This window comes from Rhipicephalus sanguineus, chromosome 8 (genome assembly GCF_013339695.2).
Source record: "Rhipicephalus sanguineus isolate Rsan-2018 chromosome 8, BIME_Rsan_1.4, whole genome shotgun sequence".
NCBI lineage: Eukaryota > Metazoa > Arthropoda > Arachnida > Ixodida > Ixodidae > Rhipicephalus > Rhipicephalus sanguineus.
In genome coordinates, this window is record NC_051183.1 from 109,176,890 (window position 1) to 109,248,978 (window position 72,089).

The 72,089-nt window shown below is 45.9% G+C and overlaps 1 protein-coding gene across 1 annotated transcript; it reads right to left on the reverse strand.

The window, feature by feature from the left end:
* Positions 1–6,017: 6,017 nt before the first annotated feature.
* On the reverse strand, positions 6,018–43,152 carry LOC125759482 (uncharacterized). Its single transcript, XM_049418324.1, has 3 exons — positions 43,059–43,152; positions 9,498–9,571; positions 6,018–6,338 (listed from the first exon to the last, which is right to left on the reverse strand). The coding sequence occupies exons 1-3, from the start codon at positions 43,150–43,152 to the stop codon at positions 6,108–6,110; spliced, it is 399 nt and encodes a 132-aa protein (XP_049274281.1). The 3' UTR covers positions 6,018–6,107.
* Between the last annotated feature and the right edge of the window lie 28,937 nt (positions 43,153–72,089).

The following is a 72,089-nucleotide window of genomic DNA, read 5'->3' on the forward strand; positions in this document are numbered from 1 at the left end:
ATGGAAGGAGGTTCGAACCTGGGCCCTCTGCGTGGGAGCCCAGTATTCAACCTCTGAGCCATGCCGGTGCTTGAAACTACTTTGCAAAAAGGTCCTATACAGGCTTCATGTCGAGAAGGAACCACATTAGCATATGCAATATAGCGTGGTAGAAGATTAAAATGAGCACCAAGCGTCGCACAACGCGAATTCTGTAACCAGGCGTCAAACAATTGCGAATTGCGCAACGAGTAGGTTGTTGAATGCTTCCAACCCACTACAAAAGGGCTCTGCCATAATTCTTCATCGTCATCAGGCGCAGAATCAACAAATTGCGCATAATCCCTTACATGCGTTTAGCAGGTACCAACGCTCTCTGTAGAATGACGAAAAATGGCACAGTGCCTGCTGCCCTACTTCTAAAAAATTACAATTATTTATAGCGTAGTGGGTTCCTCGCAAGTGCACTTGTATTGGTTGCCAAGGAAGCCCATAAGCGCACGATCCACTTCCTCGGGGTCTCAGTAAGATTACAATGATTTATAGCGTAGTGGGTTCCTCGCAAGTGCACTTGTATTGGTTGCCAAGGAAGCCCATAAGCGCATGATCCATTACCTCGGGGTCTCAATAAAGTTCTTCGCCCCCCCCCGTCTCTCTTCCACGTCAACGTATACAGCATGGCGGGAGAGGGAAATAGCGACCGGGCGTCACCCAATGCAAATTACATAACTGGTGGGCCGTTTAAAGATTCCAACACATTACAAAGGGCTGAGCCATAATTCTTCATCGTCATCAGTCGTCACGTCAACAAAGTGCACATAATGCCTTACAGACGTGTAGCTGGTGCCTCGCTTCTCCATAGAATGACGAGAATGTCTTAGTGGGTGCTTCCCAACTTCACAAAAAGTTTGATTTGTGGCGTAGTGGGTACCTTTCTAGTGTACTTGTATTGTAGCCCCAAGAGAGCTTAACCGGCTCTAGAAACGCCGCTCTGCCAGCTTTCGCTGTGACTGTGCTGCGGTTTCAGCGCAGGCCTGGCGTTTTTTGCTTTTGTTGCTGCCCGTCTATTCTCCGGGTGTTGTTTTGCTTCGCCAGTCGACTGACGCTTGGCTTTCCTTAACGGTATTGCTCTCTAGTGTAGCATGCAACGATAGTGTGGTGGCCAGGTTCGATGCCTGCTTCTCTTAAAATAGCTGCTAGACTTCTGTTAGCATCATAAAAATGACAAACTACGCAGCATTAACAGCAGTAGCATGAAGCTCGCGCAAAGTAAACAACAGAGACGCTCGTAGCTTCGCGCATCCGCCTTACGGATATTTAAAGCAACGTTCGAAATTTAAATAATTTCATACTTATCAAACCAAAATATAAGAGAAGCATTATCGCTAACGTATTAGCTTCTGCTTTCACACAACACTAGTTTCGGTTTCGCAACCGTTCACTACATGTTCGAAAATTGGCTATAACTTCGGAACTAAACAAAATAAAAACATAATTCTTTGAGCAAAATATTCCTGAATGTTGAGGAATCCTTAGAATTTGAAAATAAAAAATGAGTTTTTTGAAAAAAAAAAGGGTTGCGATTTTTCGACCAAAAAATTGCCAAACGCGTAAATACGTCGTTGAAGAAATGGTACGTACTGAATTGCAGTCATGCATACGCGTTCGCGCAACCTTGCATATCAATGCAAAAAACCATATACAATGGCACTTCTTCAAGAGATGTTGGCAAAAATTAGCCCACAGTGTGAGAATTATTGACAAAAACTTTCTTCAGAGTTCGCTGAAAAAGAACCCATAACCGAATGGCGTTTTTGGAGTTAGCAAAACAATGTTCTGTTGTATCTGGCAGATCACGCAGACGGCAGTGCTTCACAGTTTTCTGGGAAACGAAAACCTAGGGATGTGGTGTCAGGTTATCGACCTGGCACCATATTAATCTGACGAATATCGTTAAGGCTTAAAGTTGTGAATTCTGTCAAGCGTAAGCAGCTGGTCGTTTCAACTTCAAATGCACGTCATCATGATAGTCGAAAAATATTGAAAAATATATGTGCACACCTTTCAATCAAACGTTTCTGTAATCGAAATGATCTGATGGATAAATAATGTTTATATTAGCTTCGTTATGTTTTATTTATTTATTACGTAGTTTTTTAAATGAATATCGACATGCCTGATAGTCAATGTTCGGATGTTCAGTATAAATCTAAAATTTATGGCTTACCGCGACACTGTACAAGAAGCCAGGTCGGCGAACAGCGAGAATAATGCAAGCAATTGAGTAATTTCTTTCTTTCCACGTGGCCCGACATTTTTTAGGGGCGTAGCTCCTCTTAGTCTAACCTTGTCACGTCTCCGTTGTCCGGCGTAAACGGCACTATCTCTGTCCGGCGTAAACGGCAGATGGCGCTGTCTCATAGAAGTACATACAAACTGCAGTTCAGGGACGATATTCTAGATGGCGCTGTACACAATCTGTGTCGTCATCACCATTTCTCGTCTCATTTCCCTAGATGGCGTTGGTACAATAGAATTGTGTGCAATATGGCGCTTGTGTGAATCGACACTAGATTGCGCTAGAAGTGGCGCTGCTCTCCGATTGGCTGCTGCACGGGCTGCGCGGGGATGCGCGGGGAGCGAGCGCCTCTCTCATTCTCCTGGATCGTCGCCGTACGTGTCGGATCGTTGGTGGAGCATGAACGATGCGCAGCGGGCGGGCGCTCGCTTGGCGGCAGCCAGGCGCATCCCGAGACGGTGCGCTCCAAGGACGCCGCTGCGAAACGGGCTCAACGAGAAGCCGATCCCGAGACCATGATTGCTTCAGGAGCTTCGCCCAAACTCTTCATCATTCACCCGTCGATATGCTGTAATCTTTTTGTCTACGAGTTTGCCAGCAAATTTACAACAGATAGTTACTATGAGTTACAGCTGAAGAAAAAGATATTTTGTTGCCATGGTGTTACCCGCTGACCTAAAAGAAAACTTACGAGTCCAATTGGAATTACTGGGCCTTAAAGGGCTAACGCCTGCAATGCGTGGCACAAGCGTAGAACCACACCAGGTGTCACAACATGTGACCGGCAGAGCGTGTGGGTGGTTTAAAGGCCCACCCATTATAAACCGCTCAGGCTTTTTTAATCATCATCTACAAGGGCATCAAGGAAGCGTGCAGTTGCATGCAGATTGCCTTGTGCACGTCTACTAGGTACTACGCTAATTCGCAAAATATTGGACTGCGGTGTAATGGGACCTTCGCAACTCTAGTTGCAGCAGCTATGCATTCTGGGAGAGTTTTAGGACGGCCAATATTATGCGTGCAGAAGTTCCTTTCCACGCGCCTGTCACAACCAAAATTTGTGGGAAAACTTAAACCTATTCTGAAAAACGATGCCTTAATTTCATGCATTGACACCATGGTGGAGGAGTCCACCGAGAAGCGAAGCCTCTCTAACAATTGAGAAGGTGTCTATTGTTTGTATGTATGCGCGAAAAGATAAAAAAAGGTGTCTGCATTTAAGTGGTCCTATAGACAAATGAATTCCTGTTCTCTGCTGTCTGCCGGCTCTGCCCTTCAAGCCCAATGAGGCTTTGGCAGGCCAATTTTGTATCACATTGTTACGGTGCCAAATGTTAATAAATCTTAATAATAATAATAATAATAATAATAATAATAATAATAATAATAATAATATAATAATATTATTATTATTATTATTATTATTATTATTATTATTATTATTATTATTATTATTATTATTATTATTATTATTATTATTATTATTATTATTATTATTATTATTATTATTATTATGCGAACGGGGTCAGATTGTGGTACCTCGCTCTACTGTTGAAAGCAAACTTTAATTGTGATGCCAAAGTGTTTTTTAAAGCTACAAGGTGCACATTTGCCAGATGTGAATGAGCTATCTTGCGATTTGGTTGTCGCGAATTTAATGCAGAACTCTAATTAATTATACTTTTTCTAATAAACAAAAACAACTTACTTAGATGCTATTGGGAGATAGTAACAATATTTACGAAAATATCAATAATTAGCTTCCTAATAGTAGTTTGATATGGGAATCGTAAAGTTTTAGAAACACAAAAGCCAGCCACTTTTCATAGCGTACCTTTTTCTATTCCTTATGCTTAGGAAAATACGTTCGCAACAGGTGTCATAGAAGGCTTCGCTGTTCTAGCTAAGAGACCCTCTTTAGTATATGCATACGTTGCTAATTTAGGTAGTAATATTGAACTTTACAAGATATCTTTGATTGACTGCCTAATAAGCAGTCTTACGCACCGTAATTCTATTCGAATAGCCAAACCGCCATGTCAATAAAGTTTCATATGTCACAAACGGCATATATCTGATAGTCTTCTATGATCTATATGGCTTCGTACGGAATTGCTCGATACGTGGCATTTGTATCACATGAGATTTTTCAGTTAGGGAAGCGGTAAAAAAGATAAATGTTTCATTAAATTTATTCAGGTGGGACGCGCCCTGTTTGCTTAATGCTAGCTTGGCCGTTCGAATCTCATGATGAAAGAAAAAGTTACAGGACCTTTTATTGCCTATGACGTCTCGAAGGCAAAAGCCAACTTTTATTTCTTTTTTTTAGTCGATTTATTGTCCTTCCCACATCCCAACGAAAGCTTTCTGCGGCTAATGAGGTTGTGTACTGGCTCTGTGATTGGCCAACATTTGACCAAGCGAGCATGTCATGAGATAACGCCACAAATTTTTTGCGATCTTTGGCGTCATGATGACTCCATATTTGAAGTAATCATGTCGTGATGATTTCCTGCATCGCTTGTGTTGACGCCGACGCCCACGGTCAATTTTCGCGTTTGATGAGGATTCTAAGGCTTTCGCCTTAAAAAGTTATTGCTAGAGTATATCAGCAGAGCTTTTCCTCAACTGTCTATGCTTTAGCTTTAGAAGTCCGGCGATCTTCTACCAATATATTTTCTACCACCAGGTTTCTTTCTTTTATTTCAGAAGACATGATCTGGGCCTTCTGGTTTTTTGAAAAAATGTGCCTTCAGTCCCCCATGCAAGCGGAAACCGCATCTCTCCTGAAAGGTTTAGTAGAGGCCCTGAATAATAGGCACCCCCCTTCGCCCTCGCCCATTTCCACCCCCTCACAACAAAAAGAAAAGCTTAAGGCAGCCTCAAATTAGTGGTGCCAATCCTGAAGGAACAGACGAGCTGGCCGGCCTTCCTCGTTTCCGTTTAGTTTTCTGTCTTTATTTCTCAATTTCCTTCTATTTCTCTCTGTTTTTGAATTTTTTCTTTTCTATGTATATATCTATTTCTCTCTCCTTGTCGCACTATCTTTTTTTGCATTTCTACCATTTTGCTATCGCTCTGTCCGTTTCTTTCTTTCTCTTTCATTCTTTCTCTGTAGTTTTCGCTTTCTTTCTATTTCTGTCTTCCTCTCTGTTTTTTCTATCTCTTTTTTGTTTATGCTTCTTGCTACCTCTTTCCTTTTACGTTTTTCTGACTCATTTCGCTTCGTTCCCTTCCTTTCTCTTTCTCTTCCTCTGCAATTCTTTCTCTCAATACATGACAATATCTCTTTCTCTCTCCCTGCGCTCCTTCTCTCGCCCATCCAAGTTATTGCATACCACGCCGGACACATCGATGCAGCGGGAGAACATTCACCCAGGCGCGCTTGTCCGGCTGGCGAAGCAGAAGCTGAAGAATGAGGAAGAGGAAGAAGAGAGCTCGCGCTGGGCGCAGTTTCTTGCACACGCCTTGAAGTCGAACTTCAAATTGAAACAGTTGCGCTGTTAAAACAGGAGAAGATGCACGAGATATTACTAGAGACACTACAGAAATAACACAAATACTTCAACATATATGCACTATATTAAACAGCTTATCCTCAGGAGCGAGACAGTGAGGATGTACAAAATCAGAATTTAAAGTTGAAACTAATATTATGTTTTCAGGAAACAGTCCAGTTGACTATATTTACTCTCACAGAAATCATTCAGTATACAAATAGGTCATGCAACAACTCCAGGAAGGCTGTGTAGTCTCGCAAATGAGTCCGTTGTTATTGGTCCTCCTCGCCAAACAGGGCATCGCTTAGCGAACACAGATGTGGTTCAGCTCATCGGCCTTTTCCAATGGGAATCTCAACGCCGATGCCCACAGAGCCTTGGGGCCTGCCTTTGTACGTCTTGCCGTCGATGCGTGTCGCGCCGTGTGCAACTCCACCAGAGGCCACCACTCGTGTGCCGCCCCTGCTACGATACAGGTAGTACTCGCCGTGCACATAGCCTCCTACGTTGAAGTTGCGATGGTTGCGGCCTCCGCCAGACGCCTCCACTTTAAAGCGGTCCTGTAAAAAGACATTGTAAACAATCTTCCTCCAACGGACCGGCAAAAAGAAGGCACGTTTATCTATTGAACATCCTTTATAATTAAGCAGACCAATCTTGAACAGAAGAGCGAAGTATGTAAACATTGAGACAAACATATTGCGCACAAAAGCAAAAAAAAATATTCAAAACTGTAGTGAAAAAGTTGAAGAAAACAACTCAATTAAAACTGCAGTTGTAAGCGAACTGGGTTAGACAAGTTGGTGTCCTTAGTTGCGTTTTAACAGTCTCGGAACCTTTTCACGAGCATCATCTCGTCAACAGGTGTCAGATAAGGGCAGCCTGAATTACTGACATTTATCTGATAATTGTGATAATATCGAGGGCGCCTCAACGACGTGGGATGCTATGATGAAACGGTTCGTTACGATATAAATGTTTGCCGTGGCTGCTATTGCTTTGAAGGACAATGAAATTAAGCTTAAAAACAGATGCACTTTGACATCAAGGTAGAAAAACGCACTGCAGCGTATGAAAATCGAGAGCATCTGGACAATAATTTTCCGTATCTTAGTGTTACTTACAAATGAAAATTCTAATGACGTTTTTGGCAATGTTGTTTGTAGAGTCAATCGGTTTTTTTTTTGGTAATGTGGTGTTTTATGCCATTACTGCAGTAATATGGGCTTGTTAACCAGGCTTGTTGATGCAAAATGTGATGATCTAAAATATGAGAAAAACGGAATGAGACTGAGGGAACTCTTCGCAGAAGTTCTGATCTTCAATAAGAGGATAGTGTCTGGGAGCGGACGCAGTAACCAGGCGAGACCAACGTAAAAGCAAGATGGAATTATGCAGACACTGGTAGGAGTCTCAACAGACGCTATACCGTAATGCTTTAAAAGTTGGGGTGGTTGTTAGCAGCCCTCGGTATGTAGCCTGCTGTTTATTTTTTTCTATAATTTATGAATTAAAGGCATAAACATGCTTGAAATGTTCAAGGTTACAATATTTATATACTTCGGAAGACAATATGTGTGTACCCTACACACTAAGAAGCTCGAGTTCATGTAGAGCATGGAGCCTATGTGTTCGTGAACCAGCACATTTTATAAAGGGCAGCTTCGAGTTGACATTCACTGCATAGTACTACATATTTTGCATGTGTTCCATGTGGAGCTCAGCGTATTCAGCGTATGTTAAAAGAATTACGTTACAAACAGATCTGTTACGGAAGTACCCTTACAGTCATTATAATCATAGTCTGCCTATATTATGTATTCTTGAACAAAAAATCGCAGCGCACAACGGCACAAGGACAGACAGGTGCACGGGACAGGCGCAAGTCGCGTGTACCTGTCTGTCCTTGCGCCGTTTGTACTGCGATTTTTCCTTCAAGAAGTCATGAACGATTCAGCCCAAGAAACTTTATAAATTCCCAGAAGGAGGGACTAGTTGCGCGTCCTTATATCCGTGGAATCATCATCGTCAGGTGGTGCCTCCTTCTGAAAACCGTAATTCGGCAAAACGACTTCCTCCCTTTGTACGCTTCGACACGAACACCATCTCTCCCCCCCCCCCCCTGCCCTCCACCCCTTTCCTTTAACACGAAAGTGTTTTATGCCGGAGTCCACCAAGTACATCCGTCACGGATATGACGTTGATAAAATGGACGCCAACGGGTGAGAAAGAAAAAAAACCAAGAAAAAGATACCCTGCTCGGAATCGAACCCACGACGTTGCGGCCGCGCCGCGAAGCGCCCGACGCCCTACCGACTAAGCTAACTCGGGAGATGCTAGACACGGCGCGAACGCGCCTTATATCTTTCACACATTCTCTTTCGCGGCGGGCGGAGCGGGGCGGTGCCGCGGCCTGTGAGATGTGAAAAGAAGTAATGCTTCATGATCGACACTTACTAGCGCTTACTCCGAAATTGCACGCGATATCGGAGGTCATGGTTAAAGCGTCTCGATACCAGAGAGGTAGACTGGCCACGCTGGCGTCGCCGAGGCACCCTTGACGCAGTTACGTTGTTTGCCTTTGACTTCGTGTTAGCGTGCATCGGCTCATCGGAGTAGTTTAGCTTTCACGTGTACCAGCGGGATTTCTCCGCCGCCGACTGCTTCAATTGCGAGAGCACCGACTAACAAAACTGCTGCAATATGCGTTGCAGAAAGGACGCGATTTCGACGGGCGAATGTCGTGCCTTGGTGGAGCGAGAGCAGCGCCTGCGAGACAGAGGCCAGCGGGACGCACGCGTTTGCGGCTCAGGCAACGAACCTCTACCTCCCGTGTTGCTGAAGCGCAGTTTGTGTTATGTATGCATGAGCACAGGCGTCGGCTACCCATTACTAGAAAGCGCACACCGTGCCGTTTCTCTCCTTAATTGACGACGCTTTCAAGAAGTGCATACCGGGTACCAGTGTTGATTATGAGCTTGTTGATATCATCCTTACGCGGCATTCTCGATTCGCTGTGTCCAAATATATGTTCACACCATCAGCTACCACAATGGTTTAATCATGATCATGGGCGTTAGTCTTCGCGATAGAGACATGCTGTCAACATGGGTGCATCCGCGTCAAACGGTGCTATAGCTGCCCTACACGATTAGACATTGTACAAGTTATCATATATCACTACACAATAAGCACTACTTCTGTGAAGGCACGTTTCACTTTCGTGTTATACCGATTCCTATGACGGAGGGATCAGCCACTTTTTTTTCGTGGATAATTCCGCTTTCTTTCTACTCTCCCAATTCTGCACGCCGGCCCCTCACTGTTCCCCACACCCACCCCCGTTTTCGCAGTTGCCGTCTCCTCCTGCTTTGTTTGGATTGGAGGAGAGGGCACGAAGTACATACCCACACGCGCTAACCAAAGTAGATGCAGCCTAGAAGACAAGTCCACTTGTCCAAACGTCTTCTCCAGCCTCTTGTTTACGAATTTTTCATGCACTCTGCATGTAATTATTACCCATCACACCCACACCACCGCCACACCCACGCGTGTTACCTTAAAATATGAAATGTAGGAAATACTCTTCAGCAGCACATAGGCGAAGGTATTTCTACATTCGTTATGATATTTAGTGTGGATACATAGCCGTTCTTCAAGCACTACACATTCAGTGAAACGCAGCTCTCACAAAAGAGCGAAACAAATCGGCCACTCACTCGTGGAGCAGGGGGTTGAAAGTTGAAGTTGAACCGTCTCCGCTGTAACAAATGAAATCGGACACTATCATTACCTTTTCATAAGTGGCTGACAGCACCCGCGGCAATAATCGACAATGAAGACATACAATGTGAAAAAAGTGATAGGCAGTAGTTCTTCGCCACTTCGTAAGGAAATTCGGTGTTTTCCGTGTGAATACAATGATATGGTTATGAGGTAGCCCATGATGAAAAATGTATTAATTTTCTCATGTATTTATGTATGCGTAAGTCTAAGCGAATGAGCATTTTCGCTTTTTTTTACTTTTAACGGAATGGGGTATAGCCGAGTTGGGGATCAATTTCGAGTATAACTTATCAGCGCCACACTGGGTGTCTCTTGTAGCTTTTTACGGTAATATATCATTTTATTAGGCATGTATATATTTAGAAAATATGCTGATGAGTACCAGAGACTTCTGCGCATAGCACTGTGCGAAAACAAGAAAGAAGAGTACACAAGGAGCCGGCGTGCAGTTTACCTATCGATATCGAGAGCCATATCTTTACCCTACTAAAAGAAACATCCTGTTTTCACCATATCTAAGCGCGGTCAGCCTCAACAGAGCTTCTTTTAAGAATGCACCGATTAAGTGAAGCCGCATTTACATTTAGCTTTTTCGATATTTCGTTACTTATTTTCAAGGTTGTGCGACGTGTGTATTAGACACATCAGTCTACATAAAAGAAAATGATCAATGTTTCATGTGAATTACGCCTATGGTACTGATCGCGCTGCACAACCGTTCACTGACCACCCCGTATATATAGGCACTGGATTTTGACCTCCAAAGTAGTGCCTGTGCGGGATTTCTCCTGCGCGTGGTTAAACAATAAAAATACACAGCGTACATGTAAAATTAAAGTGAGCTGCAAGTCGCCATGAATCTCATCGACCCTTTAGTATTAAGGCGCCCGATCTCACGTCGTTGATGATATACTGGGCAGAATTCACAAAAGATTCACATATGGCGCGTGCCATTGGTGGAACGCAATCGTTCGATTTAGTGCGGCGACGTACGCTGGGGGGCCGTTGTAATGAAGGGACCACGTAAAGCAACAGTACAATAAACGTTTGATGTTTAATATATAGACGGTGTTTCTCACGCGTTTACCTGATCATATACTGGGCGAATTACTCGGACTATTCACGATTTACCGATGATTTCCTCCGGAGCTTCGCCCCAATCTTCATCATTCACCCCGTGGATATGCTGTGGATTTTTTCATGTGGTTTGTCGTGGTTTTATAGCCTGTCACGTGTCTTTATGATAGCTTCTCTGCTGTTTCATTGATAACTCCTTACCGTGCTTATTTTCATTGCTTTTAGTGGTTCCTGTGTTAGCCCCTAGAGGGACGCGTCATATGGGCTGAGGCTGTTAAAAAGGCTGGTTTCATAGTTCAATAAACTCAGTTGTTAGTGTGCGCTCGTTTGTCTTGCCTTTCTCGTGGCCCGTCCCATTGCGCAGTTTCGACTAGAATGAACCCGAGTACCCTCGATCTGAAGGCGAGCGTCGTAACCACTCGGCTATCCAGGCAATTTAGCAGATCACATCAAAGCCGTGTATAGTAGAGTGTAGGAAGGGGGCGGGAAAGAGAAGTCAGTGTCAGCAGGAGAGATGTGAAGTTGAGGATGAGGCAAACCAGAAGGGGACAGAGTAAACCGTAGCACTGAATGTTGGAGCAAGAGAGAAACAGAGAGAAAGAAATGCAGACAGGAAAGAAGGATACACAGATAGAGCATCAAGAAAACAGAGGGAAGGAAGATGGAAATAGGAAGCGAGCATCGCATCGTCTAGCGACTTGATACTACACCAATGGCGAAGCCACGCATGCACAGCCGCTAAGCCTAGCCCACCGACGGAGACATCGCGTTGAACTTCTATAATGTATAGCCTGGGATGCTATAGGGAACGCAAGCTCAAGTTTACGGCCCGACGGCAGCGCCGCGTTGCAGCTCTCGAGACAAGCTCTGGTGAAACTGGGGGCATGCGCGGCCGACTCAGCCTGTTTGTCGGCAGAGGGAACACGCTCGCCTGCGCGTTCTTCAGTAGGTGAGGGGAACTGGGGCGCCGTGCCGGCAGCTTGGCACTCTGAACCGAGAGGCTTGCTGTGAAAAGCTGCATTTCCGCGCTGGTAGAAGCGACTCCGCGGAAGCGAGGTCAGAAATATTGCTGTGTCGTGGGCTGCCGCAACAATGCAGACAACACCTAGGCACGCGATTCACATGTGAAACTGTATCGGTTCCCGGGCATGTCGCACGAGAAATAAAGGCGACAAGCGTGGATCACCTGCACTAAGGAGAATCAGGTATGTCCTAGTTGATAGCACTGTCTCGCCTTCTGTTTTGGCTCTCTCAGTTCGCCAATTTCGTTCGTTTCGACTACATGTATCAGTGCGTGACGCGGCACATACACGCAATGACTACGGTAATGATTACTCGCTGTCTTCTGGCATTGTGAAAGTCCAGCTACGGTTGTAGCTCAAACAAGTTTGTGCTTTGATTCCCCGTATTCGTGAGACCTACACGTCGTTGTCGAACATGCACACACGCGTTATACCGCGGTTAGCGTTGCCCGGTTGGTTGAATTCTACTGAACTCGGCACATTGTCAAAAGTTCGGCGCCTGCAATTTACGCTTCGGGAAGGCTGCTTTATCACGCCGGAACGTACGTGTTCGTGCAGCAGGTTTTATACGCCGCCTGTAAAGTCGATATTTTCATAAAAAGAGAGTGCAAGCATGACGCGAGAGCCGAAAAAACATGGTTGATCCCTCTGTCATATGACTCGGTATAACACGAAAGTAAACCGTCTCTTCACAAACGTAGTTGAGCGGATGTTGTGGATTGTTTCGCCCCGAGGGCGACGGAATGAATGCTGTAGCAACAAGTTGTAATGTCACGTGAGGAACGGCAAGCAGCTCGAAACTTGCAACGCGACACTCAAGCAGAAAGGGCGCACCGAACTAACATGCACAGGATGAGCGCGAATTAACAACTGTCACCGCTCGACAGTTAAAGCACGCTGGTCACATACAAAGGAGGACGCACGAAATGAATGCACAAATATACACAGGATGAGCGCGAACTGTCACAGTTGTAAGTTATTTGTTGGTGAGCAGCGCGCTCCTTTCGCAAAAGCGACCGCTGGAGTGAGCGAAATGACCTTCGTGCTCTCTGCAACTTCAGCGCAAACTTACGGTGACAGCACAAGACGTACAAGATAAGCGCGCGCGCAGGAGCGACCACGCCCTGTAGAGGCGCACGCTCATCTCAACGCGTCAGGCGACGCGCGACGTTCGAGCCCTTCGCGCCACCTCGCTAGTGATAACAAAAACACGCTGTTGTACCGCGATCTCCGAGTACAGCCACCGTCAAATGGTGTATATAAATAGCACGCCGTTAGTATGTCCAAGAACGTGCCGCCTGTGGCGGAGTCGTTTCGCGCTGCGCGCTGGGGATAGTGAAGTCGTAAGTTCGACTCCCGGAGACGGAACTTTTTCTTTGTCATATGTTAGTCTGTATTTTAGAACGTCATATCCGTGACGGAAATGCGCCAGTGGCCGGTGAAGCGCGGTGAAATTGATTGCGAGACATAGTACCCACGTGTTGACATAACATTTATTTCTTCGTGCGTGTGTGCATATTCTGTGCGATTGAGCGCATAGACGAATCGTGCAGCCGGCTGGCGTTGTGGCCTAAGCACTGCTCCTCGGCAAGGGCAAACGCGGTGCGCGGACCCGAGGATCGTCGCGGGCGTCTGTCAATCAAACTGATTCACGGGCGAACTCAGGTACAAACTCGTTGATTCTGAAAAGGCCCCAGTTCAACTCGTGACTGCCATAGTGCCGGTGGACCTGTCGAGCGTTTCATGCGGTGGACGCTAAGCAGCAACTTCTTTGCATATGAAATAATTTGGTCAGCTTGCACTACTTGTGCAAGGCTATAGCCATGAGAGGAGCTTGTGATCAACTAACTTCTTTCAGCGTTTTACGTGGCTCGTCTACTCAGTCTGCTTGGTCGGCTTCCGAGTGAAGACCCAGTCAGTTCTGTCTGAATTTTGATGGTATTAATTAGCCAGGTCATAATTGTAGTGACACTGAATAGTTTGTCTAAAGGGTCATGTTTGTCTGATGGGTAATGTTTTAGTGAAGACGACATTATTTACTCGTGTGTAACTGACAAGTATTAATTAGCATAAATATAATTAGCTCGATGTTAAGTAGCATAGTCTTACTGAGTAATTCCTAATTAGCTCGACGGTTATTAGCGACTTCTAATGAGTGTTGCGTTCATTAAAATGGTATCAATTAGCTCGGTCTTAGCTTTACGTGGCTTCATTAGTATGGTCTTAATAACATGTGGCTTAATAAGCTCGGTATTAGCGTGACTTGGCTTAACTAGATTGATTATAGCATGTCCAGACTTCATTACTTAGGTAATCCGCCCAGCGAGTTAGCTAATCAGCCGGGTGCACTTGGTCGGGGAGCGAGCAGGCGATGAGTAAGAGGATGAGGACCATAGAGTTTCTTACTGTAATACCTAGAGGGGAATCTGGCGCTGGTGTCTATGCGGGAGCCTTGAGCGACGCTTCAACCACCGTGGGAATGAATGGAAGTACAGGCTTCGGATCTGCTTCGGATGACTTTCGTTCTTGAGATTCGTGACGTTTGCTTGCCGAGTGTAGCAGAGAGCGATATCAAGTTAGTCCGAATTAAAACTTATTTCATTCTCTTGTACGTGAAACTTATTCCAAAAAAGTTTGCGGGACCGAAAGATGGATGTGAAACCTGGGAAAATTCAGCCACCAGGGTATGCATTGCTCCGTGACTGCATTCTAGATCTGGCTTCAATGTATAATGAATTATATTTTTACAAGATCTGAAACAAGCACGCCTGTTTTTCGCTCAAAAGTACGCTTTATCTATTTATGGAAATAACAGTACTTTATTGAGCGAGAAACACTTAACGTATCGTGTGCTGCGATACCAGGTGCGTCTGTTCAAGTGGCCTGCCCCCAACGCATCCTCCTTTTATTGCGAAGTCGAGTCAGATGAGTGTGACGGTGCGTTTACCTCGCTTCGCCATCGTTTTGCAGCCGATTTGAACGAGGTTCGGCAAGACCAGCTTATCAAACAAACGAGCACTCTATCTTATTTTATGCACTGGCATGGGACGCTACATCTATTCGCAGCGGTGAGTGCAAGGTCGATTAAATAGGTCGCGAAGCTTCGGGCGAAAAACGGTTCAGAACCTATTGCCAACGACACCAGCAAGGGAGTTATGGTGCTGCAATTGAAGCGCGACTACGTTTGGAGGGAACAAACACTGATACCGAAAAACCAAGTTTCATTCAAACGTAAAGCAATCTTTATGTTTTACAAATTACATTTATTTCCCGAACAATATTATGTAGGTGCAATGTGCCAAGAATGTACGACAGTGTTTAATTCTTGCGAAAAACTATTTTCTTAGCGCCCCCTGAAGAGATGCTGTCACAAATTAGCGCGTAATAAAGCGCGCGCGTGGCCGCTTACAAACGGCGGCGTGACAGAACGGCGCGAGTCGCGCGCCGAAGAAGCGCGAACGAGGAAAAAAACAAGCATCAAAAGACGCCGGCGCGCCGCATCCTCCTCACCCACTGGAGCCAGACACAGACAACGCGATCAAACGCCTGGCAAAGCCTGGACGCTTCTAGAAAGAAAGGGTGACTCATTGCCGATGATGCCGCCGCGATTCGAACCTACGAGAAAGCTCTCGCCCTTTCCCCAGCCTTAGCTGTACTGCACGCCGAAGAACCCTCCCGACGCTTCTAGAAACCGGGGGAGAAGGGATAAAAGCGTGCAAGCGACGACGGTCGGACAGTCAGCGAAGGAGTGAGCGAGTCAGTCGGCCCAGTGATGGTGAAGTTATGCTACGTGTGGCTCCGTTAGCCAAAAAAGACGTGTTTATGATGGTGTGCGGTCAGTCGATCGTCGATCTGGAAGAATCCGATGACGACACCGTGTGAGCCGTGACAAGTCACGACGACGGTTGAGCTACGACGATCAACGCTGGAGCTGGCGTGAGTGTTTCCTTGAAGAGAAGCATTCGATTACCGTCCAAGTATTGTGGACTGGATACGCCATTATCTATTCAGGACTTTAACTGTCGTTGAATAGTTGTAATGCATGCGATTGCATTCGTAGCGTGTGATCTGTTTGTTTAGCTCCCGTTGTGTAAACACCATCTGAATTATACTGTGAAGTTGTAACTGGTACCAGCCGAGTGTGCATGTGTTTGTGATATTTGTATTGCCTTAACTGACAATATATTTCGTTTTCGTTTGTGTTGTCGACTCTCAGCTCTGACTCGGTCTTTGGACCACAACCGGCGTTCGCTGGCGCACCAAAGGACCAACTCTAAATTGTCCGCGCTTTCGTGGTGCGTTTTCGGAGGGCCGTGACGCCTGCCCTTAGAATCCGCCCGGCGATTGCCAACCCGATTAACGGGATCAGTGACAGAGGCGCACGTCATTGTCATTCAGTGCAGCCCTTGCGGTGCATGGAAAGGCGCGCTCGTAAGTTCGTCTGCGGCGACACGCCCCCTCAGGTGTTCTGGTGTTTCGCACTTGCATGCGTTGTGTGAATTATTGTGGTGAGAACTTCATTTTGGTGTGCGCGAAGTCGCGTGGTGCGTTTCATCGTTAGTGAACGTGTTGGCTACGGTGTTCAACGGACAACGGCACGAGGCGGCTAACATTTCATGCCGAACGGTTTCCTCGGTACTCGCGGAAACGATGTGGTGTTCCAAGGATGCAATAGCAACACGCGTACGCCTGGCGAGCCCTCTATTCTAGATAGGACACCGGGGCAACGGTTCGGAGTAATGTGCTTGCTGGATTTTCATGGATCAGTATTCCTGCTGCCCGGTTTCCTTCGTGAACACGCGGTGCCTACTATATTTCCTCTTATCGGTGAGCAGATCGCTAAGTTATCCGTCGCGCTACAATCACTATAATTCGCATGTCTTGATACGTTACACGTAAGGTTAACTTATCGGAACAAAAGGCAAAACATAGTCCACGTAGTGTACGCACTTCTAAACTTTTTTGTACTTATTATGACATTTGTTGCTCATTGTGTAGGTTGTGTAAAATTGCGTTGTTGTGACCATTGAATAAAACTGAAATATCGTTATTTTGGCGTGACCAGGCGTCATTTCTTATCGTTAGAGCTAAAGCACACATGCAATGCGCTCTTTAAGTCCCCTGCGCATGTGCGAAGCACATAAGCAACGCTGCAAAGATGAGAGGTACGCTGCTGCCTACTTTATTCACGCTGTGGAAGATGATACGAGCGCAGAATCAAAACTCAAAGAATAAGGTTTCCTGGGAAAACCAAGGCGAATTTCACGACGGTACACTTAAACACCGCTGTTTAGTCACAGGTCGATATTAGTTTAGCTAGCGTTGGCTTCAAGCGCATTGGCCAAGGGCTTGCCGGCTCGCCGTAGCGCGAGTCCTTAGCGATCAGGGGCCTAAGAAAAAAATTTGGAGGTCAAATTTCGCGCTAGTGCCAACAAAATGACGTCACCGAATAATGCGTCACATCCGCTTTATTTTTTTTTGTTCCGCCGGAAGTGTTCCCTCCTCACACAGATGGCGCTAAACCCCATGAGCAGCTGATGAGCAGTCATTTTCTGAACGTATGGGCTTCTATGGAAGCTTCGCTACCATTTACATTTACCTTGGTGAGTGCACGACGCTTTACTAAAACTGTCAAATACAACCTTCAAAGCTGTAAGGTAGCAGCAAACCAAGAGATCCAGTGGTCTTGAGCCTATTTGAACAACAAAGGCGCTGCTTGGGTGCTTTGCAAGACACCCCGCTACCCACGCATCTCAAGTGTTCTGATCCTATCCGGCCTTTGGTTAATTACTCTGTTGAGAAGAAACTCAGGCCAGTAATTTCAGATAAGCAAGGGTATTATGTAATTATGCCGGACAGTTTGTTCTCAGAAAAAGCATTAACAGCCATAAAAAAGAATTTCAGAACGGTAAAACTTAACCCATCGGTAGTTAGGCAACGCGCTGTCGACCTTTTGTTAAGACATAATCTTGAGAGAATAGCTTGTAATGTCAAAGAGGCTAAATCGCTTACTTTATAATTGTTCTTTTTTTTTTCAGCCAAAACACATAACAACGAGATTCCGTTTCGAGCAATCGTTTCAGAACAAGGCACCTGGCAAGTCGCTGTATCTAGTTATTTGCAGAACTGCTTAACCTCTTTCAGTTTTTCAGACCATTTTCATATGCGTAATTCTCAGGCGCTAGTTCAGTTTCTATCAGAGGAGAACCCCGGCTGCTGTAAAGCTTTTAGTATGGATATTTAGGACCTGTATTATTCTTTGCCGCACGAGGAATGTATTAACGAACAAGGGCACAAGACGGTTTTCACCGATAAATGTGGTGTTTCTACCGGGGCATTTCTAGAAATTCTTTCCATGTATTTAAAGTCGACGCTGGCAGGTTGGAAGGAAGGCGTTTCTGTGCAGAAATCAGGGATATGTATTTGTTCTAAGGTTGCACCGGTTCTTAGTGATTTCTACCTTAACAAGATTGACAAACTGTTGGAAGGCGCCTTAGGTAATTTCGTTATTAGGGTTTTTCGTTAGTGGACGATTACTTGACTTTTTGTAGGGGTGAGGACTTCGAAACGGTGGTAACTTCAGTGAGCGAAAAATTTGAATTAAATGGAGGACTGAGCTTTACAAAAGAGGTGCCTCAGAATAATGGAATACAATTTCTAGACATTTCCTTAACGTTCCAGATGAACCACGTGTACTGACAGTATTCTCACAGATCTTCGAAACCGCTGCTAAATTGTTCGTCGAAGCACTCAAAGGTTGTAAAAACGGCATCGCCATGTCTTGCCTTAAGTGAGCCCTCACAAAGTCGTGTGAGCACAAAATGAGTGACAGTTTTAACGCACAGGTTACGCGTCTTTCAGATATAGGGTATCCTCGTGATGCAGTGGCCACTGTCGCTGAATGTTTAAAGAAGTCCATTGTGTTAAGTCCGAGCATGGTTCCAGAAAGCGATAGGAAGAAACGTGGCGTAGGTATACCGTACATTCATTGCGTATCTCACAGGCTAAAGAAGTAGGAAGTAGATACGGCGTTAATGTTGTTTTCACGGCTGCCAATAAGCTAGGTAAGTTTTGTGCCGCTGTGCAGAGGAAGAATGAGCGAGTAAAAGACAAGCGGACCGATATTTGTTTCGTAAAACACACCAACAAATTCACGGATTGCCGTACAAGTGTGGTGTATAAGATCCCTTTCAGCTGCGGCCGCTTATACGTAGGGCAGACGGGCTGATGCATTAAACAGAGATTATTGGAACATAAAATGTCGCTAACAGGAGGCTTGCCCTTCTAATCTATCTTTACATTGTCGAGATTGTAAGTGCATGCCAAAATTCGATGAATGCGCAGTGTTGTACCGGCATAGAAATGAAGAAACGCGCCTGATGATTGAAGCATGGCATAACGAGAATAGTGGTAGCGCATGCGTGAGCCTACCATCGATTAACTTGCACAAATATTTAATCAAATGCCTTAACAGTTATCTTCCACGTAGGCTGCCACGCGTGCCGGATTGATAGGTTCGCCTGCTGCATGGGCATGCGCAGATAAGCTTTCGTGCCTTCTTTGATTTCCGCCGTTGTGCGTCTCTTCAGTTGTTAGTCGGCTTTTGTGGTGTCCTGACTTATTTCTTGTGTCCGTGTTTGCACGCCCTGTCTTTTTAGAATGAATACTTACCAACTAGCTCAGCTCTCTGTTATTCTAAGACAGAGGCCTGTAGTTTAAATAATCCGCAAATCGAAGATATGGTAAACGCACATCAAGGTGATGGCGTCCGTCCTGCCATCTAAGCAGAAATGAAGCTGCGATAGTCGCACCCAAAACTGAGACGTCCATTTCTCGGCAGGAAATGTTACGGGACGGATACACCTTGGATGCACCGGATACGGCACAAGCGCTACGAAGCCCGTTACGATGTTAGGCGGTAATCGATGTTGCTAAAGGGACTGCCTACCGCTCAGAAAAAAAAAAATTCTGATTGTGGCGAAAATGAGAAGATCGTTCGTCACATCGGCGGCAACGAGCATGTTTTTGCCCATAAAAAAGAATTACATTTTTAATTTGATGTTGAAAATTATGAAAGAATGACTGCTAGCGTCACCCAACGGCGATGTGGTCAATTTACTGGTAGGACGAGAAATCCTCGCAGGAAGACTCATTTTGCATAACAACAAACATGTATAACTTGAAATTGTACTTTACACACTTGAGGCAGCGTTGAGTTGCGTCACAGATTAATTTTTTGCTTTCTTTTTCTAACGCATCCAAAAAGGCGCCCGGTGATGCTGCTTGCGGCACCGTCTTCGATTCCGTCTGCTTCAACTCATGCTCTATGCCATGCGGCTCTCCGCGCTGTTCGTACTGTGCCGCTCTATTGTTGCTAGGATGTCTCACATGTACTGCGCTGGGAAGGCGTGTAGTTATCGTCTCTTTCTGATGAATCAACACGGCTTGGATGCGGCATCAGTGCTACAATAAACTCACAGACTGCGATTACAGCAAACAACTGCTCTGTAATCGTATAATAAGGCTTCATTTAACCACTAGCGCGTTAAAAACGACTGTTTTATTTATTACATTGGTTTTCAGCGAAAATAAAGTAATCCTGCAGAAATCACACGTGCTTTCGGTTTTAATTTTTACCGGCCCTACAATCTTCATTGCATCCACCGAGCGGTGTTGTGGGCATCTTTCACGCCAATGGAAGAAGACCGATCGCAGATAGAAAATTTTGCTTTAAAAATTTCTACTCACTTTCCAGAGAAAAATACAGCAAAGCGATGAAGGACGGTAGATAGTCTCTTTAAGTTACGTAAAGCTTGCTGGTTAACGACCTTCGCACTCTGTATGCTTGATGACGGAATGCAACACAACAAAATTTCTTATTCTTTTGACGTTATTTTCTTTGTCGCAATAAGACATGGCGTGCAAGCTGAAGTTCGAGCGTTAAAGTTTCAACGGCTTTTGCATGGAGTAAACGGCGCGGTTGACGCGGTGGTGTACGTTTGCAACAGCTGGAGTAGTAATAAATAAAATGGAAAGAAAAGTAGTCGCTGATAAATCACGTTCCTCTGATAGCTCGTTGCGGTGAGGTTTGTGTGTGTGTGTGTGCGCGTGCGTGCGTGCGGATATCGCTATCGCGTTCAAGCTTAACAGTTTATCAATTTTTGTTACTGGCATGCCTCCACGGTGGTACATCAATGATGCCTATCCTTAAACACTGCTTATGTCCATTATATCCTCAAACGAAACTTCTTTTATGGCCGCCGTGGTGGTACGGTGGCTACGGTGCTCGGCTGCTCACTGGAAGATCGCGGGCTCAATCCCGGCCACGGCGATAGCTTTTTTTAATGGAGGCGAAAGTGCTAGAGGCCCATTTACTTCGATTTAGGTTCACGTTAAAACGCCCCAGGTGTCTCAAATTTCTGGATATACACCCTCCACAACGGAGTGCCTTATAATCATATTGGAGTTTTGGCGCACAAAACCCCAGTAATTCATCATTGAAGCTTTCTTTGTGTATTCGGCTGTTGTAGAGTTTCTGCGCACTACTGTGTACTAGGAGGCTGCATTTACCTGCGTTGCTTCGGTTACTAAAACAAGAAGTCAGCAATGTTTCGTTGCCCCATGAACAGTTACGTTGTGTGCCATTCGGTTAGAGCTAATTAGAACGAAAAGGCTTAAGAAATTACGTTGCCGAAGGTAGCTAGTAATATTATCCCTCGTGGGAACCGCCAAGCCAAACATGACGGCCCGGTCGCGGGCGCAATGGATGGCCAAGATTTTGTCATTGAGTTCGGGGCTTCGCAAGCCTCGTGTGCTTCTGAATATCAGTTACCATTGCTAGCTTCATCTCTGCATTACTGTACAAGGTTGCGTAAAATGTGGAGTCTTATTTAAAAAATGTATTTTTTTGTCATTTATGGCATTACTTGGAGCAGCAAGTTCTGCATATGCCTGAAAGAAAATTTTGCTTTACATTAGCTGACACATAGAGAGCGTCCATGATGCAAGTAGCGCTGTAGTGTTCATTGTTCGCAAAAGTATATGTTGCTTTCTGGAAATTAAACGTCATGTATGCCGGCTACCAAAAAGGCAAATAAACCTACTATATGTTCATGTGTGTCTGGGTTTCTTAATAAGATGACAGAAGTGCTCGTGATATTGTCTGTAATAAGTTTCACGCCCACCTTGATATGCGGGCCGGCCGGTCCTAAACTCAACCACTGTATCACATAAAATCATCAAAAGATCAATATATCTTTCAACATGTACTTTTTATTGAAAAGGATCAATGACATTTGACATTTATTTTAAAAGTCACTGATTCCACCATTCGCCAATCATTTGTCAACACTTTCTCAATAGTCACTTTTATAAGAGAGTAATTTTAATTTCTACCTAACCGAACCAAAAGTTCCCGAAATGCTGGGGCTGGCGCCGTGAAATACACTCAAAGGGAACATGAATGTAGGCGAAAGTATTTCCATTCATTCATTCATTCATTCATTCATTCATTCATTCATTCATTCATTCATTCATTCAATCGCTCTGCGCTGATTGCTCTATAGAACTAGAGTCACTGTATATGCTACCTTTAGGTAGCAGAGTTGCGCATAGGTCTGGCTAGCAACCGCAGCTATGCGGCGAAGCTTCACTCTCTTTTTTGCAGGCGACATGCCTACCGTGTCGCCGACTGACATGTTTGGCGTGTCGAAGACCGGTGATTAACTTGACTGTCGATGACAAGGGTCAATCCAGTTCACTGCGGCGTCGGCGTCAAAAAATACAAAAATTGGCCCGAGCGTCAGCTTCTCCGCAACGCATGGTTGCTCGCGGCGTTTGGAAGACAGATGCGCTACTCTGCTACCTAAAGGTAGCATATACAGTGACTCTATATAGAACTTTTGATTGAACATTCAGCTTGCTTGGTTAGGAATTCGTAGCAGGCAAATAAATGACACCATTCTCTTTGTATCTGACACAGTATCTTTGTATTCCGGTCTTTTGGTTAAAGGATAAATTTCAAATGTTATTTCTTTTTCTCGGAACATTTCATTGTAAATGTCGTGAATAAATTTATTAAACAGGCGGGAACAATGTTACCGTGTAACCTGATCATGTCTTGCGGCCTTTCCGGATGACTTAAGCTAGATGTACCCTTAATGATGTGGCTTCAACAGCGGCCCACGCGGCTGCCAATTGCTTCGAGCTATTCGTACACACAGTGAGCACACTAGCGAACTTCTATTCGGTTACAAGCTGAGAACATGTGTAAGCTTCGTCTACAACCAAAGTCAGCCAGCTTTAAGCATCATAAGCTCACGGCAGAGTCCGTTCTGCGGCATCCGCACCCATACCAATACCCGGAAACGCTGCCGCTCCGGCGTCCCGAAGAATTACGTCATGATTACGTCACCGACACCATCTTGAATAATTTGCGAGCTTGGCGACCTTTTAAAAGGGGCCGTAACTGAAGGCGAAATTGGCGCTAGGGTCGATGGATATTCAAGATTAAAGCAGCCAATGGCAGCCTGCCGCCCGTGCCGACAAAGCCGTGGGCCCCGCGCCGGCCGCTGAGGCCGCGCGCGCGCCTCGACCCTAGTCTAGAATTCCTCGAAAGTTTCTTTGTAGCACGAAGCGAGTGTTGAGAGCGGGCAACAGGCTGACCGTGCAAGCAGGCTACGTTTGGCGGACACCTGCAAGTCTCTCGCTCCTGTGACTTATCGGAGTGGTCGTTATGTCAGCCGTGCTTCGTCGCCGCCATACAGGAGCCCGTCTTAGTCGCCGGCCTTGACATGAAGTTTCCTGATGTTCCGGTACACGAAGCGAGCTTTGGCCGGCGTGTGGAGTTTTTGCGGTGTGTGCGTGTTGTGCGCTCTTGCCGCCGTCGTGGTTAACGGCACGCTCCATTCGCACATCATGCAACGGTGCACGGATACTTCAAGACCGGCCGAGTTCCGCAAGATTCTTTGAGGTTCCGAAAAAATAAATGTGAGTTGCAGTTGGACAACACAGTTATTGTTTTTTTTAATACTGGCTGAATAGTCAAGAGCACGATGTTGCAGTTAATATCGTTGTTCCTAGAAGCAATGAAACTAAAGCGCTCGAGACTTATAGTTTAACTTTTGCGTCTATGACAGAACTGCGTGATGGAAGTGCGTTTTGCTTTTTTTGCCTGTTTATCACTCGCCATCGTTTAAATACGCGTTTCTGAGACTCAATAGGCTGTTTTAGAATAGCGTACGAAAAGCTTTGCGTTGGCTTTTCGCGCAAATGTGCATGCATCGTACGTAACCGCTTGCGGGCTCCCGTCAAGTGACGGAAATAGCGAGCCGCAAACGCTAACATAGCGTACGCTATTCTAAAACTGGGTAATATATCGCAGCTTGCACTGAGCCGAGACGACGAAACTACGTTGTGCCTCATGCGACTGCGTAATTTGTACCTTTGGAATTACTAGTTTTCAATTGCTTTATTTCAGGACGGAAACGTTTTCGGAGTATTCGAGAAGGCAAGAACTGATGCGTTTGCCCAAAGAAGGGTTAACAACTGTAGAATCAGCTCTCTGCGAAGTCTCGATCCGTAACTCAAGTGGACGAGCTTTCTATCCTGCCCCCAGTGCTTCTCGGTGCGTGAATATGCTATGTACTTACGGCTGAAGAAGTACTCTGCGTGTTTACGTATTGTCTCTGTAATTACCTATGAAAAAAACCGCTCTTAGAATTCATGTGTAGGCATGAGACTTGTCCTATATGCATAATTTTACTGTTTGTGTTTATTACAATGAAGTGCTCAGTGTACCCGACATTACGTCCTCCCTTCAGTGGCGTTATATTCAGCTAGGCATTGTATTCGCGGTGAAAGAAAAGCTGCGTATAGGCTTATTTCACCTGGTCGTTGAGTAATACGCTTTTTCTCGAATGGCATGTGCTGCTGCATAAACTGACCATGGCCTGCATCCCGTTGCCACCAACTAACTTTCAAGTAGTGTTCAAGGACCATATATTGTGTCTTGCTCTTTTTAGCGCAATGTACTACTTACTGTGCTAAATCTTATCTTTTTCATTTTGTTTATCTGGTGAAGGTGTCCAGCATTTCATGTATATTTGTGCAAATTCTGAGCAAATATGTAACTGGTTGTTTTGTGTTTCGTACCATTTCAACGGTTAATAAGTAAATCATTGTATTATTATTTCATATTTACATATTTACATAACAAAAAAATTCTGGCGCGCGTCATAGGAGAGGAGAAAAAGCAAGCGTACAAAAAAAAACGTTGCGCGGCATGGGAGAGGAGCAAAAGCAAGCGCACAAAAAAGAGAAAGAAAACGGCGCGTGGAGAGGTAGGCAGAGGGGTGGAGGCGAGCGGCTGTTGTTTCTGTTGCCCTGACGACGTAAGCAACGTCATCGCTACGTCATCGCCCCCTGAGCTTGGCGGCCTTCTGCAAGGGGCGCAACTCAATAGCGTTCTCGGCGCTGTCGGCGCTTGCGTCGGCGAAGCGTTTGAATTTCGCGTCCTATGGGAGGTGTACAGGGAGACCGACCATCGCCCATACTGCGAATGCGCCAACTCTACCCCCTATCATCGCGTGAGCGCGAGGAGGTGGCGTGAGCGCCCCCTCCGCTTCGTTTCTCCTCTCCCGTTCCTCTCTCCCCACCACAGCTGTGCGCTTGTATTAATGCGGCACGCGCTCGCTCGCGTTGCACACTCCTTCCCAACGGCGCTTTGGACGCTCGCGAAGCTGAACGTAAACGGCAACGCCGCCAAGCGTTGCACTCTCCTTCGCAATGGCGCGATGGAGCTCGCGAAGCTGAATGTAAACGGCAACGTCGGCAAGCGAATCTCAAAGCTGCGAATGTGCGCGCTCGCTATGCTTCGGTCATTAGGCAGTTTTAGAATAGCGTGCGCAAAGCCTCGCGTTGGCTTTTCGCGCAACTGCGCAATCGCTTGCGGGCTCCCGTTAAGTGACGGAAATAGCGGGCCGCAAACGCTAACGCTAACTTAGGGTACTCTATTCTAAAACTGCCAATTCTCTCTGGGCAACGCTGTGCGAAACCCCATGAACAACGTCAAAGTCGGCGCTAGTTGCAGCGGCCGCGTCACCGCTGCGGAGCAGAGGAACACTCGGGAAGCCGAACGTAAACGTCAGCGTCGGCAAGCGGTAATTCAAACGCCTCGACAACCACCGTCTCATAAGTGACATAAGAGAGACGGAAACTTAATGCGCACCCCCCGCGATGCTTTCGCATCCCACCATGGTTGCCCGTAGGGGGAGATGATGTGTACTTTTTAACTTACGTTGTGAAATATGTGAGCCATGCAAATAGGAACACATGTTCAAAATTAGGACGCTTCCGAAACGCCGCAATTTATGTCGGTCACTTTACAGCATCTGTGTCTATGTTGATCGCATGTACCTCACGGTGCAAAGGAAAGTTATATCTGAAGTATTTGTGCAACTTACGTGTTGTCCGTTAAGTGACCTGTGTGTGTCGATAGTTGTTGCTCCTGACTGTTTTCTCTGGTATACGTAGTGATATCTAGGCACCTTTATAGACGCCGGTAGAATACTATCTGTTTTATCAAAGAGCTTTCTATCTCACATCTGTGCTATGCTCTAGAAGTCTAGTGGCATAGATTTTTACGTGTACAACTTGGAGGATATGATTGAATCACATGCATATATAACCTTGCGTAGGAGCGGAGAAACATCTGGCGTCTTTCGTTAAGCAGCTGGGGTCTTTTCGTTTTCTTTAGAAACATCTGGCGTCTTTTCGTTTTGCTTTTACAAAACATCTGGCGTCTTTCGTTGGTTTATTTCATCAATCAACGGCGTTTTGAACAATATTTTTATTGTTTAATCACGTACAGGAGAAATCTCACCAGGCACTACCTTGGAGGTAAACAATGGCTGCTAATGGGAATGAGAGACAGAAGAAGTCGGCTTTTAGCTAACACTTACACTTCTACTTCTACTAACGCTTCCTACTGGAACATGCCAATGGCTGCTAATGGGGAATGAGAAACAGAAGAATTCGGCTTTTAGTTAACGCGCACGCTGCGAATTTTTCATTGTTCAACAACGCACAGGAGAAATCTCCCACTGGCACCACTTTGGAGGTCAAGATCTGGTACTAGCGTTAAGACTGGTTACGCACTACGACGGGGACGAACGGGTGCCGCTTTGGGGAGCTTCGCCCCTAAAAGCTCGAGGAATCTTGTATCAGCATGCGTTCTGTTTTGCTTTCAGAGAAGGATGTCAGATTTCTTTCAGGAACCGTTTTGCACGCGCAGTAGGAGTGACCACGTGATACAGTGTCATAGCTTTTGTAACCTTCTTTTTTCTGTTTATTCATGTGAAGGCAGTATTTATTCTGTGCAGATACCGAATAAACTTTCAGTTGTTAGTGCGCCTTGTGTTACGTGTCCTTCTCCTCGTCTGGTCTGTTCTTTTCGCCGGCGCTGTTTTACTGCTGTTATATAAGCTAAGAGATCGCTCTGTATTTGTGCGCGAGCGATTATACCTTCAAGGACGTGTGGACAGTCCGTCCTGTGCGTCGTGTGGCTCCTGCGAGACACTAGAACACATAAGTTTTAGGGTTCTGCAATCGTTATGCACAGAGCACTGCTCATCAAAGAGTATGGACTTATTGGTCTTAAGCGTACGATCCTTGATGATTGCCTGTTCGCGAGAGGTTGTCCTGCTCGGCATGACGAGGCTCATCGAGGCCAAATAATTTTCTTAAACGATACCGGTTTGGCATCGCGTGTATAAATATTTGTCTATGTGACTAAACACTTGTATTTACGTCTGTGTTAGTTGTGTGTTTTTTTTATTTTCTTTCGTCTTTCTTTCCCTCCTTATTTTCGTTCCGTCTGTTTCCCCCTTCCCGAAGGAGCAGGCAGGCGTTGTGCCGCTTTAGGTGGCAGTTGTCAGCCTGTTCCCTCCCCATTTTTGCTGTGTCTTCGTGTTTTATATGCATTCAAACCAAATTATTATAATAATGATTCTCAGCGCGGTCATTCCTTCGTTACGCGGCCTCCCAGTGAGATGAATCTTCAAGTTCATTGAGCATGGTTATATGGGTGCTAAGGTACGAAAGGTGACAACGCGTGCTTATCACGCCACACCTGCCGCCTGCGATCAAGCTCGTACACACCGGGACTAAGCTGTTCATTATATTTCTGTGGGGCGACGATTTGCGAACAATGATCGATTGATCAAACTGAGAGAATATAAATAGGGCTAAGAATGAACATGATCATGAAAAAGGTAATGCTCAATAACCTGGCCAAAAGTAAAGAGTTCACTATTGGAAATCATACATCATATTGTCTACAAGAATAGGTATACCTACGGCAATTGCTAAGAGAGGAGCATAATAACAAAAATGAAATTCACCGAAGAATAAGCATGGGCTAAAGCGCATTCGACTGACACTCGCAAATAATGACAAGAAATCGGGCCGCTGTTTTTATAGTGCAAAGTGTACAATCTCAGGATACTGCCAGTTCAAACTTATGGGGCTGATACATTGGACAACAAAGAAATTGGTGAAAAAGTTGAAGGCTACGCAGAGTGGATGGGAACGGAAAATGATCGGAGTCACATTAAAAGATAGGAGGGCGGCAGAATGGGTCGGGGTACAACCATGTCTAGCGTATGTTCTAGCTGACATCATGGGAAATAAATGAACCTAGGCTGGCCGCGTAGTGCGTAGGACTGACAACAGGTGGATATTAACCGCAACAGAATGGTTACCACGGGAACGCAAACGCAGTCGAATAACGCAGAAAGTTAGAGTGAGTGCGAAATGAAGCACAGCAGGGATAAAATGTAATACGCTCTTACAGTACAGGGTAGACTGGAGATCATTGGGAGAGGTTTTCGTCTTGCAGTGGACCTATATTGGCTGAAAATGCTGATGATAATGACCGACAAAATGGTCAATTCCGGGACTCCAGTGGGCCTGTATTACTACTTGGGAAGACATCCTCACGAACGCCGCGGGTCAACCGTTATTTTATGGTACGTGGGATCGGCCCAGGCACAATTTCTGAAAAAAGCCTCTTCGACACCCCGCCTTGAGGTTTCCTAGTATTGCGCTACCTGCTTCCTTGGACCAGGATTTTTATTGCTCCTCTCACGCAGCTATGGGTAAAATTGACTCCTCCTTCTTGTCATTTGGCTCCGCCTTCCTGTCAGCGCTTCAAAAATGACATTACATATGATGTAGTTTTCCTCCCCACACATTTGCCAGCATCCACGTATACTTAAAAGGTAGGCCTTCGTACCGTAAGCCACGGTAGATCAGTGGTTATGGCGCTCGGCTGCTGACCCGAAGGTCGCCGGTTTGATCACGGCAATGGCGGTTTCACTTCAGTGGCGACGAAATGGTAGAGGGCCGTGTACTGTGCGATGTCAGTGCACGTTCAACAATGTCCGATGGTCGAAATTTCCGGAGCTCTCCACTACGGTGTTCCTCATATTCATATAGTGGTTTAGGGACGTAAAACTTCAGATGTTATTTTAAGCCTTTTTGCCACTGACACTCATACACATGTAACCAAGTGCTGTGCTGAAGTGTGAGCGCACGGCATTCAAACATCACCAGGCGTGAGCTACAGGCGCTCGTCCAGCCATGCACGAACACAGAGCTTCCCTGTCATAGAATGTTTGTTTTCGGACGTCTAAACAACAAGCAAATAACTTTCAATGAATCCTTATATCGCGTCTACCAATTATTGGTTTGTTAGAAGTCGTTGTACCCATGGAAATCAGAAACGTTCGTATATGCTTCAAGCTAATATCTGTAATCAATAAGACATTATGTTAATTTAATATGCACGATTGCCAAGGTGAACCACCTGAATCCAAATCTGCTGAGTTTAGCCACGTGGCCGTGACTGATTAGAAGGGTAGTGATGAGTGAGAGTGAGCTAGACTGAAATGAACTACCGTGAGATTAATTCCACTTCAGCCCTGCTGAGTGGTATTCTAGCGAGTGTGACTCGGTTCGAACACAGGGAATTAGAGTTATTGAGGGTGCCTTTTGAAGCAGGTGCTCTGTTGTGTACTCCCGCTGACATTTATTTGATTTCGCCTAGATTATCATTCAGACCGCCTAGCGCAAGCGACAATTGTTAAAATGAAAAGCTGTCGTTTTTTTTTTACTTTTTTAAACAGGCTGCGACGTTGTTGGAATAAAGAGTCGGTTTCGATGAACATTTTGAGTTTGTTTGAGCCTTACAGAGGTGGCAGGTGGGCAACGAGTTCGTTAGAGATACGCGCGTAATGACACGACGAAAACAGCGGCGCAATAAAAATAAAATAACACATCACAAAAATCACGCTTAAAACGCGTCTACACTGGTTCATGTGCGCATATCTTATTCTGATCAGAGCGCATGAGAGGTCGACGGCCACACTGGTCTTTTCTACAAAAGGATATAATGTCAATTTTCTTCTTTTTCTTGAGATTCACTCCTGCGACATTCGCCTCTGATGTAGAGTATCAAGCAAGAGTGACAACGGCAAGCCCGACATTTGAGTCTTCATTCGAAAACTGTGGCTTCTCAAGAGAGTTTTCGTGCAGCATACCTTGATAGTTACGCCTTTACTGTAGAACAGACACAGAAATGCGAATGACGTCAGGATTTGCACATACGAGCACTTCCAGCATGTAAACCTCGAAATGGCAGTGTCTTGGCTATCATTTTATTTCATTTTCGTTTCATTTTATTGTTCCTTCAAGACCGAAATATTAGAGAGTAGAGTAGGTAACATTACATACACAAGTGACAAAAATGAACATAGCACCAAATGTGGCTAGTTAAGGCAAAAACTGATTGGTGGAGTCCGGGAGTGGTGATGACTGTACTGGCCGAACGAAACTTTGAGTTGTCCGTGATAGCAACAACAGCGCCGGGACAGTGGTTCCATTCCTGAGAGGCCCTGGGAATAAAAGATTCGTGACTACTTCTGTTATGGCAGTGCATTATTCCAACCTTATGGATATGATAAATGAGAGATGAAACCTAAGAAGGGGATAATATAAGGTTATTGTATATTGCTTTTACTGTTATGAATGCGCTGGAAAAGGAGTCGGTTGGCGACATTTTGATAGGCTACTCAGGCTAGTTCATTGAAAGAGTGCCGTAACTTCTGGCTCCGGCCAGATCACTTGCGTCGATTAAATCAGCGTATTAGTAAAACATTGTGTCTAAACTTGATTGCGATTCTATATCCTGGGAAGCCATGAACGTTAGTCTTCATTTACATACAACTAATTATTCTAGGTAATAGATTTCACTGGGCTTCTCTATGTAGCATGTATTATCATGTATGTTCTATAGGTATATATTTACTTATTAAGCGAAGGCTTTGGATGCTTCGTCAAACGCGAAAATTGACCGTCGGTGGCTTCGGCGCCGCGAGTCGGCGGCGTCAACACCAGTCATCCAAAAAATCATCATATCGCGTCATCACGACGTCACACATTGCCCAAATATGTGGGGCTATCACGACGTCACACATCCCAAATATGTGGGGCCATCACGACGTCACATTACCTGATGTTACGTCATCGCGTCATTACATGACATCGTTACTTGTTCTAAAAAGACAGGGCGTGCAAACAAGGACACAAGAAAGAAGTCAGGACACCACAAACGCCGACTAACAACTGAAGAGACGCACAACGGCTGAAAAGAAAGAAGGCAAGAAAACTTATCTGCGCATGCCCATGCAACAGGCGAACCTATCAATCCGGCACGAGTGGCGGTCTACGTTGAAGATAACTGTTAAGGCATTTGATTTCATCTTTATGCAAGTTAATCGACGGTTGGCTCACGCATGCGTTACCACTATTCTCGATATGCCATGCTTCTATCATCAGGCGCGTTCTTCATTTCTATGACGGTACAACACTGCGCATTCATCGAATTTTGGCGTGCACTTACAATCTCGACAATGGAAAGATAGATTAGAAGGTGAGCCTCCTGTTAGCGATCTCTTATGTTCCAACAATCTCTGGTTTATGCACCGGCCCGTTTGTCCTACGTAGAAGCGACCGCAGCTGAAAGGGACCTTATACACCACACTCGTACGGCATCAGTGAATTTGTTGGTGTGTTTACGAAACAAATATCGGTCCGCTTCTTGTCTTTTACTCGCATTCTTCCTCTGCACAGCGGCGCAAATCTTACCTAGCTTATGGCAGCCGTGAAAACAACATTAACGCCGTATCTACTTCCTACTTTCTTTAGCATGTGAGACACGCAATGAATGTACGGTATACCTACGACACGTTTCTTCTTATCGCTTTCTGCAACCATGCTCGGACTTAACACACTAGACTTCTTTAAACGTTCAGCGACCGTGGCCACTGCATCACGAGGATACCCTACATCGAAAAGACGCGTAACCTGTGCGTTAAAGCTATCACTCATTTTGTGCTCACACGACTTGGTGAGGGCTGATTTAAGCAAGACATGGCGATACCGTTTTGTACAACCTTCGAGTGCTTCGACGAAAAATTTAACAGCGGTTTCGAAGATCTAGGAGAATACTGCCAGCACACGTGGTTCTTGTGGAACGTTAAGGAAATGTCTGGAAATTGTATTCCATTATTCTGAGGCACCTCTTTAGTAAAGCTCAGCCCACCTCCATTAATTTCAAATTTTTCGCTCACGGAAGTTACCACCTTTTCAAAGTCTCGTCCACATAACGAAAAACCTTAAGGATTTGAAATTAATGGAGGTGGGCTGAGCTTTACTAAAGAGGTGCCTCAGAATATGGAATACAATTTCTAGACATTTCCTTAACGTTCCAGAAGAACCACGTGTGCTGGCAGTATTCTACTAGATCTTCGAAACCGCTGTTAAATTTTTCGTCGAAGCACTCGAAGGTTGTAAAAAACGGCATCGCCATGTCTTGCCCTAAATCAGCCCTCACCAAGTCGTGTGAGCACAAAATGAGTGATAGCTTTAACGCACAGGTTACGCGTCTTTTAGATATAGGGTATCCTCGTGATGCAGTGGCCACGGTCGCTGAACGTTTAAAGAAGTCTATTGTGTTAAGTCCGAGCATGGTTGCAGAAAGCGATAAGAAGAAACGTGTCGTAGGTATACCGTACATTCATTGCGTGTCTCACAGGCTAAAGAAAGTAGGAGGTAGATACGGCGTTAATGTTGTTTTTCACGGCTGCCAATAAGCTAGGTACGATTTGCGCCGCTGTGCAGAGGAAGAATGAGCGAGTAAAAGACAAGAAGCGGACCGATATTTGTTTCGTAAAACACCACCAACAAATTCACTGATTGCCGTACGAGTGTGGTGTATAAGGTCCCTTTCAGCTGCGGTCGCTTCGACGTAGGACAAACGGGCCGGGCATAAGCCAGAGATTGTTGGAACAAGAGATCGCTAACAGGAGGCTCACCTTCTAATCTATCTTTACATTGTCGAGATTGTAAGTGCACGCCAAAATTCGATGAATGCGCAGGGTTGTACCGTCATAGAAATGAGAAACGCGCCTGATGATAGAAGCATGGCATATCGAGAATAGTGGTAAACGCATGCGTGAGCCAACCGTCGATTAACTTGCATAAAGATGAAATCAAATGCATAACAGTTATCTTCAAACGTAGACCGCCACGCGTGCCGGATGATAGGTTCGCCTGTTGCATGGGCATGCGCAGATAAGTTTCGTGCCTTCTTTCTTTTCAGCCATTGTGCGCTCTTCAGTTGTTAGTCGGGTTTGTGGTGTCCTGACTTCTTTCTTGTGTCCTTGTTTGCACGCCCTGTCCTTTTAGAATGAATACTTACCAACTAGCTCAGCTCTCTGTTATTCTAAAAATCGTTACTTGGTCAAAGGTGGGCCGGTAAAGGAGGCATTGCAATACCGTTTGGTGCAGAAAGCTCCGGAGGTGCGGGTGGGATGAAACATAAACTGAGAAAAAAAAAAAAAAAAGTTTGATCCCTCATCATAGGGATCAGTATAACAAAAGTGAACCGTGTCTTCATAGGAGTATAGTTGATTCTTATTGTACATTGATGTATGAGAGCTTGCACGATGGCTATTCGTGTTCGGCAGCTATAGCACCGTGTCACGTCGAAGCGCCCACGTCCTGCATAAACTCATGTATTTCCGTGACAGAAATACGTAAATTAACTCTTCGTTGACTCCGGTATAAAAAGTTCCGTGTTAGAAGATGAAGGCGGACACATAAGCGACCGTCTGGGTTGTTATTTCTTTGTTGCACGCCACGTGAAGGCGAGGAACGTTTTTGGGTGAGCGAATCATGTGTTCTTTACTGTGGTGGTGGGGTTTTGGAGCATTACGATCACCAGATTCACAGCTCAGTCAATACAAACGTCGTTTCAACAATGAATATAGGCGGCTATTGTAGGGTAATGTAGGCTACAGTGTTCACATGAGCAGTCACTACGGGGATGGGGCTCGGCTCTTTAAACAATGTTTACATGGTGACGGCACAACACTTATCGTACAAGCCCGGCATCCTAGCCATGTGACGCTGCGTATTTCAAGCTTGAGAAGTCTGTCCGCGTCTTTTGGGCGCACGTAACGCGTGGTTTCACCGCTGCACGTGCGTACATAACCGTTTTAAGGAGTACACCAGAACTCGCACCCAGACAATCAAAATTTCAACGTGCGCTCGAATGTTTGGAAACCCCAATAAAAACAAAAACTCATCTAAAACGACGTAATAGTTTATGACATTTTCCGTGAAAAATAAACATTATATCTGGACATAAGTTTAGTTAAGAAAAGAACCAATTAAATGTCAGAATGATAAACAAAAATTAATTGAATGACTTTATTGAAAGAGCAGAATGTTTTCTTGTGAACGGCAGAGATTATTGAGGTACCTGGCGGAGCACATTATCGACCCCGTTCTTTCTACGTGGCCTCAGTAATCCGCTTCAGCAGTGCGACGATGCGCTGTCGCGACTTGTTGAGAGCGCCTAAATGTATTGAATTAACAATAACTGTTAGGGTTTAACGTCCCAAAACCACGATATAATTATGAGGGACGCCATAGTACAGGGCTCCGAAAATTTCGACCACCTTTTAAGTTCACCTAAATCTAAGTACAAGGGCCTCAAGCATTTTCGCCTCCATTGAAAATGCGCGCTTTGCTGCCCGGATACGATCCCTCGACCTTCGGGTGAGATGTCGAGCACCTTAACCGCAAGACCACCGTGGCAGTTTGAATTTATTTTTGGAAAGACCAGACAGTTTCCTTGCGGATAACTCATTAAGATGGCTCACACGCGCTGCAAAACCGCCTTTTTAATTATGTTAAATGTGAAGCATTTCTTAGCGAACCTTAGACACTTTGAGTGTTTTTATCTACGTATCTATATGTATATCTGTCTGTCTCTGCTGCCTACGTCTGGGTGCTCTCGTGGTCGTCTCCTTAACTTAGTTTAGACCAAAATTGGCATGGCAAGGTAAGAGTGTTTGACCAATATGACTGTCAGGACATGACACGTATAACGTGAAAATGCTGCCGCTGACGACGTCAGACCTATTCCTCCAGACATGTGTGACACATAACCTATAGCACGGGCCGTGGAATGCGGGTATGCTCTACAGGTGATTGACAGTTCATATCTACCGAGGAACGGCTAGAACAGACATTTTAATTTAAATGCGAGATAGATTAAGAATAAATGAAACTGGATGTACACTCGGGAGTGCCACAAGGCTCGGTACTCGGCCCCTTAATGTTCTTAGTTTATATAAATGACATTTATTTATCTGTTCACTCGCCTGTGAAGATCCGACTGTTTGCCGACGATTGTGTGGTATATGCTAATGTGACTGACCATTCCGACCAAGTTCGACTCAATGATACGTTGCACTCAATTAGCGTATGGTGTGAAACATGGGGATTGAAGCTTAATACTTCGAAGACTGCGTGTATTACATTTAGCAACAAAAAAGAACCCTTGGAATTTTCTTATACTATTAATACTGCTTACATTAAAAAAAACCAATCAAGTAAAGTATTTAGGTGTTACAATTACAAACAGTTTAACTTGGGAAACACATATAGAAAATGTGTGCAGCAACGCGCTAAAAAAGCTCGCATTTTTGAAACGAAAATTGCGTCGTACGTCATCAACCGTAAAATTAACTGCATACAAGACTCTCGTCAGACCGAAATTAGAATATGCGGATATGGAGCCCGCATCAAAAGTACTTAATCGGGAAATTAGAAAGAGTGCAAAATCTGGCCTTGAGGTTTATATACACCACATACTCGCGTTTTTCAAGCGTGTCCGTTCTTCGCGACAGGGCAAAATTGAAAAAACTAGCTCATCGCAGAAATGTATGAAATTTTTATATCAGCTGTACCACGGTCACTATAAAATTCCTCGTGAAAGTTACCTAACTGATGCGGTCGGCTCGTACAACAAAACCGTTAAACAGCCATCTTAAAATACACCAGCATTCCCTTTTTCCGCATGCAATATCACTATGGAATAAATTACCCCAAGAAGTAGTTAACGCTAATACAACAGAATCGTTTGTACAGTTTTTAAATAACCTTTCGTTTGACATGTAAAGCTATGTTATGCTGAACAGCTATGTTGGCAGTTGACTCCCACGTTCATTTTTTTATGTATAGAGAATTTACCTCATGTGTTGAATTGTTGTATGTGCATGTTTTATCACTGTTATAATGTTGTGTGTTTGGAATTGCGAAGCATATGTTGATTGTAGTTGGCGTTTGCTTTACCGGTAATTTAGCGACTGTTGTAATCAGTATTGTTGTTATTGTTTATGTTAATGCTGTTCCCACTCCTGCTTGGGCCCGAGTAGGGCCTGCAGTATTTGTAAATAAAATAAAATAAAAAAAAAGCAAAACCGACATTGTGAGCGTTCGCCCGACGAATTCAATGTATAAATATCTGCAGTGCCTTAGCTCGGCTATGCCAGGATATACGTAGCGTTAGCAAATGTTCAGCTGATTACTCTTAGCTTTCCACAATGTCTAGGATTATTAGCCTTCTTCTGTTCATTCTTCGTACGCTGAACCGCTAATTGCCAGGCAACTACTTCGGGTTCCGATGAGACAAGCTTCTCGGCATTTCTCCGCCGTTGAGCAGCATTTGCGCTCTCTTTCTCCATGACGTTACCAACCTGCAAACGCCAGTCAGAGGCGCTATCAAGCGGCTCTAGCGCAGTGTCAGACGGCGACTGCACAGCGAAGGCGAATAGCTGCGCGCGCGCCGGCGCCAATGTGTCCGCCATGGCTACGACTTCACTCCTCTCGAATGCGCAGAGCAGCAGCGGCGAGTCGCGCGCGGTGGTGGCCGAGTCTGCGCGCGCACCGGCGCCAGTGTGTCTGCCGCGGCTACGACGTCACTGCTCCCGAGCGCGAAGACCAGCAGCGGCGAGTCGCGCACGGCGATGGCGGAGAGCGTGTGAGATGCCGGTTCCGGTGAGCCAGCTGTTTGACATCACTGATCCTCGCGCATGCGCAGCGCGGCTCATGAGGATCCAAGCGAAATCAGGTTCCGGCTAGGCAAGTGTAGCTAACGCTACAAAAATCAGGAACCCAGCAGGAATTGCACGCAATTATTCTGCAGGCAATCAGGCATTCTACCAAAGAGCCACGCCATGTCTTGAAGCTGTTTTGGAAAAATACACTTTGCAGGCTTATTGTCTCTGCAACGTCACTTGTGGTTGCAATGCTGGTGTCTATTTTTTATGAACGCATTATTGACTACATATGTACTTCTGTGATACAGGCGTCATGCCGGGTTAACGTCAATTCTGGTTCCAGTGTTGGCTGCACTTTTATAGCAACCTTATAAACAATACATTTGCATGCATTTCATTCTGCATGCTATAATCCAGCGTTGCCCGACCCCGGAGAAATACGCTAATGAAACTTATGTATTATATTCACATCATCGCGCCGTAAAGTGCACTTCGTTTCGATAAAACTGACCTGTGCGCTCTAACGTGAGTGCTGACGTTGCGTCATACTATAAGTTGCATTTTAAACGCCAGTGTAGTCGACGTAGGTGGTAAGCCCACAATGGCACACGACTACTACATTTGCAAACGCATGACTTGGCTTAAAGCCAAAAAATGCATCATAGACAATTACTCACTGACTGCTTCTTCTTCCTAAGAAATGATGAATAAATTCGATTACTCATAACTGTTTAAATCGCACATCTTGACAGCAGATGCATTGTACAAGTAGTTCCAGCCACGCAGCGAAAGTTACGAACAGCGTTTTATTTCATTTGTTACAGAACTTTAACTTTTAACCGCCTGCTCCACGAGTAATTGACCGACGTATTTCACTGTTTGTGGGAGCTCCGAGTCCCGGAGAGCATTGTGCATCAGGGACGTCTATATACTAATAAAAGTATCATTAGGAATGTAGAAATAGCTTTGTGCTGCTGAGATGTACATTGGTGAATTCAATTTTAGGGTGGCATTTGTGCATGCAACCAATCGTGCATCCACTTGAACCAAAAGTTCACGAAACGCTCCGGGCTGGCGGTATTAAAAATTTCACCATCTCCCACTCAAGGGAGGCATGTGTGGATGCGAAGGAGCGCATGGGTAGACCTAAAGTTCCATTCATCACGGGTACCTTGTCCATTGTTAACTGCTCCTTGCATGTGGGGCACACCATCAATTCACTATAGTTGCTGTAGCTGTTACTCGCCCTGAACTCTTGTTGGAGCACGCCACGCGGGTTCATTGCGCGTCTGCAGAATCTCGTTCGCCGACGGCATCACATGATTGCTGAGAGTGTAGGGGGGAGAGGCCACAGCGTCTTACCCAGCCCCTTACACAGGCCCGAATGCATTAGCGCGTGCCAGCACACGTGTTTTTGTCTGCGTTAAGCCAAGGTAGGACAGCATACAGAAGCCCGGGCCCCTAAAGTGCTCTGCACGTATCATCATCAAGGCGGTCGAAGAACAAGACGAAAAAGACTTCTTCCTGGCGCGGGCGCGCACTCAATATATTACAGATCGCTATGGTAGGCTTTAGAAAGCGGACGGTCGCCAATGGAACTACGGAAAAAGCCCAATGCAGAAGCAGCTTCGCATCTAATAGAGAGTTTGAGAAATGGGGCCCTAAAGAGCTTGGGGAACCAAGAAGCTTGCGAGCCGCCAAAGCGCATGCGCAGAACCAAAGCCAATATTGTGCTCATGCGCTCGCGTTGACCCGAGACGCAAAAATTGAAAACTAGCGTGGGGCCCCAAGGCGTCTTGGGCTTGGTCTTGGGTCACCAGCGAGAAGACAGACGCAGCGCGGGCCACGGCGCAGCATAGCCCGCGTCTCGCATAATATTAAATTTCGTCACGCGTGGCGCTCCGTGTGCTTGACCCAACGCAGCCTGCGTTGGCCCAATTCTGAAACTCTGCTGATCATCCGAACGCAAGAGCAGGCTGCTCAACACCGCTTGGGGGTCCAGCGTCTTGGGTCGCCAATTCTCTAACTAATATAATCAAAGGGAAAATTACTGCTGCATAAAGTATTTTCATTCGTTCATTCATATGGCTGTGGAGCTTCTTGTGATTGAACCTTTGCCTAGCTTGGTGAGCAATTCGTAGCAGACACTTTCATTATCTTGGAGTCGCTAGGGTAAAGGTTAAAATACGGATACAATTTCATTTTTGCAAGTACATTTTACTGCATACGCTATAATAAAGCAATTTAGATAGGCAGTACAACTTTGCATTGTAACCTGATCAAGCATGGCGGTCTTTAAGAAAACTAAGCAAGCTGTGCCCTTACTCACTTGGCTCCAACGACAATACATGCCACGACCGCGATGTGTTCGTTACCGAACTCGTTTGCGTGGTGATCACGTTTTCTATGACGGGTTAGGTAGGGTACTGGCTTTCGAATGCGTCGTATCGTCACTCACGTTACGCATTTTCTGTTCTTATGGCCAGCTCAAGCAGCCATGTATAACGATTTTAGGCGCGAAGCACCTTAGGGTTTAGGCTTGTAGGTTGTGTGGTGTCCGTGCCCACGGCACAGCACCGCGTAAAATTCCCTAAAAAAGGTTTAACAATAAACAAATATCAATCATAATTGTGACAGAACAATATAAAACACCTAGAAGCACGAACCCGTGATACTAGTCGGCAATTTCAACGTAGATATTACGGACCTTATGACTAAGCTTTTTTCTGCAAGCTCACTGTCCGCTGTCAGGGTGGTTTAGAAAACCTTTACTATAGTCGGAAGGCTGCTATGAGAATAAAAAGCAGTTTACAAGAGACAAACAACAATAAAAATTGCGGCAAAACAATATAAAACACCTGCAAGCACAAACCCTTTCCACTAGTCGGCGACTTCAACGTACACATTATGGACATTAGGACCTAGCTTTTCTTCGACTCCTTATGTCACTTTATGTCACTCAGTTTACATAATATGGGGCAACGCTCGGGTAATATATGCTGGACAAAAAAAGTGTTGAACAGTACACTAGCATCAATCATAATTGTGCGAGAATATAAACCTCCTGCAAGCACAAGCCATTCATACCAGTCGGCGACAACAACGTAGACATTGAGGACCTTATGACCTAGCTTTGCCCACTCGTCATCATTCACTTCGTGGAGATGCGTTCCATTTTTTTTTCGTGACCTGGACGTGCATTTTCTTGACGGTAGGTATGTCATACTCACCGCAGATTTTAACTGTGCATTATACACGCGACCTGACCTACAAGGTCTGGGATGAAGTCGATCTAACTAGAACGTACGCGAGCTGCGTCACCTGGTCCTGCACTTTTCTGGAGAGATGCGTACCTACTACTACAAGGGCCATAACATGCCTAGACTTGGCGGCGTGGTTCATCGTCTAGTAGGCTGAATCGCTTCTACGTCCCATGAGCGCTAGCTTCTTACGTGTCGCGATCCGATGCGATACCATTACCATCATTGAATGTTTATATCTCTGATCATCGACAAGTGGTGCTAGAGGCTTCTTGTGCCTTTTCTTCCTCAGTGAGACCACAGTATCTTGACATTCGCGTTCTGCATGACGCGCGTTCGCGCTCCAGTTTATCTAGAGTCTTGCGCTCCTCGCTGTTCGTTTGCGGTCTAGAGTCGTGGGACGCGCTCAATGTGGAGTGACGCGTACACTGCTCAGTCGCAGGGCGTGCTCTCAGATGCCTTATGTCGGAAGAACTAGCGGACACTGCCACAAAGATGTGAATTGCTCTTCGGGTGGATCGACTAACTCCATTGATGCGCGCATTGGAGCGAGAGTTACGGGGACGTTTCCAACGCCGTATATTGCAGCATCGCCGTTGTCGGCGGCCGCTTGGCGTTGGAGACGTAATTCATGTGCTCACCCCGAGGTTCTCCGCTTTGCGAGAAGCTCGTTTCTCGGACAGTCGAGTCCACCTGGGAACTCAGGCCGTCAGAGCCCTTCCCGTGGCGATGCCACCTGCGCGTGATCAATCAGTTTGCGTAGCTCACTTTGAAAACATGGTGCGCAGGACTATGTCAACGCGTTATGGTACGGCCCATACATTCACAATGCTAAGTGAGCTGCCTCTGGTTCCTTCAGAGGTAGCTGCACAACTTTATGCAAGTCCGTCAGCTGATGAGGTGAAAGATGCATTGTCTTCCATGAAGCGTGAGTTCTAGTTAACCTTTTGGAGGGCATTGGTGCAGTTTCAGTTATGCTATATGCTGCTGCTTCGAGAACTTTGATCTACCGGGTAGCTTTCATGATGGTCGAATTGTGTTAATACGTACACATGACCCATTGTCAGTCCGCCCACAGGAATGAATACCAGTTACGCTTCTCAACGTCGATTACAAAACTTTTTCAGCAGTTGTTCCTCGGCGTATGAGCAGCCTGACGCCTTCCTTAATAGGACATCAGCAGTCGTGCTCGATTCCTGGAAGAGAAATTCATAGCCTCTCCTTTGTTGCGCGTGATATTATTTTGTACACGTTGGGAAGATCAGCATGTGGATTCTTGGTTTCACTTAATCATGAAAATGCATTCGGTCGAATTGAGCCTAGCTACATATTTAGCGTAATGGCGGCGTTTGGCTTCTCGCAACACTTCGTTATGCATACAGAAATACACACCGCGCCCTGTTTCTTGATGGTCATGAATTTGCCCCATTTCCTGTTACCCGTGGAGTTCACCAAGGGTGTTTTCTATCTCCAGTATTTTATGTGCTTAGTCTCGAACCATTCATGCACTCATTACTTATGAACCATACATTCGAGCCCTTACACTGCGTGGAAGTGGTACCGTGAAGGTGACAGCTTTTGGCGATGACGGCACGTTGTATCTAAAGAACGAGGACAGCTTATAAGGTAGCAATTTGCCGAGTATGGGTCTACTTCAGGTGCTGCATTAAATTTTATTGCGATAGCAATTATATGGACAGTCTCGGCTGGTTTTTGTCCGTCCCCGTCGCCGCCATCATGCACCGTAACTATATATATATATATATATATATATATATATATAGTATAATCGAACGTGGGACCTCTCGCTCCGCCGCGCGTGGCGCTAACCAGTACGCTACGAAACGCAGATCCTCCAGGTAGCTAACGGCGAACGTTATATACATACCCTTTACCGCTGGACGGACTCGCAGACGAGAGGCGCTTATAAGGGTTTCTTCATTACCAGCAAGATGGCGCGAGGAGTGCAACGGGCGCGGGGGGTTGTATGCCTTGTTCTTTTCCCGCGAAGTCCGCGCTGACGTCGCAGAGCGTACGAAGGTCACTTCGCTTGCTGCAGCGGCCGCGTTTGCGAAATGGGCGCGCTGTTCAAACAGAAATAAGTAACAATAAGTAACTGTGACATTCAGTTCGCGCTCCTCCTCTGTGTACCTGATCGTTCATTTCGTTGGTCCTGCTTTATGTTTCTGCAGTGTTCTTCAAATATCGAGCTGTGACGCAATATATTTCGCGCTCGTCCTGTGTGCGTTCTTTTCGCGCGTCCTCTGGGCTCGAGCGACGCGCTGGCAATTTCGAGCTGCTTTCCATTCTTCGCATTACATTCCATTTTTTTCAAAATGTCGATATTTGTTCATTGGTTCCCTAGACATCTACCTAAGTCCCTTTTTTGGTCTTCAAAAAAAAACGACTCTATTCACATTCTGGGACTTGATTATATCTACTATGGCATATCAGCCTCCGTGTAAGTTTCAGTTCTCGACAATGCAAAACGACACGTCCGGGAAGCCCACGAGTACGATTGACCACTGTTGAAAAGAAGGTATTTAGAACAGCCTGTATTTTGACGCTGTGCATGGTACATTCCTCATGTCGTACAGCCTCCATTGCGAATAATTCGGCCGTTACAATCCCTAGGCTCGTTTTTCGCCTCAGGTGAAACTCACCTGGTTTGCCGAGCTGCGCTTCGACAACCACGCAGCAAGAGTGGATTCGCTTTCCCGCCCGTATCTGTTCGTTGCCGGCTGCTTGCTCTGCCATTCTTGCTTCGTTTGTTGCACGGTGATCAGTGTCCCGCGCGTGACCTTGCCTGCTATTTCTTAGGCAGGAAGATAGGCTATTTGTTACCGGGAGCACGGTTTAGTTCTGCGCCGCAAGTACCTAACGTGCCCCACTTTTATTACAATGCAGTAGCATTCTAACGCGATAGCGGTAAAGAGCTCGTATCGCAGAAATTCCGCAGTCGGCGTCGGTGTCGGCGCCGTTGGTTGTTAGCAAAAAATCATCATCTTCTCCGTGACCGAAAAATCGAAAAAGCTGCAAATAACATAAATAATAAAAATGTTGGGTCTGAGTGAGAATCGAACCCAGGCCGTCTGCGCGGCAAGCAGGTGTTCTACCACACAGCCACGCCTCTGCTTGGAACTGCACTGAAAGTAAATTTCATGCTACCCAAAAATACGCCTCCTGTATACAGGTGTCACAGTACGAGATGTTATCGCAGTAATATTGCGTGGCACAAGCGTACATTGCCATAGGGCGTCACACCATGTCAATATCATAACGACTTCGGGGTTTAAAGATAGCCACCCATTGCAAAAGGCACACACATTACTGCGCGTATTCCCTTAAGGCCACGTAGTGGGTGCATCGCAACTTCGAAAACGTTTCTCGCGCATAATTGCTCCTGGTTTAAAGCATGCTACCCATTACATAAGGCACACACCTTAGTGCGCGCATTCTTTTAAACATTCGTAGTGTTCGAAGTGCGCACTAGGGCAGGATATCGCTATCGCGTTGAACTCTTACAGGCGAAGCTTAAGTGTCCCCCAAATTTTTTCTCGCCACGTACAGCAGGTTTGTCCTGAAGTATAGATTCTAGAAAACATTGTAGATAAAACGCAGGCACTGCTGCTCCCTCTGGTTCCGCCAGCCCGTCTAGGACGCTCGAGTCGTGTCTTATGGAGCACGACAACGGCAAATTTTGTGCCTCGCCATCTCCTTGACATTATGTGGCGTATGGGATGGAGAGCACTCCCAACATGAGACGAGACTGGAGAGGCGGGGCATGGTCCCATCTTTCACTTGTCCAAACTGTCCGTTACAACGGTCCAACCAGCATGTGCTGTAGCAATGTGTAATTGCAAGGACATTTTGGAGAGCCATTAATACTGGTTTTGCATGACCTAGGAGTTATATCTTTCGTCATATGTGGTCGTTGCACGCGTAGTCGCTTTGCACGCCTTCTGACTGCTGCGGGGGCTTTTTTTTTTTTGTGGCGTAATAGGTGTGAGGCTGTCGAAGCACGGTTGTACTCCGAACTGCTTTCCTTTTACAGAGAAGGCTGTTATGAGATAATTTCAACGGCCATTTTTGGCGCCGTAGTTGTCCGCCGCCGCCGCTGTTGTTCGTAACCGCTATCGCACGAAATAAGAAAAAAAAGGAAATAGGAAAAAAATTCCAGGATGGAACGAGGTACGAACTTGGGCCCTCTGCGTGGGAGCCCAGTGTTACACCTCAGAGCCATGCCGGAGCTCGAAACTGCGTTACAAAAAGGACCTATACAGGCTTCATATCGGCAAGGAACCACATTATCATATGTAACGTAGTGGCGTGGAAGAGTAAAATGACAACCAGGTGTCACACAAAGGCGAATTCTTTAACCGGGCCTCACACAATGCGAATTGCGCAACGAGTGGGTTGTTGCATGCTTCCAACCCATTACAAAGGCCTCTGCGATAATTCTTCATCGTCATCAACCACAGCAGCAGCAAAGTGCACATAATGCCTTACAGGTGTTTAGCCAGTACCACGGTTCTCCGCAGAATGACGAACAATTGCGTCATGGCTGCTTCCCTACTTCACAAAAATTATGATAATTTATAGCGTAGTGGGTGCCTCGCAAGTGCACTTCTATTGGTTGCCAATGAAGCCCATAAGGCTCCCATGACCCATTTCCTCAGGGTCTCAATAAAGTTAATTCCCTCTCTCTCTCTCTGTCTCGCTCTCCGTTTCTCCGGCTGACGTATGTTATAAAGCGTGGTGGGACAGTTAAATAACGACCGGGTGTCCCACAATGCGAATTACGTAAAATGTGGGTCGTTTAAAGCTCCCAACCCATCACAAAATGCTCAGCCATAATTCTTCATCATATAATCAACCGTCGCATCAACAAAATGCACAGAATGCCTTACAGATGGTACCTCGCTTCTCCGCAGAATAACGAATTGTCGTGGTGGGTGCTTCTGAACTTCCCAAAAATTATGATTTGTGGCGTAGTGGGTACGTTGCTAGTGTACGTGTATTAGTAGCCACAAAAGAGTTTATAACGGGCTCTAGAAATGCCGCTCTTCCAGCTTTCGCTGTGACCGTGCGGCGCTTTCGGCGCATGTCTGGCGTTTTTTTTTTTTTTGTCGGAGGAATTATTCGAAGTTGGGGGATGAGGAATTTCTGCGGCCGTAGTTGTGCTCCTTCCTGTCGGTCGCTAATGAACGTGTGCGGCTAGCTTTATTCTGGCCTGTTTCTTGCAGCCAGGTCATCGGACAGTGATTGATTAATGCATATAGTCTGTTTGTATTAATTATTTCCATGTGTGCATGTCCCCGTAGGTGTGTGGGTTCGTATATATATATATATATATATATATATATATATATATATATATATATATATATATATATATATATATACATATTCCATGCTAACACTCTACATATACGTAAATGCGTATACTTATTTTACATGTACGATAACATCTGCTCTACATAATTGCTGGCATGTTCACCAAGTCCTGTATAATGTAAATTAACATCATCATGTACATTGTGTATATTGTGATAAGTGTGAGTGTGCTAGTTCTTAGTAGCATCTATTACACTCTAAGAAAATATCGAGTAAAAAGGGCGTGTTTTTGTCCTACAACAATAATCGTCATTTATTTTGCCTTCCTTTTCTTGCACTATCGCCGCGCGCCCGGCACTTTCTGGTCACGAATGACATGCGCGCTATCAGCGCGACATAGCATTCTTGGTAGGAAAGTGGCCAGCGCCGAGTTTTCAAGAAAGGAAACGCAAGCAAGCCAGATGACGATTATTGTTGTGGGACAAAAACACGCCCTTTTTACTCGATCTTTTCTTAGAGTGTAGGTACACCCTGTGAACTTGGACATTTTTTTAAAACGTTTCATGTATACTGTGCTTAGTCATTTGTGTATGTTAATGTCGTTGTTGTATAGACACTGTTTCCAAGTGTTCGTATCGTCCTTTCACGGAATAAACTATTTCTCAACACTCATTGTTTGTACACACACTGAGGAACACAGCTGACCTACAGTCGTTTACAACCCGAGGAACAAATATAAGCTTCTCCCACAGCCGTCACTGGCCCAACCAGAGAGTATTTTCATATATGGTCCTTCCAATGGACCTTTCCTAAAGGTCACGCGTACCACCTTGCGCCGGCGCTGTGCATCAGGGGAGAATACAACGCCTAACTCCGTCGTCTGCTTCAGCCGCACGTTCCGACTTGTCGGGAGGCACGTGGTTCGCCGCTTCACACGCCTTCTCAAGGCGCCATCATGCTGTTATCAATCGTTCTTATATCGCGCTTCTCTTCGTAGGCTCCGGAGTAAACCACGTTGTGTCTCGCAACGCATATCATGCGTTGCAACTCAGGCCATCAGAAACAAAGGAAATAATCACTATGCAAACAGTTTACGCCTTTCATTGAGTGGATCGAGGCCGTAGCTGCGGGAAACATCTTGCTTGCAACGCATTCACGCCGAGCGAGCTTGTAATTCTAACGAGTCGCTGCTTGTAGGCGAGAAAACCTGGGTCAGGGGGCGCTACTGCGCCTGTCTGGAAAGCGCCCCTTTTAACACGAAAGTGTTTTATGCCGGGGTCCACCAAGTACTTCCGTTACCGGATATGACGTTCATAAAATGAACGCCAACGGGTGAGAAAGGAAAAAAACATGGTTGATTCCTCCGTCATAGGAATCGGAATAACACGAAAGTAAAGCGTGCTCTTACAGAAGTAACTGAATGTTTACTGTACATTGATATAAGAGAGTTTGCACAATGTGTATTGATGTCTGGCAGCTATGGTGCCATTTAAAGTGTATGCACCCACTTTGATGATTGGTGGTACATCTGCATGCCGACGACTAACGTCCATGTTAAATGACTAAACAAACCCTTGTGGTAGCTGTAGTAGTTAACGGTGAAAGCGTAATCAGAGAACGAGGTGTGAAAGACAGAAGGGCGTCGCATATTGGACACAGAACTTGGTCGCCATCCTGCGGCATGTTAAAATGTGATTGAACACCACGGCCGGAGTAGAGGGAAACGCAGAGCGCGTCATGCCGCCCCGGTAGCCCGGCCGCGACTTTTCTCGGGGCGAGCGCGTGAGCGGGAACACGGTGTTACAGCCAGGGGAGGCAGGCGCGCGTCGCAGAGCTATTTCTGGTTTCGATTAGCGTGATGCTATGAGCAAGGTCGACGCTTTTACGACGCTTGGGCGAAGATCGACACCTCGCGGTGTGTTAAGGCATTGACAAAATTGAACTTCTATTGAAAACGCGCCGAATGGGACGGGCGTGTAACGCGTTGCAGGTGCTAATCGCGGAGGCCACAGTAATGACGAATTACTTTACTTTGCCGCTCTCAGAGGGCAACAGCACCCCGCCGACCGGGAGAGTGGTAGATATAAAAGGCGCGTTTGTAATACATCTAGTGCCTCTGACCGTGGCGCAGTGGTTAGCGTGCCCGGCATCTGTTTGCGGACCGAGTGGTCGTGGGTTCGACGCCCGCTGACGGAACATTTTTCTTTGTTATTTTATCGTGTAAATTTTCTAGACGTTATTTCCGTGACGGAAATACGTCACTGAAGTCTTGGTGGACCCCGGCATAAAACACTTTCGTGTTAAAAACCAAGAAGATCCGCCGCTGGGAATTGAACCCACGACGTTACGGGCGCGCCCGATGCTAAACCAACTAAGCTACCTCGCGGATGCTAGACACAACACGAACACGCCTTTATCTTTCACACACTCTCTCGCACGGTGCTCTCCGCTGGCGGTGTAGGTAGCCGGGGAGGAGCGGGGCGGTGCCGCCGTCTGTGAGAGCTGAAAAGAAGTAATGCGTCACGATCGACGCTTACTAGCGCTTACTCCGAGATTGCGCACGATATCGGAGGTCATGGTTAAAGCGTCTCAATACCAGCGAGGGACACTGCATGGCCGCGCTGGCGTCGCCGAGGCAGCCTAGACGCTGTTACGTTCTTTGCCTTTCGCTTCGTGTGAGCGTGCGCTGGCTCATCGGCGTAGTGCGGCTTTCACATGCACCAGCGGGATTTCTTCGCCGTGGACTACATCGACTGCGAAAGCACCGACCAACAAAACTGCTGCAATACGCGTTGCAGAAAGGACACGATTTCGACGGTCGAATGTCGTGCTATGGTGGAGCGAGACAGAGGCCAGCGGGACGCACGCGTTTGCGGCTCAAGCTAAAACCTCTACAAACTAGGCGTCAACATGGGTGCATCCACGCCAGTCGGCGCTATTCGCAATGCCCATAGACTGTCGCGCCGCCAAGCGGAATTCAGGAGCGTCCTCTCGAGGAGGGTTAGTAGACGACAAAATGGCAGCACTACGCAGTCGCTCCCTTGTTCAGCTGTGCTAGCCTCAGTGTTAACGCGCTGGCAAGAAAAGAACACTACGACTTTGCATATGTTCCCTGCATCAGTGAACAAACCGGGCCCTCCGTGACACAGGAAATCTGATTCGTTCTTGCCAGACGCGAAGTTTTCGTGAAAATACGTGGCAACTCGCACTTTCAATACTATAGCTCACAGCGTACACATACACTCACAGCGGCAAGAGAGTGCTAGCAACTCTCTTTGCGAGAGTAAACGCTTGTCCCATATTTCACTCCCTTTTCAGGAGTGCTGGGAACTCTCTGCTGCACAGAGTATAGGCATGCTCTCTCGACAGAGTTCTGGTACTCTGGCTGAACCAGAGTGAACAAGCTCCCTCGCCAGAGTAAAGTCACGCTTTTGAAATGGAGTACATAGACTCTCGGCTGGAATTGCGCTACTCCCCGCAGAGTTTTACAATGCTGGTTGGGCTAGAGTGCATGAACTCCCTCCAAGAGTAGAATCACTCTTGCTGCTAAGACTAACGTTTAAAAAAAAGGGAAAAAAAAGAAATCCTTCGTACGTTTTCTACAATGTAACAGTGAACCTGGCTGAAATGCCTCAAGCTTACCTCATACATACACAGAACTCACATCCGCACGCTCATTCATACACAACACAGCAACACTGAAGATATGCACTACTGGCTTTTTTTTGCTTTATTGCCTGTTATTAGACACGTACATCAAACAATAAGGACATGAAAGAAAAGACAAAAGTTTCAGGAGTTTGTACCTGAGTGGTTGTCGAGGGTAGAACCCTTGACAGCGCTCAAGGAATTTTAAATTTGTGTCTGTCCAGTAGGACCGACACAACTTTTGTCTTTTCTTTCATGATATGCACTACTGGCGCTGCACACAACCATACACCCGGTAACCGGTATATATATCCATGATGTCTGGCCCCCCTTCCAGTGCCAGTGGCAACAGCTCTGCTGTGCGTATTTACACAGCAAATATACATGGAACACGTGTAAATATCTAATGATCTATTGTGATACTGTTGGCACATCGATCTTTTACTATAAAACAGCATAATATTCAACACTCTTTTCATTCGTAAATTCCAAATATCAGCTGGGACTCTATGATATCGGCTCAATGCCGTACAGCCGCTCATGCCCAAATCTGAGAGTTGTAGTCACGCGCTTACAAATACACTTGCGGTGATCTTTTACCAGGGCTGGCTGATGAATACTTTACGACGTTACGATCTGGCGTCCGCTCGGACATGCGGTGCCGCGGCAGGCGCGGCAGGCGCGGCACGTACGCCAGAATATCAACGACGGTCAACATCACCACAATGCAAGCGCATCTCTGGCGATTCTCGCACTTTCGCTCAACCTCGGTTGCATTTTAATGCATTCAATGCTTTCGACGATAAAATGCGCATTCTTCAACCTTCGTCAGCCACTTGCGCCGAGATCGGTCGCACTCAATATGACCCGTACGACTCCCAGCGAAGGTAGGCCTAGCGCACCTGCTTAGTCCGTGTGTACATGCTGTCGGCGCTTCTGGGTTTAAGGATACGCAATTCCGACGTGTAAAAATGAGTGTACAGTAGAGCTTTAGTATCGGTTAACCTGAATGAACCATTTTTTCTTGCGTACGGTGCTCGTACAAGAAGCGATGGGCATCGTTACGACGCCGCTTTGAGCAAACGCACCCCGGCAGCCACCGAAAGCCGCCGGGCGCACTCGCCGGCACTTCGCAGACACAGACTTGTCAATTAGTACGCCTTGTTGAACTAACATGATGACATACTTTCTTGCACGTTCAATTTGGTGTTTGGCGATCGCTTATGTATGTAGTTGCACCTATCGATTCAGATGCAAATCAGTACATTGACACGGGCGCTGTGCGGGTGTATCGTCGATAGCGCTAGAAAATACAGGTTATTGAATGTAATTCGTGGTCGTCTGCTGTTTTGTGTGTTATGAAGACGCGAATTTTATTTGAAAAGAAAGATCGCGTCTATCTTCAGTATGCAACCCGTAAAGATGAAGTCGAGCGGTGAACTCTGTCTTGACTAGTCTTTTTACGGCAAGAGTGCTGCGTTGGGGCGTGGCGTAGTGGTAGGGACCTCGGCTTGAGAATCTTATGGTGGCAGGTTCGATTCCTCCTGCCGGACGTTTTTTTTTTTATCTCACGACTCTTCTTTTATTGCAATAATGCTTTAGTGTCTACCTTATTCCAGTGGCAATTAGTTTGTGTCGTAAACTAAGTTGGCGATGCGTTAGAATTTGCCGATGTTCGAGGCTTCGGAGCATGCCTCTGTTGGCGTTTCAGAAACCAAAGGTTTACGATCACAAACACTTTCTTTTGTTATTACTGAAAGCTATCCTATTAGCTTGCACAATAAAGTGACATCTGTGGCGTCTGCGCTCGGAGGATTATGGTTAAGAGACAGTTATATATCGCTGTGCGGCGTCGGCCAGAAGCTAGCGCTAGTTTGTACTCCGTCTGCTTAGGAGGGAGTTCCCGACCCTGTTCACGCTACGTCGGGGAGGGAGTTCCGTGGATTGGGAACTCTATCTGAGTAGCAGAGAGTTCGCGATCTCTTTTACTCTGCCTTCAAGGAAAGAGCAAGTTCCGCGGCTAACTCTCCACTACTCCCCCACGGCGTTAAAGAACTCTGGCAAGAGTAACACGGTCGCTCTACCCTCGCAGTACTCCCTCCACATCTGTGAGTGTACTATCAGCTCCGCGAGGCTTTCTGTAGCCACGTAGGTTAGTTAAATGTTATCGTCTCACATAATCAGTTGAAGCTCACCCTGTTTTACTTGCATATAGCATTGGTCAGTGTTTCTTGTAGTGCATGAATCCCATAACATTGCACGCGGGAGGTCCCGCGGGCACGCGATGTGCTTTTGTATAACTGAGCGATCTCAAGCTGGCGATACCTCTATCCTTTGTCAGCAAAGCGCTGTTACGAATCGTGCGAGCGACGTTTCGATCATTCGAGAACGCGTCTGCTCGACGCCTTTCGTGGAGCGAACGCTTTCCACGCCGTCCTTCGCCAGTGTGTTGGTTTCATATTTCATAGCCAGCGCTGCGCCGCTTCTTTTTGTACGTTTGTTGGTAGGTGGCAGCACACTGCAAGCGATTTGCTTGTTGACCGGTCTGAGAGCAGAGTGTTCTTCGCGCCCAGACGCCTCTCTAATTGTAAACGTGGTGACGCGGAGTGGTCGAAGTCGTTCGGCGGAGGAAATTCTTCAGATTGCTTTCAGCAGTGATGTTGAAAGAAACCATCTTGAGGAGTAGGATTTTTCACTGGACGTTGAAGACTGTGCAAGCACCGCGAGTGACAGCGACGATGAACGATCAGCTGCTAACTCACGAGGAGCGAGTTGCACTTCACGTCCCCTCGTGCGTTAATGTTCTTTCACGCTCGTAAGTCACTTTGATTGTATTTCATGTATAATGTCCTAGAGCGAGATCAAAATAAAAGCATAGTTGCTCTTGTGCATTGAATGTATCAATTATTGTGGATATTATGGAGCGCCGCATGCCGCCAACACGCTCGAGCTCGACCAGCGAAGCGAAATGGTTATAACGATAGAACGTGCAGTCACGGCCGCAATGCACGCCTCTCGGCTAACTTCTTCGTCGTTGCGAAAGCATACGTGTGCATTCTTTTCGATATTCATGTTTCGATCATGCTGATCGAACCTGCAACATGCGAGTGAAGTGAATTGTATGCACACGGCTAGAGTCTCAGCATGGCGGTGACACAAGCGCTACTGAATGGGATGTGAAATGCTTGTGTTCCGTTGAAGACGTAACTCCGCGTTCCCGACTGCGCAAGTAATGACGACGGCGCATGATGTTTGCAAACCATCACCACGTAAAACGTGCGGTCCCGTGCAGCAGCGATGGCGCTACTCGCTGGCGGCCTACTACTGCGGCAAATCCGTCAGGCAGGCTCAGCACGTACTACCTCGGAGTGCCGTTGAGCTCATACGTCAGTTCTAGTTCATGCAGTTTTATGTAGCACGCACAGGATTTCGCAAAGCATCGTTATGCACGCTAACGGAGCTGAAATATAACCTTTCACGCCGCAGCAAATAATTAGGTGGCGAGTACTTAGCACTTTCCATGGTTTGGGAAAGCATTTTAGTCTCATATCCATTTCAGCGCAGCTCATGACTTCATCCGGTGAAAGCAGCACTGGTCGTACGTCCGCACGTCATATATCTGTTCCTATGCTAACAAACGGGTTGACCCTCCTCCTGGCGCCATCTTGAAAAGCACGGCGCGCCACCTATAGTTCGTGGGCATTGCGAATAGCTGCCAAACACGAATAGACATTCCTTAAGCTCTCACATATCACTACACGATAAGCACTACTTCTGTGTAGACACAGAAGTAGTGTTATACTTCGTGTTATACTGATTCCTATGACGGAGGGATCAGCCATGCTTTTTCAGAAATCTCGTTCTGCGGTCGCGCGCGGCGCTCCGCCGCCGGTTTGTTTGCGTTGCGGCTGCGTGCGTTCTGTCTGGCTGCACGCGCGCGCGTGCTTTCTCTCTCTCCCCCTCGTTTTCTGTTCACGCTGCGCGTGCGCTATCAAGGCGCTCGTCCAGGCGTTTTCCTCTCGCGCTGTGCTGAGCAGCAGTTCGCGTGCTCTCACTCGTGGTGCTCACATGAGCGTGCTTGCGCGCTAACCTCGCGCTGCGCTTGCGTTATTGAACTGCGGGTCGTGATCTCGCGGGGTAGGTGTAGATGCTGTAGAGCCCGTTTGTCAAGAGACTGGCGAAGAAAGCCATCCTTTTGGTCGACGGTAATACCCAGATGGTCGAGAAAATGAGAGGTTGAAAATAAATTAGTGCGCCATGCTTTTAGAATGATGAAAAGAAATGGCACCAAGATCGCGCAGAACATTTATGACGGGAACTTCTGCGACCTCGGTATGAAAATAAACGCAAAATAAAGTCAAATTAGTCAGCCTGCTTCAAAACGTGTGCGCATATGAGAGAGGCGTTTTTAAATAACACAACCAACACGGACTAATTCATGCCAATTCGAGTTTGGCATGAAAACCACCCGATAGCGGGCGTGTCCCCCCGAAAACGAATTTTAAGCTAGGCTTCTTGTAAACAATTTTTGGGCTGAACTGCACAAGGGCAGAGGATGAAACACCAGGGCGAGAACAAGGACAACAAGGGAACGAAGACGATAGGACGAGAGCTTCATTCCTTTATTGTCATTGTTCTCCTCGCGATGTTTTGTTCTCTGCTCTAATTACGAACCAACTAGCTCTCATCAAGCAGTTACCAATGCACAAGCGCGAAACAAGAAAGGTGCGTTAACGTTTGCTAGCTCACCGTTTCGTTATTGCACAAATAAGTCCTCCCCAAGGTTGAGGTGGACTGTTTTCCTCGTCCTGCGGCTTTCGAAAATAGAACAGTGCCAAGACAAGAACAAGATTGCTGTTTATTTCTTTCCAATGTCATTTCAGAGCAACAATAGAGCCACATTGCTAAAATTTGTGGAAACGAAGATGCTTACACTCACACACACACACGCACGCACGCTGTTTCTGCAAGCGGCGGTTGAGCGAATAGTAACATTTTGTGCTGCTTTGCCTCAGATACACGGGTGAGATTTTAAATGTTTTAGTAACCAATTACAGTGGCATTGTACAAAGTAGTCAATGTATAGAAAGAACGGAATGCTGCAATATTCGTTGCACCAATATGGCCTCATTGCGCGTTTGAAATAAAAAAAGGAAAAGTGAAGTAGCTTGAGCGCGCGGTTTCGCGAGGCACAAAAATGTTTGTCATCATGCAGTGCACTGGATGAACGACATATATAAAACGATCAGAAATGGTCTTTGTTGTGGTGAGGAATGATACAAGGACTTTCAAAGGTTTATCATAATACAATATTCGAGTTAGTAATGATAAAAAATACAATAGCCATTTGTGCAATTATGTGATGAATCTACAACACAGAACCCGTTCTGTCACGCGGCTGCCTCACGGGCTCGCAGGCTGCAATTAGGATTACCGGAGAGCACCAGTGCAGATACGCAATCGCGATCACTGTGTTAAATATTTTGCGGTATGCGCAACAACGGGTTTTCACATCAGCTGGTGTTCCAGTGTGCTCTTTCCTCAAGGTAGTAAAATGGCGCGACGATATGGAAAGAGCCGACTAAACTTTATTGCTGTATGTGTATGGGCCACTCGGTCTGCCGTATGACTATGTTCAAAATAAGGCACGCAAAATAAATGACGATTTGAATCTGCGTAAAGCTTTGCGCTTGTTTTGCCTGTGCATTCCCAGTGAATATGCAGTTTCACAGTTGAATTCACTGCTTATAATCTTCTCAAGGCTGACGCTGCACTGCGCGGCATAAGAATGGTGCGTACCGAAATGTTCAATGACGTGGCTTTCTGTGCAATTCGGAAACGCAATCACTGGCAGCACGCGCTCCGCCGAAAATGCGCGCGCGGCAGCACTGAATCGTTTTCGCGGGCGAGCCGACGACCTTCGAGGTTTTCAGCGGCCCACCAGGGGAGCATCCGGCGCTGCCGTCGTGCGCGCGAACTTTAGGTTGCCTCGTCTATATCGGAAATGTGCAACGCACGCACGATCATCCCAACGATAGAGCTATGTAGTGTTATAATAATCTTTGGGGTTTAACCTCACAAAACCACCATATGATTATAAGTAACGCCGTAGTGGAGGGCTCCGAAAATTTTGACCAGCTGGCGTTCTTTAACGTGCACTGATATCGCACTGTACACGGGCCTCTTGCATTTCGCCTCCGTCGAGATGCGATCGCGGCGGCCAGGATCGAACCCGCGACCGTCGCGTCAGCAGCCAAACACCGTAACCACTACAACACCGCGGTGGACAGCTCTGTACTGTGCGTGTGTCTGATGGCCTTACTTTTCTCTAAACTTTCTTTCGCAGATTTCGACAGTCTGCGTGTTTTAGATAGCCAATCCTTTCCCTAAACTTCGGCTGTCGGATTTTAGGTGTAATTCTTGCATTGTAAGAATAAACAAAAATTCAGTGTCGTTTATAGTGATGTTTAAACATCACATCGAGTACGAGGTATAGCTCGGAGAAACGTTTTACTTATTTCGCCAAAGATTTCATAATTATTTTGAAGCTGCGATATCTCGGCAATTCCGACGACTCCTTTGTATCAAAGGCTGCTTAAATGTGCTTGGAGAAGGCAAGTTAGAGATTTTGCATCGTCATTCTGATAGGCCAGACTTACTTACCTGCCAAGACCGGCATCATCACACAACATAACATGACATTTCAGGCTACAGAATTTTCAAAGCGGAAAAAAGTATGGTGCACAGAGGGTTGCCAAAGTATGAAGTGTACTCGTCGTCCTTTCCGGTTTATCGTACGCACCCATTCTCTTTTCTTCTTGTTTTTCTGGATATAGTGGAACAATGTGTGTGCATGCATCATCCTGTTGTTTTCACCATGTGGAACATAGCACGTCAGTCTGCCTCTTAGTCTTTACGGAATTATGTAACAAGGACAAGGCTGTGGCGACCACGCGGAACAATAATTAACCTAGGCTTAAATACATAATGTAGTGGAACAAAACAAGGACAGAGAAAGAAGCACCCAGGATGACCGCTAGACTTCAACTGAAAATTTTACTCGGGACACGTGACATATAAAGTGTAAAAAACAACATCTAAGCTGATGGAAACGTCACCATTCTGCCTTCACAGCAAGCTGCACGTGCCACTCTACGCTTCACGCATGCGCCCTTCCAAGAAGCCAATCTCCTTTTTCGTTAGAGCAATTGAGGGCACATTTACACACCTATCTGCCTCCCTGTGAATATACATGGCCTCACAGATCTCACGTTGTATCTGGTCACGACCCCTTCCCAACAGCCGAGTTGCACCAAATGCTGGGGCGCACCCACACCGCTTACAATAATCGCCCAAGTGGCCCCCACGACAAGCGATGAAACCACCGTTCGATGCTCTCTTAGCCGGTCCTTCAAACAGCGCCCCGTCTGTCCCACGTGACATTTTCCGCAAGACAAAGGGATACTGTAAACGACGCCTTCAACACAGGAAACGAAACTAGTAGCGAGTCTTTTTTTTGTGCATCCTTGTCTTCTATTCTCATTCAAAGCAGGACACAACCGCATCAGCTTACCCGGTGCAGTGCAGAGCACATCAGCACCGCATTTATTGCCCACTTTTTTCAAGCGATGCGTAAGCTGATGAATGTAGGGCACCCCTACCCGCCGAATACCAAGTCGGCTTCGGTCTTCCTTTGTGGAAGAACGTGCATCAACGCGCATGCGGGGACCAGATTCACAGCTCAGTCAATACAAACGTGGTTTCAACAGTGAATATAGGCGGCTATTGCAGGATAATGTAGGCTACAGTGTTCACATGAGCAGTCACTACGGGGATGGGGCTCGGGTCTTTAAACAATGTTTCAATGGTGACGGCACAAAATTTATCGTACAAGCATATGGCGTCCTAGCCATGTGACGCAGCCCATTTCAAGCTTGAGAGGTATTTCCGCGTCTATTGGGCGCGCGTAACGCGTGGTTTCACCGCTGCACGTGCGTACATAACCGTTTTAAGGAGTACACCAGAACTCGCACCAAGACAGCCAAAATTTCAGCGTGCGCTCGAATGTTTGGAAACCCCAATAAAAACAAAAACTCATGTAAACCGACGTATAACTATGTGCCATGCTCTGTGAAAAATATAAATTATATCGGGACATAAGTTTAGTTAAGAAAAGGATCAATTAACTGTCAGAATGATCAACGAAAATAATACAATAAGTTCGTTGAAAGAGCAGAATGTTTTCTTGTGAACGGCAGAGATAATTGAGGTACCTGGCGGATCACATTAATCACGCCCCTCTTTCTACGTGGCCTCTCTGATCTGCTTCACCAGTGCGACGGTGCGCTGTCGAAAGTCGTCGAGTGTGCCTAAATTTTTTCATTTAATAATAACTGTTAGGGTTTAGTGTCCCAAAACCACGGTATAATTATGAGGGACGCCGTAGCACAGGGCTTTGCAAATTTCGACCACCTTTTAAGTTCACCTACAACTAAGTACAAGGGCGTCAAGCATTTTCGCCTTCATTGAAAATGCTCCCGTTGCTGCCGGGATACGATCCCTCGACCACCGGGTCAGCTGTCGAGCACTTTAACCGCTAGAACACCGTGACGGTTTGCAGTATTTTTTGGAAAGACCAGACAGTTTCCTTGCGGTTAAGCCATTAAGATGGCTCACACACGCTGCAGAACCGCCTATTTTAATTCTATTACATGCGAAGAATTTTTTAGCGAACCTAAGGTACTTTGTGTGTTTATATCTACGTATCTGTCTGTATATCTGTCTACCTAGCTGCCTACGTCTGGGTGCTGTCGTGATCGCCTCCTTAACTTAGTTATGACTGTCTGGACATGACACGTATAACGTGAAAATGCTGCCGCGGACCTCGTCAGATGTATTCCGCCAGACACGTGTGACACAGTTTATATCTACCGACAAACGGCGAGAACAGACATTTGTAATTTAAATGCGAGATAGATTAAGAATAAAGAAAAACCGACATCGGCAGCGTTTACCCGATGAATTCAATGAAAAAAAATCAAGATCCCAGCAGGAATTAAACCTAATTATTCTGCGTGGCAGTAAGGCACTCTACCAAAAAGCCACGCCAGGTCTTGAAGCTGTTTTGGATAAATACACTGTGCAAGCTTAATGTCTGTGCAACCTGAATTGTGGTTGCAGTGCTGGTTGTCTATTTTATATGAAGTCAATAATGGCCACATATGTACTCCTATGATACAGGCGTCATGCCGGGTTAACGTCATGTGTGGTTCCAGTGTTGGCTGCACTTTCATAGCAACCACATAAACATTACATTTGCATGCATTTCATTCAGAATGCTATATTCAAGCGCTGCCCGACCACGGAGGAATATGATAACGAAACTCTTGTATTATATTCACATCAACGCACCGTAAAGTGCACTTTGTTTCGATAATACTGACGTGTGCGCTGCAACGTGAGTACTGACGTTACGTCATACTATAAGTTACATTTTAAACGCCAGTGTAGTCGACGTCGCTGGGAAGTCCACAATGTGCACAAGACTATTACACTTGCAAAAACATGCCCATCCACCTCGTAACGCTTCGCTTGAAGCCAAAAAATGCAACATAGACAATTACTCGCTGACTGCTTCACATGAAACCGATTTCCAAAAGGCATGGGAACTGCCGTTTTTTTCTTCGTCTGTCATATCGGTAGACAGCACATCGGTTCCTTGCACATTCCCTCGTTTTGTTTACGAACATTGCTTGGCGCAAAAGTCAACGCTAGTTCGAAACATAGTTTCTGCATCTGTGTAACGCCTGATACATTAACAGATTACTCAACAAAATAAGCACCTTACTTCAGTGTGGCACTGATAAACTCACATGAAGAATGTAATCTAGGAGCGGCTAGTGGGCTTTGATAAAGGGGAAGTACAAAACCGCTCCTTATATTTACGTGCACAGAAAAGACAGGCCGTGGAAATTCATCGGAAATTTCTGATAACGACGCACCTCGTAATCTTATATAGTCCTATTCGCGCATAAAACTACAGAGTTCTGTAAGAAATGATGAATAAATTTGATTACTCATAAGTTTGTTTAAATCGCACATCTTGACAGCAGATTTTCTACAAGTAGTTTCAGCCACGCATCGAAAGGTACTGAGAGCGTTCTATTTCATTTGTTACAGCGGAGGCGATTCGACTTTAACTTTTAATCGCCTGCTCCACGAGTAATTCACCAATGTATTTCACTGTTTGTGGGTGATCCGAGTCATGGAGAGCTTAGTGCTTCAGGGGCGTCCATATACTCATAAAAGTTTCATTAGGAATGTAGAAATAGCTTTGTGCTGCTGAGACGTACATTGGCGATTTAAAATTCACTCTGGCATTTGTGGAGTGAGGATACCTTAAAAACTGAGAACACCACTTCCGAAGCAACATATCAACAAAATTATAAAATGCACAGATGTGCTTCAGTTATTTATGGATAGCTGCTGTCACTCATTAGGCCTTCTCATAGGAAGGATCAATTGAGGATCAAGGTTCATTGCTGCATGTTTCAAGGTTCGTAGCTGCATTTCATGCTTCCCAAACAAGAGTACAACGTAACCAGTTCCGCCTTTCGGTGTGGTTATTTTTTCGTGACATACATAGACATGACTGCTTTTTTTATTAAATGCTTAACAGCTTGTGTATTCGTAATATAAACGTAAAGACCAAAAGGCGTCTGCAGGGGGATTTTGCGCTCTTTAAGTTTTTATATGTCCGTAGCATATTATGAGCGAGTAGCATGCAATGAAGACATAACATTTTCATTTGGTTATATGTTGTCTTTTATTAAGTAGCGGTCCAAGCAGCACTTGTCATCAACTTACAATTTGGAGACGACATCGTATTCTTCAGCAATGCACCGACAAATCAAAAGCGATGAATAAACACCTAAACGGAGAAGGCGTTCATGTAAGGTTGAATACGAATATGCAGAAAGCAAAGGTAATGTAATGTGGGCCAGCGAAATAGCGCGTAAATGCGATAGACATCCCAGCTCTTCAATCTGTGCAAGGCTATGTATATGCAGCTCAAATACTAAGAGGGGAGCCTAGTTATGTAAAAATCACGGAACATATACGGTCGTCACGTAGAAATGTATGTGCGTTCCAGTGAGCTTTTCTACCTTGACGTCCAAGTGCATCTGTTCTAAAGCCTAATTTCTCTGTCATTTTGTAATGATAGCAACCACCGCAAATCTTTCTATAGCAACGAAGCGCTTGAGCATAGCATTTGTTCTTGTTGAGGCGTCCTCGATGTTACCACAATGATGTGACAAATGCCGGGAGTTCAACCCGCCGAGACACCTGTAGACGAGATGAAGTACGCGACAGGTTCGGGAACTGCGCAACGCGAATTGGAAATTCAACTTGTCTATCCCTACAGTTGCAATGTTGTTCTCGTTTTTTTGCCAATTTTTTGCTACACTCCGAGTATTCCTTCTCGTTCGGATAATTGGTGTGCATTTTTGTGCCACAGTTTACGCAATTGAATTTGGGGCTCTGGCCACTAGTTTACCTGTTGACTACCTAAAAGTGCCTCCTCTTTGTCTTTTTGTCTGACGAAGATTGCTTATAATGCGCTTTTACAGCACCGCTTCAACGTGGAGGCGTCTGGCGGAGGTCGCAACTGTGACAACATCAATGTGGGTGGCTCGGTGCGCGGTGAGTACGACCCGTATCGTAGCGGGGGTGGAGCACGAGTGGTGGTCTCTGGTAGAGTTGCACACGGTGCAACACGCATCGATAGCAAGGCATACAATGACAGGCTCCAAGGATCTGTGGGCATCGGTGTCGAGACCCCCATTTGGAAAGGCAGATGAGCTGAGCAGCATCTGTGTTGACTATACGACGCCCAGCTTGGCCGAAAAGGACCAACAATATCGGTGGCCTGATTTGCCTGTCTGCACAACTTTCCTCTAGTCGTTGAATGAGATTTTCGTAGACGAACCAGTAATTTTCTTGTGAGATTTATTTCAGTGATGTGGACTGTTTTCTTAAAAGCATTGTGTGAGTTACAATATTAAGTGCTTAATTTGTACATCCTCAGTGCCTTGCTCCTGAAGGTAAGGACGACAATACGGTTTATATTTGTGCATATATGTTGAACTACCTGTTTTGTTTTTATGGTGTTTCTAGTAATATTTCGAGCATGTTATCCTGTATTGAAACTGTATTCACGCCCTTCATTTAGCATTACCAGCGTAGATGGCAAAGAACCTGCAACATATCACTCGCCTATCGAAGCTGTATTTGTGCTCCGCAATAAATTGAGAATTTATATACATGTGAAAGTTATTCGTGAAAGCTTTGAAAACGAAAGCTTTAAACGCGAAATCGCAAAAATCGGTCGTCAGCATCAACACGAGTGATGCATAAAATAAACTTCACATGATGACTTCACATACGGTGTCATCATGACGTCACAGATTGCCAAAATTTGTGACTTCGTCCCACGACGTCGTCACTTGGCCAACGGTGCCCTGATCACGGAGGCCGTGCAAGACCACGCAAGATACAGAACGCTTGCAATGACTCGGATCCTGGAGGCAGTGCAAAAGCCAGTCAGCTTCAGAAAGCTTTCGGAGGGGGCCGGGTTAGGACCAATATATAGTCTGAGAAGGAAAAGACGACGATGCCTTTCGCAATCAACTCTTCATAGATTAATGCATAAGCGATGCTGTCAGTTTTTCTTTTATCATGTTACTTGAACGATGAAGCGGGCGCTAAGGAAAATGTGGGCATGTCCCAGCCGAATATATTTAATAAAACATGACTTATTTTTCAGAGCCTCCTATTAAAAACTCTCATGCGGCACATATGCCGCGTATCCAGTAATTGCGCTCGAGCAAACAAGGATCATATGCGTTTTCATGTCATCGTACAAGGTTATTAGAATGTTATTATTATTATTATTATTATTATTATTATTATTATTATTATTATTATTATTATTATTATTATTATTAATCTTATTATTACTGCCAGTGAGTGGTATACTTTACGTGAGCATGTTAGCTAGAACAGCAATACATTCTGTGACGCCTGTTGAGATTGTATTTTCCTACGCATAAAGAATGGAGAATAGGTGTGCTAATAACACTGGATGTACTGATTTTTCTAAGGTTTTAGGATGTCTCATAGCAATTGTCAAGGAAGCTATTTCCTAAAATTTTCGTAATTATTGTTATCATTGCACGACAGCGCCTAAACAATTCGTTTTTGCTTATTAGAAAATATAGGATTAATTAGAGTTCTCCATCAAACTTGAAACACCCCAATTGCAAAACAGGCTTTCACATCTGGCAAAGGTGCATCTTGTCTATTAAAACATTTTGACCCACAACTGCAGTTCGCCTTCAGCAGTCAAACGCGGTAGTGTAATCTGACCCCGTTCGCCTCTCTTCCCTAAACTAATAATAATAATAATAATAATAATAATACTTTATTCTGGCATGTGTACACAACAGTTACATGCCGTACACAACAGAGAGGCTTCGCTGCTCGATCGACACATCAACCGTGACGCGAGGAAAGGAACTTCTGCGCGCATAACATTGGCCTTCCTAAAACTCTTCGAGAATGCATAGCTGCTGCAAGTAGTAGAGTTGCGAAGCGCCCACTACATAGCAATTCAACATTTTGCGAATTGGCGAAGTACCCACTAGGCGTCCGTCAGTCAATGCGCGCACCTACGCAGCTGCACACTTTGCTGATGCTCTTGTCGGTGAGGATTTATCATGCCTGAGTGCTTTGTAAAGAGTGGGCCTTATAACCGCTCACACGTTGTGCACTCCACATCTTGTGACACCTCGTGTAGTGCTACGCTTCTGCCACGCATTACATGCAGGAACCCCTTAAGGCCCTGTAATTCCGATTGGACTCATAAGTTCTTCTTTTTAGGTCAGTGGGCAACCCCATGTCAACAAAAAAACCTGTTCTTCAGCTGCAATTCATATATACCATCTGCTCTAAATATGCCGGAATCCTCGTAGACAAAAGAAAGCCAGCCCACGTGCAAACAAAGAAATTGCTTGCACTTCTACCGCTGTTCGCAAACCCGGCTTCTTATACAGTGCCGAGGAAAGGCAATAATTTTTGTTTTCTATTGAACATTCCAACCTTCACTATTGGGAACTTTGATATCTCTTTCAAATAATTTTAGGTTATAAATCACAATGAAGGTAATATAAATCATATTTATTTATTTATTTATTAGATTAATTCAGTCGCTAATGTACTTTGATTGAAAATCCTGCGCAGATCTTTTTCATATATGTTTGGACTGTCACGATCATGTGGATCTGAAAATGAAGAGGCCAGTTGCTTACGCTTTTCATAATTTGCAACTTAAAGGGCCAACGATACTCCTTGCAATACCTGACACCCCCACAATAGGCTTTTTTTCACACATATGTTTCAGGTAGCTCCTTCTCCGTGATGTCCAATAGAACAACGCTTTGTTAACTGCAATAACGCCATTCTGTTCTTGGATGTCCTTCAGCGAACTCTGAAGAAAATTTTGATCATTATTTTTGACACTGTGCGTTATTTTTTCCCAACGTATCTTGAAGACGTGCCGTTTGATATAGTTTTGCTCAGTGATATGCAAGTTTGTTCGAGCATGGATATGTCAATAGCGAGCGCAGGAATGGTTCGATGCTGAGTGCGAAAACTACTGGGAATAGAGGACAACCTCGGCGAACACCGCGCGTAACAGGAAATTGGGCACTTTCATAACCATAGAGAAACAACGTACTGTGTATATTCCTATAGATATTTCTCAGAAGCTGAACGTAGTGTTGCGAGAACCCAAACGCTGCCATTACGCTAAATAAGTACCTATGCTCAAGGCTATAATATGCCTTTTCTTGATCAAGAGAAACCAAGTATGCTGATCTCGGCAGCGTGTACGCAGTTATATCATGTGTAACAAAAGAGAGAGTATGAATTTCCCTTGCAGGAATCCAGCATGCCTGAGGAGGCCCTGTTAAGGAAGGCATCAGCTTCTTAAACGCCGAGTTACAGCTGCTGCAAACGTTTTGTGATCGAGGTTGAGAAGCGTATTTTGATCATTCCTACTCGCGGACTGACGATGGGTCATGTTTATGTATTAACACAATTTGACCATCGTGAAAGCTCTCCGGTAAATCAAAGTTCTCAAAGCAGCGGCAGACAACATAACTGAAAGTGGCACCAATGTCATCCAAGGTTAATTATAACTCACGCTTCATGGAAGCCAATGCATCTGCACCTCATCAGCAGACAGACTTGGTAACGGGTGGCATGCTTTAAACCAGCAGCAATTACGCGCGTGATACTTTTCCGAAGTTGGATGTACCCACTACTTGTTCCTAAGATAATACCCGCAGTAATGTCTGCGCCTTTTGTAATGGCTTTAAACCACCAACTCGTTATGCAGTTCATATGGTGTGACGCCCAATGGCAATATACGCTTGTACTCCGTTTTACTGCGACATTACATCTCGTACTGTGACACCTGGACACAGGACGCGTATGTTTGTGAAGCATTAACGTTAATTTCAGTGCAGTTCGAAGCCATGTAGTGGTTCTGTGGTAGGACACCTGCGTGCCACGGTTCGATTCCCAGTCGATCCTTATATTTCTTTTGTTTATTTTATACAAGATGATAATTTTTCGCTCACAACCGACGACCCCGACACCGGAATTTCTGCGGAACCTGCTCTTTGACGCTATTGCGTTAATACACGTCCAGGGCACGGAAAAAATTATTATACACTTGGCTGATGAATGACGATAAGACGCAGTCGAACGCGAGTAGCCGACCTAGCCCATAAGAGAAAATGTGGTGGTCGTGCAAAAGAGTTCGGTTAAAAATAATTATTCCAACTCCACTGAAGCGAGATGCCATGAAAGAGAAATAACAGTCAAAGTTTATTTCATGCTTGAGCACACAAACGTGGCAACTGGTATGTGCTTCCTCTGAACACAGAACATGACAATGTTCTACGCGCGCTACGCTGACAACCTCGGCTTGTTTGGCAAGGTTACGAAACCCTCGAATGTTTAAATCAAAAACTTTGAGGATGCCAGCAGTATTGAAATACTAAAGTGAGCTTACTGACATGGTCGTCTTGTTCTATTCGGCACCCCGGGATCCGGGGGACATAGAGTGCACACGCTAAACAACACAATTCGTGCCTCTAGAAGAGGGCCGAGGTTTATTCGGCTGCTGGGACACAGAGCGGATATCATGAGCACCGCCTGAGTTGGTGCCAGTCAAGTAGGTTAAAAAAAATTGCTGGAGCGGCGATTATATCGCAAGAGTGAAGCCGTGCCCACCAAACGATGGCTGCGCCCGCCATCTTAGTAGGGGCAAGATGAACCGTCGGCGTTTGGCGAAGGAGAGCGAGCGTTTTCCTCGCACGCTAGACGAGTTTATTATGGCAACTTTTATGGGTCACATACTGCTCTAAGTGTATCTTTGTGTTACTAGTTTCCGTAAAAAAGCCTCAAAGTCATGGCAAATTTTATTCGCGATCAATCGCCAATACTCCTCTGGGCGGGTTACATTGTCGGCAACAACGATCTCTTATTTTATAATTAACGTAGTATTTACACTAACAGATCAAAGCCATTTGATCTCCAAGTAAGCACCACCAGAAAAGAGCATGTATACTAGCTATTTGGTGGGCAAAAGCTGGCTTCACTTTCGCTGGCAAGGCGTTGCGAGAGCTTCCCCTCCAGATTTTTTTTAAAACCTCCTTGGTGCCAGTCGTGTGCGCACGGTTAACTTCTCGCGGGGCAAGCAATACCACATCACATTCGTCTAGGCTAGGTGGGAGCTCAATACTGCCGTCCTCTCCGAGGCTGAAGCTGCTTTCCGACGATTCAGGTAGCGGTAGGGCTGCAGGGTCAACGTTGTCTCCAGCAACGACCTTCACCGTTGGCTTCTCGTCTAGGCGCGTCAGAAAAAAGTTCGCATGGCGTCTTGAAACTTGTTCAAGGAAGTCGCCAGGCTGGCTTTCTGAAGGAACCAATGTGTTGGGCTCATTCGGTTCTAACGCGGCACCTAATAAAACGCCAGCGTTCATACACTTCAAAATGTCGGAGACTACGGCAAATTCAGCCGCTGGAATTAAAGATGCGGCCAGCGCGTCGATCTCTCGATCCGTTTGCTTCTCGACAGGAGACGGAAGCAAACATGCCAGGTTTTGCTTGCTTGGGATGGATTCTTTTCTGGTCGGCGAAGTGGACAGACATGGCGCACTGGGATTGGCCAAGCTGCACACTTCTTCGTTTTTTTCAATATAGCTTCCGGGGGTGAATTCTTGAATATTTTGTTTGCAGCCCCAGTTTCTCGCTCAGGTGTTACCGTAGGTGACACGGTCGGTAGAGGCGGAAACGTTCCCGCAGCAGCATCCGAAAATGAACGCCGGGCTGGGCAGACGGTAGTGGGGTGACCATCTCCACAAAGTCGGCAGGGGCGGTCGCACACTTCGCTTTCGTGTCTATGAGCACAGCAGCGACCACAAAACGGCGTTGTACAGTGTGCACGATAATGAACAATGAGCCACATCGACGGCAAACACGTTGTACACCACGGTAGTCGAACGTGACTCGATGACCAGAAATTCGAACGTAGTTGAGGACAGGATTCGTGGTGCTCATTTCCATCCGAACAAGACGTATGCCTGTGAGGACTCCGCGTCGTGCGCTCATGAAGGCAGCGTTTACCGACAACACCTTGCCGTATGGAGACAAAGCCTGGACGAGGACTTCGTTGGGAACAAAAGGGGTGTAGGAAGAACCAGGCGACGTTAGTTACCTGCGGGTCAACAGGAACGACTGTAATGCACTCGCCTCCGATGGTCAGGTAGCCACAGTCGATGATTAGAGTCATGGAAGCCATGCTTGTGACGGTGACTAGGAAGGTCATGCATTCCATATGCATGAACACGGTGTACCGCTTAAGGGACATGTATTGAGGCCATCGCGTCGACGACGGTTTCCGTACGAGTCCCCTCAGGGATATCGGCGTTGAATGCTTGGGCCTTCGAATGAGTCCGCTAAAGCACCTGGAGGAGCACATTAAGAACGCACTTCCTTATACGTGGCCTCTGCGATCCGCTTCAGCAGTGCGATGATGCGCAACAGTACGTCGATTGTGTTTCATTTAATTGAAGTAGTTAACTGATGGAAGAGAGTTTTCTTGCGGGCATGTGCCATCGTGATATGTCACACCAGCTACACTCACAGCGGCAAGAGAGTGCTAGCAACTCTCTTTGCGAGAGTAAACGCGTGTCCCATATTTCACTCCCTTTTCAGGAGTGCTGGGAACTCTCTGCTGCACAGAGTAGGCATGCTCTCTCGACAGAGTTCTGGTACTCTGGCTGAACCAGAGTGAACAAGCTCCCTCGCCAGAGTAAAGTCACGCTTTTGAAATGGAGTACATAGACTCTCGACTGGAATTGCGCTACTCCCTCGCAGAGTTTTACAATGCTGGTTGGGCTAGACTGCATGAACTCCCTCCAAGAGTAGAATCACTCTTGCTGCTAGGACTAACGTTTAAAAAAAAGGGGGAAAAAAGAAATCCTTCGTACGTTTTCTACAATGTAACAGCGAACCTGGCTGAAATGCCTCAAGCTTACCTCACACATACACAGAACTCACATCCGCACACTCATTCATACACAACACAGCAACACTGAACATATGCACTACTGGCGCTGCACACAACCATACACCCGGTAACCGGTATATATATCCATGATGTCTGGCCCCCCTTACAGTGCCAGTGGCAACAGCTCTGCTGTGCGTATTTACACAGCAGATATACACGGAACACGTGTAAATATCTAATGATCTATTGTGATACTGTTGGCACATCGATCTTTTACTATAAAACAGCATAATATTCAACACTGTTTTCCTTCGCAAATTCCAAATATCAGCTGGGACTCTATGATATCGGCTCAATGCCGTACAGCCGCTCATGCTCAAATCTGAGAGTTGTAGTCACGCGCTTACAAATACACTTGCGGCGATCTTTTACCAGGGCTGGCTGATGAATACTTTACGACGTTACGATCTGGCGTCCGCTCGGACATGCGGTGCCGCGGCAGGCGCGGCACGTACGCCAGAAAAGCAACGCCGGTCAACATCACCACAATGCAAGCGCATCTCTGGCGATTCTCGCACTTTCGCTCAACCTCGATTGCATTTTATTGCATTCAAAGCTTTCGACGATAAAATGCCCATTCTTCAACCTTCGTCAGACACTTGCGCCGAGATCGGTCGCACTCAATATGACCCGTACGACTCCCAGCGAAAGTAGGCCTAGCGCACCTGCCGAGTCCGTGTGTACATGCTGTCGGCGCTTCTGGGTTTAAGGATACGCAATTCCGACGTGTAAAAATGAGTGTACAGTAGAGCTTTAGTATCGGTTAACCTGAATGAACCATTTTTTCTTGCGTACGGTGCTCGTACAAGAAGCGATGGGCATCGTTACGACGCCGCTTTGAGCAAACGCACCCCGGCAGCCACCGAAAGCCGCCGGGCGCACTCGCCGGCACTTCGCAGACACAGACTTGTCAATTAGTACGCCTTGTTGAACTAACATGATGGCATACTTTCTTGCACGTTCAATTTGGTGTACGGCGATCGGTTATGTATGTAGTTGCACCTATCGATTCAGATGCAAATCAGTACATTGACACGGGCGCTGTGCGGGTTTATCGTCGATAGCGCGAGAAAATACAGGTTATTGAATGTCATTCGTGGTCGTCAGCTGTTTTGTGTGTTATGAAGACGCGAATTTTATTTGAAAAGGAAGATCGCGTCTATCTTCAGTATGCGACCCGTAAAGATGAAGTCGAGCGGTGAACTCTGTCTTGACTAGTCTTTTTACGGCAAGAGTGCTGCGTTGGGGCGTGGCGTAGTGGTAGAGACCTCGGCTTGAGAATCTTATGGTGGCAGGTTCGATTCCTCCTGCCGGACGTTTTTTTTTTTTTCTCACGACTTTTCTTTTATTGCAATAATGCTTTAGTGTCTACCTTATTCCAGTGGCAATTGGTTTGTGTCGTAAACTAAGTTGGCGATGCGTTAGAATTTGCCGATGTTCGAGGCTTCGAAGCATGCCTCTGTTGGCGTTTCAGAAACCAAAGGTTTACGATCACAAACACTTTCTTTTGTTATTAGTGAAAGCTATCCTATTAACTTGCACAATAAAGTGACATCTGTGGCGTCTACGCTCGGAGGATTATGGTTAAGAGACAGTTATATATCGCTGTGCGGCGTCGGCCAGAAGCTAGCGCTAGTTTGTACTCCGTCTGCGTAGGAGGGAGTTCCCGACCCTGTTCACGCTACGTCGGGGAGGGAGTTCCGTGGATTGGGAACTCTATCTGAGTAGCAGAGAGTTCGCGGTCTCTTTTACTCTGCCTTCAAGGAAAGAGCAAGTTCCGCGGCTAACTCTCCACTACTCCCCCACGGCGTTAAAGAACTCTGGCGAGAGTAACACAGTCGCTCTACCCTCGCAGTACTCCCTCTACATCTGTGAGTGTACAGAACAGCCTCCTTTTATTTTAATATCTGCGCAACTGAGACAAATATTCACCAAACGCTAGGGCTAGCGCCAATAAAAACACTCAAATGGAACATTATTGTTGCATGAAGACTTTCCATTCATTCATTCATTCATTCATATGGCTGTGGAGCTTCGTTTGAGTGACCCTTCGCCTTGCTTTGTAAGGAATTCGTAGCTGCCAGTGAAACCGCAGCATTCCAGGCAGTGTCAATATATTGTTCTCGTTTGGATAAAGGATAAAATGCGAATAGAATTTCGTTTTTCAAAATAATCTATATTGCATAGGTTATGAATAAAGCTATTGAGATAGGCAGTAGAACTGTGCATGGTAACCCGATCAAGAATGGCGGTCTACCACGAAAACTAAGCAAGATGTCCTCTTACTCGCTTGGCTCCAAAGACAGTCGTTCCATGCATAGAGTGTCCCAAAATGAACTAGAGGGTATTCTGGCGCTGCGATCGTTCAGCCACCATGGGAATGATGGGTAGTACACGGATTTGCCTAGTCTTCGTGCTTGTGGGCTTCGAACGCACTTGTGGCTGTGTTTATTGCTATGTTTTGATTTTCTTTCGGATAAAAGAATGGATCGTTGTGAACTTCGTGACCAGATTTGAATCGGTGAGCCTAAAGAAGTTAAAGTGGTGAAGTGAAACTTCTGGTTTTTGCTGAACTTCGTTTTGCGACAAAGCGGATGCAGGCGACGCGGAGCCAAACGGAGCCGAAAGAACGAAGTTTAGACAAATCCTTGTACTACCCATGATTCCCATGCTGGCTGAAGCGCGATGCATTGCAGCTCCCATAGACACTATCGCCAGAGTTCCTTCTAGTAAGTATTGTAGGAAACTCGATGGTTCCATGCAATCAGAAGTTTACGTTACTCGTACTTTATGAGGAGCGCAGATGACTTACAGTAGGTTAGAACCCGAGCATAAACTTTATCTTCGCCCAGAGCCGTCACTGTCCCAATGAGAGATAGTTTGCATGCGTGGCCTGTTCAATGGACCTTTCCTGAAAGTCGTACGCGCCCGCTTGCGCCGGCGCTGTGCATCGTAGGAAAAAACAGCGCCGAACTCTGTCGTCTTTTTCAACCGCGCGCTCGGGCTTCTTGTAACGCACGTGTTTCGCCGCTTCACGCGCCTTCTTAAGGCGCCATCATGCTGTTATCAATCGTTCCTATATCGCTTCTCTTTGTAGGCTACGGAGTAAACCACGTTGTATGTCGCAACGCATGTGATGCGTTGCAACTGAAGTAAACAGAAGCAATGTAAATGTTTACGTGGGAAGCAGCGCAAATTAGACAAGGCACGAAAAGGAACGTAGAAAGACAGGACGACCGCTTTCTACGTTCCTTTTCGTGCCTTGTCTAATTTGCGCTGCTTCCCACGTAAACATGAACTATCACCAACTCGCCCAATTTTCAACTTTAGAAGCAATGTAAATAAACACTTCGCTAAAAGTTTACGTCTTTCAGTGAGTGGACCGAGCCATTACCTGCACAAAACAGCTTGCTTGCAACGCATTCGCGCAGAGCGGGCTTGTAATTCTAACGAATCACTCTTTATATCGGAAATGTACAACGCGTGCACGATCCTCCCAACGATTGAGCTATGTAGTGCAATAATAATATCTGGGGTTCAACGTTCCGACGCCAAGATATAATTATGAGGGACGCCGTAGTGGAAGGCTCCAGAAATTTCGACCATCCGGTGTTCTTTAACCTGGACTGACATCGCACAAAACAATTTGCCTCCATCGAAATCGACTGCCGCGGCTGGCACCGAACCCGCGACCTTTGCGTCAGCAATCAAGCACCGTAACCGCTACACAACTGCGGTGGACAGCTCTGTAGTGTGCGTGTTTCTAATAGCCTTTGTTTTTTCTATACCTTCTTCGGCTGATTTCGAAAGTGTGTGTTGTTGATGATCAATGTTTTCTGCAAACTTTAACCGTAGGGTTTTGACTATACTTTTTGCATTGTAAGGATTTAAAAAAAACTCAGTGTCATGCATAGCTATATCTAAACAACACACCGAGTACAAAGTATGGCTAAGGGAAACGTTTGATTTCTTTCGCTAAAAAATTCGTAATTATTTTGCAGCTGTG

What these genes read in the sequence shown, in the direction of transcription:
- LOC125759482 (XM_049418324.1), bottom strand. Translation starts at nt 43,152, where the DNA reads ATGGCAGAGCAAGCAGCCGGCAACGAACAGATACGGGCGGGAAAGCGA. An exon ending in AGCGCAGCTCGGCAAACCAG is followed by an intron (nt 9,572 to 43,058) that starts GTGAGTTTCACC and finishes ACTTATGAAAAG; the next exon opens with GTAATGATAGTGTCCGATTT. An exon ending in TTCAACCCCCTGCTCCACGA is followed by an intron (nt 6,339 to 9,497) that starts GTGAGTGGCCGA and finishes GTCTTTTTACAG; the next exon opens with GACCGCTTTAAAGTGGAGGC.